Source organism: Phocoena sinus, chromosome 17 (assembly GCF_008692025.1).
Source record: "Phocoena sinus isolate mPhoSin1 chromosome 17, mPhoSin1.pri, whole genome shotgun sequence".
NCBI classification, from domain to species: Eukaryota; Metazoa; Chordata; class Mammalia; order Artiodactyla; family Phocoenidae; genus Phocoena; species Phocoena sinus.
Window position 1 is genome coordinate 1,040,450 of NC_045779.1, and position 71,791 is coordinate 1,112,240.

At 44.5% G+C, this 71,791-nt stretch overlaps 2 protein-coding genes and 1 long non-coding RNA gene across 4 annotated transcripts; 2 read left to right on the forward strand and 1 right to left on the reverse strand.

The window, feature by feature from the left end:
• Window positions 1-9,570: 9,570 nt before the first annotated feature.
• Window positions 9,571-13,220, reverse strand: SNAI2 (snail family transcriptional repressor 2). Its single transcript, XM_032610654.1, has 3 exons — window positions 13,028-13,220; window positions 11,794-12,339; window positions 9,571-10,858 (listed from the first exon to the last, which is right to left on the reverse strand). Exons 1-3 carry the CDS (start codon window positions 13,104-13,106, stop codon window positions 10,677-10,679), a joined length of 807 nt encoding a protein of 268 aa, XP_032466545.1. The 5' UTR covers window positions 13,107-13,220; the 3' UTR covers window positions 9,571-10,676.
• Window positions 13,221-13,332: 112 nt separating this feature from the next.
• LOC116742767 lies at window positions 13,333-23,469 on the forward strand. Of its 2 annotated transcripts, none has more exons than XR_004346569.1 (3): window positions 13,333-13,644; window positions 14,512-15,118; window positions 22,064-23,469. It is a non-coding gene; the product is annotated as an uncharacterized LOC116742767 (long non-coding RNA). The 2 variants fall into 2 exon arrangements; XR_004346568.1 differs by lacking the exon at window positions 22,064-23,469 and having other exon boundaries at window positions 13,386-13,644; window positions 14,512-14,622; window positions 14,887-17,819.
• A 23,177-nt stretch (window positions 23,470-46,646) lies between these two features.
• On the forward strand, window positions 46,647-57,508 carry PPDPFL (pancreatic progenitor cell differentiation and proliferation factor like). Its single transcript, XM_032610540.1, is given in 5 exon segments — window positions 46,647-46,671; window positions 46,674-46,700; window positions 47,831-47,908; window positions 48,011-48,094; window positions 57,480-57,508. Coding segments are annotated over 5 exon segments (243 nt in total).
• The last annotated feature ends 14,283 nt before the right edge of the window (window positions 57,509-71,791 follow it).

The window sequence follows — 71,791 nt, forward strand, 5'->3', positions numbered from 1 at the left end:
TCATGAGCCTTTCTTTTAGCTGACGTCTTCTACAGATTCGTCTGGGGTTTGGTGGGATTCATGGTTGATAATGTTGAGCATTGGCTAATCTCAGTGTAAAAGCCATGAATAGTTTTATTTTTTTAAAGATTTATTTTATTCAGGTACAGTTGATTTACAATATTGTGTTAATTTCTACTGTACAGCAAAGTGATTCCGTTATACATATACATACATTCTTTTCCGTATTCTTTTCTTTATTTTTAACTTGTTATGGGAAAGAGAGTAAAACAGGGACCTGAATAGGTACATGTCACATCGTTTCTTCTTTTGTGAACAGTAAGGGTTGGAGGATGTCACTTCACTGGATTAAGCAGGTAGGCTTTTAGGAAAAAGCCAAAATGGACACCAAGGATCATAGTATGTCAAACTCCAAGTAGGTTTGCTGCCAATGGTCAGCTCAGCTGCACTGGTGAAGGGTGTGCTTGGCTTGGGAGGAACTCGGAGTGAAGCCCGAGGCCCGTGGGGCCTGTCGACCACCTCCAGAAAGCAAGCGGGCCAGCCCCCAGCCCTGCCTTCTCCTGGTTGGGGTTTTCTGGCTCCGGAAACGAATAAGGACTTTCTGACGATGGAGTCATCTTTGGTGCCATGGCAGCTGCACACGTGCTTCACTTCCAACCCAAGTGTCAGTATGTGCTTGTAACTCACTGCCCTTGTGCGGCGTCCAGCAAAGGCGGGGGAGGGTTGTCAGGTGGAATTCACACATTCGTGAAAAAAATAAGTGAGAAACCCATTTCTAATCTTCCTTTTCAACACTGCTTCAAAATACTTCTCTCCTGCACATCATTTCAATCCTCCTGATTGAACGAAAATGATTTTGGTTTTAAAAATCACTATCTTTTTTTTTTTTTTTTCTTTTTTTTGCGTTACACGGGCCTCTCACCGTTGTGACCTCTCCCGTTGCGGAGCACAGGCTCCGGACGCGCAGGCTCAGCGGCCATGGCTCACGGGGCCCAGCCGCTCCGCGGCATGTGGGATCTTCCCGGACCGGGGCACGAACCCGTGTCCCCTGCATCGGCCGGCGGACTCTCAACCACTGCGCCACCAGGGAAGCCCTAAAAAAATCACTTTATCTTTGACATAGACCCAGATAACAGGTAAAGCACATGGAGAGAAAACACAACAGGAAGAGTTAGACTCGGTCACAGTGTTCTGTCCTTTGATTTTCCAAAGTGTTGATTTCTTTCCTGTTTGCAGAAGTCATCTATTCTCACATATAAGTGTGCACATTATATAAGGGCATCATACAGGAGGTGAAAAGTTTCAAAGTTCTTGCCAAGCTCATTGGATGAAGAGCTTTTTGTATGTTTCTGTGGTTTTAAAGTCTGAGAAACCTCATCCTGACTTCTCAGCTTCTGGCGTTGTTGTGGGTGGGGCTTTGAGGCTGGTGGGCCACTAGCTAGAGACTGATCCGTGATGATAAAAGGGTAGGTGCTCTGATCACACCCCTCTAAGGTGACTTTATTAACAGTGACAAGAGCAGGTGAGAAGGGCTGATGAAGAGGGAGGATTGTCTCTCTCTAACAGACCCAGAGAGAATCACATTCTCGTTGACTTTCTTCTTCAAGTTCAACTCGAAGAAAAAAATGTGCTGAATCCGCTGTGCGCTCCTTACCCACCCGGACTCAAGAACAGTCCACGCTGCAGCGAGGCCACATGTGGAGCCTGGACAGCCGGGCCCAGAGCCCCGGGAGCCCCGCTGTGCTTTGTGCTGGGACCACAGATCAGAACGGCCTCGATTACGACGGGGCTGTGGCCGTCAGTTCTTTTTAAAACGTCGTAACATTGATGTTTGTGTTGTCCAACATCAGTTTCCGAAGGACAAATGAAAACGCAGCCCCTTCCTTGTTTAAGATCTGAAATTGAAAAAAGAGAATGGCTGTCTTTAAAATGGATCAGGACACCTTCCTGGAAAGTCGCCTGGGCTGTTCCATGTTGGCAGGAGAGAGGACCAAGCTGGCGTCCCCTGACGAGGCTCCCGCCCTGGGTCCGGCCAGCACCCTAGCAGCAGCTCCACCCCGGAGGCCTCCAGATTTTCCTAAATTGTAAAAGTCCAAAAGTTACACTTTAGAATTGCCTTTTCTTCTAATTCTTTTTTATTGCTTTTTTATTGCCTCAGGAAAGCAGTAACACAAAAGATCCTTTTACATCTTTGATTTAAAACACAGAATCTAAGAGGGGCTTGTCTGGCTGGGTTCATGGAGGGAAATCTGTAGCTGATCAGTGTTTATCCCACCAGTAAAAGCCCAATTATTTCAAACGAGTTCATCCATTGTAGCTTATAAACGCAAGAAGACGATTTAAAAATACTAATACATGGGGAAAAGATGCCTGGCTTCTCACCAGTTTAATTCTATAAGGAAATCTCTGCAGCGATGGCAGCTATCCTTTTCTTTCTCTTTCATTCAGTAAAATCGTTGCTGTCATGCAGGGAAGCTCTGCTCCCACCTCTCCTCCCCTCTGAATTTTGTACCGTATCTTTCCAGCTTAACTTCAACTCTTTGAGAGCCGCTGTGCTGTAGAGGAACTTCTAAAGAATTTGGAATCTTTCAGAACAAGTGTGTGCTGTTTCCTTTTCAAGTTTTTCACTGGGAGGTCTTCTCCAATCCCCCTTTCTGTCAAGTGCCGAGTCCCCGGATTGCTTGGTGAATAGTAGGACGCAGTGAACGGCAGTGAGAGAGAGGATTCTGAACTCGCCCACGACCTGCAGCAGCTGGGCCTCTGACCCCTCCCTTCCCGGGACCCTGCCCTCCTCAGAGGTGGTCCCAGACCACCTGCACCAGGCTCACCTGGGAGCCTGGGAGAAATGCAGGCTCTTGGGTCCCCTGCCAGCCCGCTAATGCCGAGCTCTGGGGGTGGGACCAGCAGTTTGTGTTTCCACCTACCTGATTCCGATGCTCTCTCAAGTCTGAGAGCCACCAAGCAGCCTGTGCTCCCCCAACCCTGCCGCGGCCCCCGGAGGTTCCTTCCGCTCCGTCCACCTCACCCCCGATGCCGCAGAGACAAGGGCTGGGCCCCTCCGTCTGTCGGTCTTCAGGACACGCGGAGGCTGGCAGGGCCTCTAGTCCCCCCGGAGCTATGGCAGATCCAGACATCACCCCCATTCCTGCTGCAGGAGACGGGAAGGGGACCGTGGTCAGCACGCTTCAGCGGGGGATCAGGTGTGCGTTTTAGGCCTGGATTCAGCAGAATGCCTTTACCCACAGTGCGTATAACTTACGATTGCGACCAGGGCAGAGGAGCAAAGCCCGACGCGCACGCGGGACAAGCACAACTGGAGAAGGGCAGAACCGCGCAGCTCCACAGACGTGCTAGCACCCAGGCGCCCTCTCTGCCTCTGCCCCTGGGTCAGCCCGCGGTGTCTGTCCCACCATCGGGGGGCAGACCTCCTAGCGACCAAGCAAAGCTCAGGTTAAGCAAGATGGGGCTGTCTGGACCCGACTGATGGCCACCTTGAAGAGGACGCCCACACTGGGCCAGTGCAGCACCTAGTGACGCTTTATGGCATTTTGCACGGTATCACCCCCCAAACCTGACGTTGGTTCTTACCTATTTCTTTAGGTAATTCCTGCTGAATTTGCCCTGTTATAACTCAAACCTTTACTTCATTTAGATTCTACAGGCTTAGGACGACGTGATCTCCATTCTGTGTTGTTTTGACAAATAAGGTTTTAAAACAAGTTTACTCTCTAAAATAAGAGAACCCAAGGTGATCAGTACATTGTCGATAATATGAAATTCCTTCACCAAACAGTAACTAACATAAGAAACAGGGAATCCTTCATTACGCATACAGCTAAGCCTTGAACAACGTGGGTGGAGGTGAGGGATGCCGAACGCCCCACAGGTGAAAAATCTGTGTGTGACTTCACAGGTGGCCCCAGCACCTGTGGATTCAACCAGCCGTAGATCGTACGGTGCTGCAGTGTTTAGTGAAAACTATTCACTAATAAGTGGACCCGTACAGCTCAAACCCGTGTGATTCAAGGACCAACTGACCACTATTACACGTTATTCATTCCACAACACACTTAGCAAGTAAAACGATCCTCAACTTAATTATCTATCATCGTTTTATGGTATTTTGGATAAGTTTGGGTATTATGAAAGAAAAACATTTAAGAGAGGAAAGGGTTACTTGTCGTCAGTTCAGAGAAAATACTTTTCTCCTAAGAATGTCTATTTGCAATTTTACATAAATATTAATAAGTAATACAGAATTAACTTAAAATGACTTGTAAAGGTAACTAGACAAAACTAGAGAAAAAAATCCATCAACTCATTTCCACTTGGCAGAAAGTCAAATACTTTTCAAAGATCCAAGGTAATTGGGCAGGAAAAGCCTCTGCAGCTGCTCCCCGAGGTGGCCACGGGCATCCCGGGAGGAGGCCCAGGGGAGCTGCTGGGTGCTGAGGGAGCCCAGGCTGGACCACACCTCTGGGTCCTGGGGGCCACCCCCAGGTCAGCCTTGCCAGTGTGGTTGCTTTTCTCCCTTTGGGGTGAAATCACATTTAGAAGCCTCTCTGCAGAGAGCAGGGCCCAGCCTTGGGGTGTGAGTGGAAGTAGCCGGTGTGTGTTTCTGGGCCCGAAGGTGGAGGAGGACTGAAGCCACAGTCAGAGCGTTATGTGCAGATCAGGGGGCAGGTGGGTGGTATGCGCAGGGCGGCCGGGAGGAGAGGCGCCGCTTCCGTGGACGTCATCTGCCGCCCTCAGCTTGTGCGGGGAGCGGGCGGGCCGGGAGCTGAGCGTGGTCACAGCCCGGCTCCTCGGGGTGGGGTTCCAGGATCAGCCTCGTGTCCATTACCTGGAAGCTGGCTCGAAATGCTCTGGCCTGCTCCCGACGCCCCACTGAGACCTAGGGGTGACCCCCAGCACACGGAGGTCTGACAGGTGGGGGCTCTGATGGACCTCGGGGCCTGCAGCTCCGTGAGATTGTGTGACCCGAGGGGTGGCCTCTTTCACCGTCTCTTCTGCCAGATCTGAATAAAAGCGCCACACGTCACCGGAGAGCACTAACCCTCTACGCGCCTGACGGGTCACTCAGAAGAACCATAATGACCATTCGCTGTCTTTGTTAAAAGAGTGTCTCGCAATTTCACCTCATTTGAGTCTTTCCTTCCCGCTTTTTAGAACCAGCCCTTGCTCCCTGCTGACTACGTAGGGGCACAAGTCCTTCCCTGGGAGGGCAGGTGTGGGGAGGTAAGTTCCAGCCCAGAATAAACCCCTGGAGAAAGTCATCTATCCTTCCCTGCCACCCTAACTGTCCCTCGGCCATTGTCTAAGAAAACTAGTTAGTGATAACTCACAAATCGTCTCTACAGGTCATCTTCCCAAGCAACTGGCCGAGAGGGTTATAAGCACAGGAGCCTAATTAAGTGAGGGAGCGCCCAGAACATATAAACACGCCGTCTCGTGCTGGCAGAAGACCTTCCACTCACGGCTATAAATACTTCGCCAGCCCCTCTGGGGTCCCAGGACGGGGATGTGGTGCCATTTCCTCCGCTGAAGCGCTCATTGTCTGGGGCCTGGACGAGGGCCAGGGCGGAAGGGTTGCCATGCTCGCTGCTTTTGACGTGTACCCGCCCACAGGGTAGCGATTACTTCCTGGACGCCCGAGGGGCTGGCCCCTCGCTTTGCACATAGCTCTGGCCCTGTGCTCGTGGACACACATTTATCCCTGAAAATTAAACCGGACGGTTTCCCTTCCACCTGTGTCCGTCTCAGGTGAGCGGAATGCTTCTGTTCTCCATCTGCCTCTGGTGAGAAGCTAAGAATGGGAGAAAAGCCGTCTCATTGGAGAACTCTTGCTTCCCGTGATGACAGAACACTCATTCGTAAGTGAATTTTCCTCACAGCGTTTCCAGTATCTGAACCGGGGACAACTCCTCGGAAGTGGATCTTAGCCAGAGAAGCCTTAGACTTCTCACAATTATAACTGCCTCATTACCCCAGAGTGTCCACATTTTAGTGGTGAAAGAAATGGTGCTTGACTTGGAAGCCTTTCTCGTCTGGGGAGATAAAAGCCGGGGTGAGGAACGTGGGTGTATGAGGGAACGGCTGTGGCCTTCAGAAGATGAAGTGTTAATGGCCCAGGATGGAGGCCAGCTGCCTCTCAACTCGGGCGAGAGAGGAAACGGGCTTGCGGGGCCCCAGGAGGGCGCAGGGGAGCCGTCGGGGAGCGGGGCCTGCCGGCGGCCCTGGAGGAAAGGGGCCAGCGGGGCTTCTCGAACGGAGCTAGACGTGGTTGGGTAATTCCCGAGTTACACCGGCTCCTAAAGGCAGCCCTGCACTGTTTAATCTGGGCGGCCACATCATCTTGGTCTTCTCAGTGGCCTCTGCTGTGTGCCTGCGTCGTGGTGGCCATGGCCTGTGTGGCCCAGCGGGCCCTCCCTCCCCACGAGCAGCGGAAGAAGCAAGGTCTTGGGAGCCGCAAGAATCTGGGTTTGGATTTCAGTTTTGCAGCTCAAGGCCTCTGCTAACCCTGGCTCCATTTTCCAAACTCTCTGAGTTCAGTCTCTTTATCCGTAAAAGACCAGCAGCACCGAGAAACCGTGGCCGTTGGATGTGACCCAGGTGAGGTGGCGTCCAGCTCGGGAGCAGGTGTAGCTCAGTGCTGAGTAATAGCATCACGGCCTTAACCCTGTGCTGTATAAGGCCTGTCCGTGTCCGGCACTGTCAGTCCTGAGTTGGGATGCTAAGGATCCCGTCCTCTTATACACTTCAGGAAACAGGGCACTGAGGGGTTAAGTAAGTTGCATAAGGACAAAAAGCCGATAATACAAACATATATGTTGCTTTTAAAAGGGGGAGCTCTTCCTACTGTACCACCCTGTCTCGTATTATAGGAAACAAATTCCAGACACTGAGTAGGCTTATTAGAACACGTCCCTATTACTAAAACCACAGTTTCCAAAGCTCAGGCTCTCAGAATGTCTATCAAACCTGGTCCATGTGCACTGCATGTGCCCTTTATACACTGTCTGGAGCAACCTCCCTATTGGCAGGAGGATGTCATCCCTAAGTTAGAAGACACACCAGCATATTTGCTTAGAGGAGCTCTCAAAAACTATCAAGACTCTTTGCACTAAAGGGGAATATGTTAAAGCATCTGAGGTCTGCAGGCTATTCGTCACCAATTTCTATTGCTTTATTCATTTATTCATTCAACAAACATGTGTTGATGTCTGTGTTCCAGCAGATGTGCTGGTTACTGGGAATTTATGCTTTAAGATGTTCTGTCTAGGGCTTCCCTGGTGGCGCAGTGGTTGAGAGTCCGCCTGCCGATGCAGGGGACGCGGGTTCGTGCCCCGGTCCGGGAAGATCCCACGTGCCGCGGAGCGGCTGGGCACGTGAGCCATGGCCGCTGAGCCTGCGGGTCCGGAGCCTGTGCTCCGCAACGGGAGAGGCCACAGCAGTGAGAGGCCCGCGTACCACAAAAAAAAAAAAAAAAAAATTCCTATTCGGGACTTCCCTGGTGGCACAGTCGTTAAGAATCCGCCTGCCAATGCAGGGGACACAGGTCTGATCCCTGGTCCGGGAAGATCCCACATGCCGTGGAGCGATTAAGCCCATGCACCACAACTACTGAGCCCACGTGCCACAACTACTGAAGCCCACACACCTAGAGCCCATGCTCCACAACAAGAGAAGCCACCTCAGTGAGAAACCCGCGCGTCGCAATGAAGAGCAGCCCCCACTTGCCGCAACTAGAGAAATCCCACGCACAGCAACAAAGACCCAACGCAGCCAAAAATAAATAAAAAATTAAATCTTTAAAAAAAAAAAGAACAAAACTGCCACGCAGTGAGATAAGCACTGTAAATGATATAAATCTCTCAGAAAGAGTGAATTTGGAAAAGTATTCAAAGTATGTGACATCTGAGCCACGTCTTATGTATTAGAGGACGGACGTGTAGTCAAAGACCTTGTAAAAATGCTAAAAGATCTAAAAAATGACTGAGCTGTATTTACAGAAAATCTTAGTATCTGATTGATGTCCCGTAATTCAAACTCATGTGACCTTAATGAAAGTAGAATATTTAAATCATGAATGAAGTGAAAATGGTGAGGACAAAGCAGAAATATATTGCAAAAATATTACCACTAATGCTTCACTAGGAAATTAAACGAAAGAACAGACTTTTCCCTTTAGAAAATTATCTGTTTGCGTTTTGGACACTAAGAAACGACTTGCCTGTGGCTCTACTGATGAGGAAAGGAAAGTGGGCTGATGTGGTTCCTGGGAGGACGAACCAGGTGTCTGCAGGGATGTGACTCACCCACACGTGTCCCTTGTGGGATATTTCTACATATTACCTGGCCTGCAAACTTCCAGGTATCATTTATATGCCATATACACTAACTAAGGCCGTCTTTCTTTGACTTTAGATTGTCCCAGACAAGCTACCAGCCATTTCTTTTACATTTATAAATTGCTCTCCAAATAATTTTGTCTTTGAGATATATATCCTGAGATATGAAAAAAATTAAACATAGAGTATTAAATTGAGGGGGGTTTTCTTAGTCACACACACACTCCTTATATATGTTGACTAAAAGTTAAATGTAACACGTAGTGGAAGGTGTGTGAACATTAAGGGAATATGTTGGTATTGCTAACATCTTTGAGATACTAGTTCTAGCTTTTATTTGCATCATAAGAACATTAGAAGGAAAAATAATTCTCCAAGTTCTGAGCAAACCAGAGAGAAGTGATTAATAGTAGCAGAAATAACCACACCACAGGTTTGGAGTTTGGGTTTAAAAACACAGCTTGGTGGTTGTCACAGTGCCTGCGACACTTGGTTAACATCTTGACTTGTGAGTTCGTCCACGGCGTTAGGTAAGCATGTGCTTGTATGTGGTCTGGCTGGTCCTGCCCTGTTTGATTCAGTGCACATTGGGTGTGGGTGGTGCCTCTTCAAAATACCATAAAGGGAAACTTAGCTCTGCACCGCTCAGACTACAGCTTATCTCATCCCACTAGACGTGGGGTTTCTTTGCACGGTTTAATCTTCCAACTTGTATAATTTATAATAAATCCATTTTTACCTGATCTTTTCAAGCAGAAGTTCTATTTTTCTTCTTATATATCATTAAATATTTCTTTTAAAATCCTTAGACTGTTCTAGTGGCCTGTGTGACAAGCACTGATTACAACGAGTAATTGTAATCTGATTTCATAAAGCCAAAACAATCAAGTCATCAAGAAGAAAAATTTTTGAAAAATGTTCTTGACTATTAATAAGGTGAATATTTTTAGCACTCAGAAAGCATGATTTTTGTTAAAGAGATAACGCTAACAAACTCCCATTAGGGTGTTGTCTTTCTGAATGTAACAGTATTATCTTAAGAGTAAAGAAAAAATACTGACCGATTGCTTTGCTATAATCAAACACATAAAACGACACTCCACATGCATGATGGACACTATTCACTTTTTCTCTTGTTAACAAAAGAAACAGTTCTTCATGCAGCTCTTTGGTGGTACTAATCATGAAGTAAGCAAAGTCTCTGAAAGTATACAAACAATAGATTTTAAATCAAAAATGTTTATTGTAAAAAAGAATCTTGAAAATTGTTTTTTAAAAAAGAAACGTGAATTTCACAAGTCTTCAGGTTGTTTATAGGCATTAGCTATAGACAACTTCTCACTTTCATACAAAACGCATTCAATCATATAAAAATAAACACAAATTTACATGGACTCATCAACTATACAATTAATTAAAAAGGCAGTTGCAAAGAGCGCTGTGTGGATTGCATTTCTTGTATGCGTTTAAAATAGTTTAAGTACATCACAGAGTTTCTAAAAATCCTTTGTTGCACTTATTCCCATCGTTAGAAAATCATTAAAATTTTAAAAAATTAAAATTTTTAGAAAATCATCAAAAATTCTTTAAAAAAGTATGACATGGAACATATGCACCAGGAATGTTCAAAGCTAGTCTTTCCCGTCTCCCCCAAGGCACATACTATTTATTGGCAAAAAAAAAAAAAAAAAAAGAACAGAAAACCCCACTTTTAATACATTCTCCTGTGTTTTTTCTTCTTGTTCTTTCTTCCTCTCTCCCCCTCCCTCCCTCCCTTAAAAACACAGTTTAAAGTATGACCAGTAATCAAAACAGGCTTTAGCTCAAGGATGGTGACCTGACATCAGACATGTAATAAAGTAAACTTGGAATACTTTATAAGGCACCTGAGATAGGGTCTGGCAGATTCTCTTCCTATAGGAAATTCTATTACAAATTCCATTACAAGGCAACACTGTTCTTTTCAGTGAAACGATTTGGCAGCGTGTAAATCTTTGAATTCTTTCTTAGTAAGAAAAGATGCACAATGTGCCTTTTGCTTCATCTCTGAAGACAAAGGTTCTTGTCTTTTATCCTCTCCATCTAGCTGTCAGTAAATATATAGTAATTTTAAACTTCACATGGAAAGGATTAACTTGACGCACATGGAAGCCCGTGCTCTTGAAGCTCTGTGTGCGCGTGTGTGTGTGTGTGTGTGTGTGTGTGTGTGTGTATACATATTCTTTGGTCGGTAAGCACAAGAGAAAATGCCTTTGGACTTTTACTTGTCATTCGGAGGCGGAGTGAAGAAATGCCTTCTGCTTGAGTAAACATGGGTTGTGTCACTCAGTGTGCCACACAGCAGCCCGATTCCTCGTGTTTGTGCAGAAGAGACATTCGGGAGAAGGTTTTGGAGCAGTTCTTGCACTGGTATTTCTTGACGTCCGAGTGTGTCTGCAGATGAGCCCTCAGATTTGACCTGTCTGCAAAGGCCCTGCTGCAGTGAGAGCAGGAGAAAGGCTTCTCCCCTGGGGGGGTGGGACGGGGGGGGGGCGGGGGGAGAAAGAAAGACAATCAGTGTTTTCAGAGGAAACGCAAAGCCAGATAACGTTTATGAGCAGCCACCACATTTAGCCCAAAACATGAGAAACAGCCAAACTTGATTCAAACCCTCCAGAATAGATACTTGTTTTAATGTCTGGCCCTTTAAGACAAATGTGACTGTTGCATCAAAAAAAAAAATCAAATTAAAAAAAATTTAAGAATATGATTCCTGCCACCAGTCACGCAGAAATAATTCCTGTCGTCCCAGGGCTTCACTTGTCAAGGCTCTCTGCTTCAGCAGGTGCAGCTAACGGTCAGCTCCTCCCCAAATTTCCCAACCTTTCCCCTTTTCCCTCCTTTCGTGCTATGACAAAGCCTGGATAAATGCCTCGACTCCCTGAAGGGTAATTTTGTGCTAGGAATAGAAAATTCGGAAGCAAAAACAAAACAAAAGCAAACAACGGAAAGCAGATTCAGCTCTAACCATCCAGCTTGCTGTGGGGCGAGAGATAGCACAGCAAGAATGAAACCATCCAAAACCAAAACCCGACACCTTCATCTCTCTGTCTCCCTGATCAATTGACTGGGATAGCACCGTTTGTACTTGCTGATTATTGGGAGCCATTTCACAGAACACACATTCAAGCACATCTTTCCTGTTTTGCTAACTGATCTTTGAGACCAAACCTCCTGGATCTACTTTCCAAAGTCTACATGCTTGTTTGCGGTCCCGGGAGCAGAGGGTGTTAGCAAGCAATGGAGCCCTTGGTGCTCTGACGATTTTTCGAGTCGTCAGGCAGTAGCTAAAAATGATCATCCATCATTAAAGGCCCTGTGTCGCCACTTAGTGCAAATCCAACAGCCAGCCCAGAGCTTCCTTCGGTCCATCAGTAACATCCCTGACTAGGTTGTCTCTTACCAGTGTGAGTTCTAATGTGCCCTTGAAGTAACCAGGGTCTGGAGAACGCCTTGCCGCAGATCTTGCAGACACAAGGTAACGTGTGGGTCCGGATGTGCATCTTGAGGGCGCCCAGGCTCACATACTCCTTGTCACAGTATTTGCAGCTGAAAGACTTCCTTGACTGGGCGTCACAGTGCAGCTGCTTGTGTTTGCCCAGCCCAGAGAAGGTCGAATAGGTTTTACTGCATAAATTGCACTGAAACTTTTCAGCTTCGATGGCATGGGGGTCTGAAAGCTTGGATTGTAATCTTTCCTCTTCATCGCTAATGGGGCTTTCGGAGCCGCTGTGGTCCTTGGAAGAGGTGTCAGATGGCGGAGGGGGGCTCACTCGCCCCAAGGATGAGGGGTATCCCGACAGAGGAGAGAGGCCGGTGGGCAGTGGGGCGTGGAAGGGAGCTGCTGTGGTCCACACGGTGATGGGGCTGTAGGCTCCCGAGCTGAGGATCTCCGGCTGGGGGATGACAGGCACGGGGTAGCCCTCATAGAGATACGGGGAAATAATCACTGGGGAGGAGAGAGGAGGGGAGAGGAGAGTGAGCTGAAACGTAGCTTCAAAAACGCACGAAGAAGCTGCTTGGCAACACGCGCGGGGCGTGCTTACGAGAAGACAGACTCTGTAAGAGGCGCAGGCGTTGGGAGGACATTTCTTTTCCGCCGTTGCTGCTCGCGGCCACTGTCCTTAAGGCACATCTGTGTCCCCGGCACGCTGCGGTCAGCGAGCGCAGCCCAGCGAGGGGAAAACCTACCCACTCTTTTTAGAGATACAGAAAAGCTCTCTTCCATTTTATGCGTGGGCTGGTCGCAGGGCTTACGCCTGTGAGTACAAAGATCGGCGTAAATCACGCCGCTTTCTGCAGGAAAGGAGCCTTATTACATGGGGGGAAAAGCAGTAATTCAACGTTTACGCAGCGCTTCACCCACCCTCCACGTACTCATTATGCAAGTATGTACACGCTTTGGAACAGGACGATGGACGAGCCCAAGGAAGTTCTCCTAGCCGGTTCAGAGTTTGAAAGTTTTGAATTAAACCTGAGCCTGGATGATCAGAGGAATGACCGCTCTTTCGCGACGCTGTTTCGAGGCAAACAGCTCGGTCTCCAGCTCTTTTCTAACAGAAGCTGAGCGGACGCGCGCCCCTGCATTTACCCATTTATAGATAGATGGAGATGCAGACATCGGGCCCCCCCTTTACCTGTGTGTGTGTCTAGCTCGCTGTAGTTGGGCTTCTTGGAGGCGTTGAAATGCTTCTTGACCAGGAATGAGCGCGGCATCCTGGCGGCGGCGCGGGGCGCGGGGCGCGGGGCGCGGGGCGCGGGACGCGCGGTCCTACAGCATCGCGGCCCCGGCAGGTGCGCGTGCGGCGCCGCCAGGTCGCGGGCTCCTCGCGGACTGAGCCCGCGGTGGCGGCGGGGAGGCCTTTTTTTCCTCTCTTTTGCGAGAAGGGTCCAATCACAGCCGAGAGGTTCAGATTTCAGCTCCTCCCTCTGGGACAGCTGTGAACAGAGGAAGAATCTGTTGTCAGACTAAGTTATTCTGGTTCCAAACGGGCTGTGCCCCGGATTTCAGTGGAGAGGAAAAAAAGTGCTCGAGTCTTTTCAGGAGAAGTCATTTTCCTTCTTGAGCGCTAAGCCGGGCGTCCGTGCTCCGGGCGCGCCGGGTCCGCCTGGCCGGGCCTGGCTTCCAGATGTGGGCTCCGCGCTGGCCTGGGAGGCCGGCCCCCGGGCCCTGGAGAGGTCCGGCTAGCCCGGGGACGGAACGGTTCGCTCCTGGCTTTTGAAAAGGGAAGGTAGCGGCGAGGACAAAGCCCCAGTGAGTGAGCGGCGGGCCCCGTAGGGGGCTTCCCGGGGCCTCGCGCTGAGGATGCGCTCCGCGTCTCGGAGGCTCTGCCGAGCCGGACGCGGCGCTTCCTCGGGAAATGGAGCGGCCGTGTCACCATGTTAGCCTCGGTGCCTGAAAGAAGCGCTTTGTAGCCCCTGAAGGACCCGCGTTCGGGGAGAAGCGGGGGCACCGCAGGGATGAGAGGGAAGGATGGGTGAATCTTAACATCTCCACAAAGGCATCTGACGAGGGCTTGTATCTTTTCACGCATCGCTATGTTTTTTTATGGGAAAAAAAAAAAGCGTGACTGGGCCCTTGGAGACAATCGTTTCAAACATTTACCTGCTTTTATATGGTGCTGTTTCTTTCAGTACAAAGTCATCAAACCTCATGTCTGCCGCTCCGCTGCATGGCGCTTTTAAAGAAAGGGTGCTGTCATGAGTACCGCTTGGTTAAGCTTCTAAGCTGGTCTAGTGACCAGCAAAAATACCTTGATTTTGTGTATGGTATTCAATCTGAAAATACGCTGGGTGGCTCATTGTAAAAATGACATTTCAACCGTATTTTCAAACATCTCTGTCCCTTCCAGATTTTCTCCCCACCTTTTGCTTAGAGATTAAGGAAGGAACAAATTTGCAATCAGACCACCCTACTGCTGATTCGAACAGGTGCCAGGAGAAAAAAAAAAGTGAAAAAATAACAGTGTGAAGCCAAGACTTGTAAGAGGGAAGCGCGTGGCAGGCCGCATAACTTCTTAATCTCGGGGTGAGGCAGCCGTGTGCGGGGCGGGGCGGGCGCTCCCGATGCAGGCACCCATTTTCAATGATCCCCCCCCCCTTTTTTTTTCTCTCCCAACAGTCACTAGTTTAAACGCCAGAGAAAGGAATTTAGATGAATCTTTACGTTAAAAGGAGCGGTGTTCGTAGGCGCCAGGAAAATGTGAATATGCCTCAGATTTCTCCACAAACGGTGAGCTGGAGGGTCCCTCACAGCACCGTTTCTGAGCCTCTGCTTTGGGGAGGGCTGCTTCAGATCCGGGCCTGGTTTCTTGGGGCAGGTGCCCTCCTCGCCCTTCCCAGCCGGCTCCTGCAGAAGCGCTTGGTTAGAGACGCGACCCCCTCGGGAAGACGCAGATGCCACGTGCTCTCCCGTCCTCACTGAGCTGCAGGTAGAGCCTGCACACAACACTGAGGCTGCGAAGGGCATCCGGTGTTTGTTTGCTGGTAATTACAGCACGAGACAACCTGCTGACGTTGTGTGTTCGAAGAATCCATTTTAAAAGCTGAGCGGCAATGCACTCCGCTAGGAACCCCCTGGAAGCTGGGTTACAGACGCCTCATCGCGCGGACACCAGGCAGAGTCGGGAAGCGTTCCCGCGCCCACTGGCGGGGAGTAGGGGTGTCAGGACCGTCTGCGAGCATCCTTACGCAGGTCTGCGGGCCCCGTGAGGTGGGGCCGCACTCAGGTGAGTCAGGGCACAGGTGCTCCGCTCACACACCCACCGAGGGGCCAGCGGCGCCAGGCGAGGCAGTGAGGATGGAAGGATGGAGGCAGGCCGCCGGGACACCCCCCCCAAAGAACAGGACCCCCTAACAAGGAACCCGCTGCGGGGCTCTGCCACAACTGTGAAGGGTCCCCTCCTGTTGGCCAGCATCTGGCCCCGGTCACTGGCTAAAGGCGCTCTGGCCCAGGCATGGACCCTGGGCTTAAATGTGTCACTGGGGCAGCGCACACCCAAGTGGGTTTTGTTCCGCAAGAAAGCAGTCCTGGGTGGACGGCTCAGACTCTTGGGAGGAGCGAGGAAGGACACTGGGGCTGAGATGTTACTGGGCCCGCAGTGTGTGTGTGGGGAGCTGGGGGCACAGGTGAGGCCCCCAGCAAGGGGCACATGTCAGCCCTTCATGGAGCAGACTCGTGAGGAGAGAAAGGACAGCCTGGGGGCAGCTTCTAGGCTCCCCCGGGCCCGACTCCCCCCAGGATCACGGTTCTCCTGGAGGAAGTGGGCCCTTAAAAATACCCCTCCCTGCGACTGAGCCCACCGGGGGGGGGGGGGGCCGCGCCTTCCCTGTGGTCTGTGGGGCACATGGGACCTTGGAAGCCCATGTGATCTAGTTCCTGAATTGTCGGGAAGGCTATTAGGATGGGCCCTGATGTGACTTACCTGACAGTCTCTTCTTTGCTCTGTTTTCTGAAGATGCTGACAGGGGTGACTTGTAGACAGCTTTGTAAAGGACAGGTCTGTGACCCCACGGTAGGGCCCGCCCTTCCCCGCAGGCTCCCCGTGCTGGTGGGACTTCTCCCGGACCCCGTCTTTTCCATGAAAGACATATTCTTGCCTTGCCGGATTGGGGAATAAATCAGATTCATGAGGTTCGGGAACGCACCTCCGGTTTGTTTACTTTGCATAGGGATTTGTGTACATGTAGGTACATAGGTACGTGGGAAGCAGTGCAGATCTGACTCAGTTTAGGAAACAAGTCCGGCACCAGAGGACACCACGCTGGGCCGAGGCAGAGAACGGGCTCCTGAGACGGTCGTGTGTCTTCTGGCTTCAGGTTGTGGCCGGCACCCTGGAGCGGGCGGGGGAGGGATAATCTCCCTTGAAAGATACGCAGTCATGGAATGTCGTTGGTTTGACTGTGCTCGCTGGAGAATATGATTGTGCCTAGCTAATTTCTGAACTATTTAGATAGTAACAAAGTGGCTGTGATATGGAACTTCGAAGTCTGAATGACAAAGGCGTGAGGCCGCTCACGGTTCGGCACGTACCTGTGTTTGTACACAGATGTGTATGCATTTGTAGTCCTAATTCATAATTTAACTCAGCTTCAGATAAAGTCAACCAGCCCCTGAAAGAGAAATAAGTATTTCCTTGGGTACCTGGGTATCTCTGTCTGTAAATTATGTTCGATACTCTTCCCTTATTGCTTTTCCAGTGATATGGGGACAAATATTTCCCAGTGCAGAAGGCGAAATGATCAGAGTGAGTGTAGGCTTCTGCTAATAGGTTCTGAGCTTCATGACATCCTCTGGGGATGTGGATAAAACTCACGTACACACGTATGTCTGCTCAGCGAGGTCAGCATGAGCCTGTGTGTGTGTGTGTGTGTGTGTGTGAAGGCAAGCTGTCAGGGTGTGCTGTATGGTGTGACGGCGCTCGTTCTTCCTGGGTGTCTCACAGCCGCGGGTTCTGTGTGTATTCAGCTGGCTCCAGTGCGGTGAGGTCAGAAGGGGCGCACATCTAACACCGAACACAAAACCTTGCTGAAAGCGGGAGCAGCTTTTAATGAGATGTATTGAATATTTTGTGTCGAATAACTTGTATGCAGCACCTCGTCTCAAGGTACGGTTTTCGAACCCCTTTTACCTCTGGTGGCTGCACTGCACTTAATGTGCCATTCAAGGTCAAAGACATCCACGCCCGCAGCGTCCTATCCGTACAGTTAGAGGAGCAGGAACGACAGCAGAGAGCACGCTGGGGCTCCAGGATCTGTGGGCGCAGAGAGACATCTACTGGTGGAGTTGGGAAGACGCCCGGTTTCCTTTCCGATCGTCCTTTTCCATAATTCTCTGACAAGGCTGCCACCTTGGGGAAGGTGGACGCTTGGTCCGCACACCCAGGGCCTGAACCGAACTTCATTTTGCTGTTGCCCCAATTTCAGGTGAACATTATTTAAACCCTGAGTTTTTAATCTGTTCTTAATTAACAGTGACTTATTTGTGTTTGTAGAAACGCAGGTGATATTTACAAACGCACTATGCCGCTTCAAGGATGCTGAGTGAGGGGGGAAGACTTTCATCAGCCTGGGCCATCGTGAGGAAAGCATCGTATCGGAAACTCAGGGGCACCTCGGATGGTTGTTTGCGGGGCCCCTGATGACCCACAGGCAGAGGCTCAAAGGCAGGAACGAGCGTCCCCGGGCATCAATGGCCATGATGGGGCGGATTCCCACTGTGCGTCCTCCTTCACGCCTGGGCACTCCGCTACCCACCTGGTCTGCTAAGTGGGCGAGACCCTGAGGCCAGGCAGTCTGTGGAGGCCGCGGTTCTAGAAGGTTCCATGTGAGCTGCCCACCGTGCTGGGCACTGCACACGCATGGCTCAGTTATTCCCCAAAGTAGCCAGCCCTGCAAGGGCAAGTGAGGAGATGGAGTTGCAGGGGTCAGGTCACACTGCTAATAGGGAACTGGGGCGGGGGGGGTGGGCACTCGTCTCTAATGTACTTAAGTTCAAGCCCTCCCTATTCCACTGCTCGGTTGTAACCGTTTCTATCACAGGACTGAGTCAGGCTCGTTACCAGCTGCAGAGCACGATGACTGTCTTCCCACAGTCTTCCTCCCTAGGGAATGTTTATTTATCATCTTCCTGTGTCCGTTCCACCCACCACAGTCTGCGCTGTGCGTCTCCCTTTTTTCCTAAGTAACACCGGGGGCACAGTTGCTTCATTTCAAACTTGATATCATTTACCCCAGGCCTTGGGTGTGGCTTCTGGGAAGACATTGGACCAGAGTCCTGAGCACTTAGCTAAGGAGCTGCCATGGTCTTTGCCCAAAAAGGAGACAACACTGGTCGTTATCCTTATCCTATAAAGCACCACGTGGCTTTCACAACTGGAAGTGACTGGAAGGGACTCCAGTCTTTAATGGGACTTTGTTGGGGAAATAAGCCCACCCGTAAAGAAACAGTGTTTCCAGCTATAACGGGGGTGCCCCACAGCCGGGAAGTCCTCTTTTTCTGCGTAAGTGTGCGCACACGGGAGTGACACGCCTGCCTTGCCCCCAGCGTGGGGCGCTGCTGTGTCATGGACATGGCTTCCTTGTACACGCGTGGGCAGGTTGGTCTACACCTGCTTACTAGAAGGACTGAGGTGCTTCCTCTGGGACAACCGGGAGCCGGGCTCCCAGTGGGAGCCTGTAAGAAACCCTGGGTCCCCGGGGAGGCTTCTGACCACAGCCCAGTGCCAGCCAGGCCACAGGAGAAGTGGGGGAGCCTGGCGGGTGGACCTGGAGAGGGACGGACTGGGAGGCCCTGGGCTCCTGAGGGAGGCGGAGCTTCTCCGGACCCCCCAGCACAGAGCAGTTGAGGAGGTGTGAGCCCCGCTCCCGGGTCTGGCCGAGGACCCCACGGTGTCCACGCCTGAAGGGGTCCAGGCGCTGGCTCCAGTGGGGGCCCGGTGGGAGTGCAGGCGCAGCTGGGGAACGAGGGTCTACCGGCTCTGGGGGCTGAAGTTGTCCCTAGCAGAGGCGGTGGCGGACAGACAGGCTTGGGGAGCCGGAGGGGGAGCTCCCCGAGTCCCCTGGGCACCCACCCTGGCCCCGCAGAGCACACAGTAGGTCCGCAGAATGCCTCCCAGGTGCTCAGGTCCTGGATCAGTGCCGGTGTCACTGACATACTGAGCAGGGAGGGGGCAGTATGTGAGTGTCGCTGCCCGCCCGCCCCTGTGCCCAGATGCCCTGACTTAGCCCCGGACCCGAGTCGCCCAGACATCCACCTGGATATTCACGCCAAATCCTTTCAAAGAGCAGACTTTTCAAGATGATTAGAGAAGCAAAGTCTAAATCATGCTCTGCTTATGATTTTCTCCCTTAATTGAGATCTGGGGCCACCTCCCGGCGAGCCATTTCCCAGAAACACGCGTCTGTCAGATCACGCGGTTGACACGAGGGTCCCGCCAGCTTCCCTGACACCTGTCCTCTGCGCCAGGACGGTGGCCGTCGCCAGCCAGGAAGACCCGGGCACACTGTTTGCAAGCCCCTGGGAAAGACGCGTAGAGCCTTGTGGGCGCTTGGATCCACTGCTGACCAACTGTTTTGCCCGGATGGAAGCCTCATTTCATAGGCTGTGATTTTTTCAAAGTAGACATTTTCTTGAGTTAACACCTGTTTCAAAAGAAACACACACATACCATGGGCAGAGCAATCTTTTCTAAACGTGCTCTGTGACCTGCGTTTAAAAGTCTTCTCTTAAAGCCAAAGTCATAATGGGAGGTAAGCCCCGTGACGCTCACTCATCATCAGACCTCAGGTGTAAGCCTCTCGCTGGTGCTACGGAATGACCGGTCCCCGTCGCCCACTGCCAGGGGAGGTGGTGGTCCAGTTCACAGGCAGCAGGCGAGTGCTAGCATCTGTTATTAACTGGTATTAACACTGGAGCCTCCTTACTGCGACTCTGCCGGCGGCTAGAGACCAGCAGCTGATTGAAGAAGCCTAAGGCCTCTTAGGAGCCGGGTGGGTGGGGTTCTGCCTTCCACTCCCAGGGCAGCCACACGGACCCGGACTCTACTGGGGGGGATACATCACGAGGCAGAGGCACTGCGCAACCATTCTAAGGTGATTCTGGGTGGACGTCAAGGGCGGGAGAGTAATCCCGAGACGCCACGTTGTCTCGAACCTTTGGAATTACGTTGTTGATACTGAGTGATGACCCAGAACCAGGAGCTGTGCTTCGGAAAGGGTGACGGGAACTGAGGCTAGAGAGGAAGCTGAGGCGGAGACTCAGCGTCAGGGCAGAGCCTCGGGGATGGGGGGCCGCGCGCGCCCTCTGACTCTGGCCGGGAAGGCGAGAAGAGGTGTGAACCTTCTCAGCCTCACAGGGGATGAGGTCTGACCCTACTGCTTCCCGGGGTAAAGCCCTGTCAGGCAGCCTCCACGGCGCTGGGGGACAGACCACCTTCTGCTGGGAAATGTAAGCCAGCAGCCTTTGCAGACTCTTCTCGAAAGCCTCTCAAGGCGTCAAAGTAGAAAGAAGGAACCGTTCTCTACTTCCAAACTCTGGTGAAATTAGTGTCCTGGCCTCTGCTGCCTTCTCCATCCCGGAAGTGGTCCAGTTTAATGCCTCTGCATGGGCATCCCCTGCATATTTAATGTTGGTTTCATCCTTCCCCTCCTGTACATCAGGACAGATGTCCCCGTGCTTCGCGGAGACTGTGGGAAACAGCAGGTTCCGCTTAAAATGGCAAATGCATCCTCCACCCCAGGAGAGACCCTCACTCATGGAAAGGGGAGGATAGAAGGTACAGGATGTCTTGGTTTCAGTAGTTTTAGACCAAAGTGCAAAGGGAGACTTGGATCCCACACACTGGAACACCCTCCACCTGAGGGAGAACTTACACAAGAAGGACCACAGTCAACCTGGTTCCCCCGACGCTCGGTTTTCTCTTTGTGGTCGACTGAAAGGTGGCTCCCCTTGGCTCTAGGCTGCATTGGGGGAGCTCTGGAAACGGCCTGGTGGGTCTCCCCAGTTGGTGATACTCCCTGGTGTCAGCGAATGTGGGGATGAGGGTGGTCGCAGAGGTGTGGGCGTGGTCCCGCTTCCCGCCACAAAGCACCCGACAAACCTGCACCTTTACAGGAACAGCCACTGGCCACGTGAGCCGGGGCGCATCCTCCCATCGACGGGACCCCCCTCGGCCCAGTCCCTCCTAGGGGGACCGTCGGGCACCTGCAACCGTGCTGACTTCCCCGGGTACAGCACAAATCTCCCTCATTTCCAAAGATGAGGGTCAGGGTTTGTCAAGTTGCAGTAAGGAAGAAAAAGGATACAGGTCCCTGGGAGCCACGATCTTTAAACACACAGGCTGAGGCGAGGCCCCCTGAAACGGGAGGGCTCAGAGCCAGTGGTCCACGTCGTTCCCATGACACGGATCCAAGCCACCCGTGTGTCAGGATAGAGACTCTGCACTGGAGGAAGGTCACCCTGAGCCCCAGGGAAGGCCCTGACTTGACACAACAATGTTGAAGATCAACATGGGTGATGCCCCAGGATTAAGTGTCGGACGGAAGAGGGTGGGTGCCGTGCATGGAAGGTCCCCAGGACAGAGCCCAGGGAGGCCTTCCCTGGAGGGGGGGGGGGTGGGACCCCTCCCACAGGGAGTGGAAACCCAGCGACTGAAGGGCGGTACAGGGAACTTAAATGCACCGCTCAGCTGATGGCAGAGAACAAGTTTGGAAGCTATGTACTGTGTGTTGTCTTCTGAGGGTGGGATTTTGCTGCTTTTTTTCTCTTTCTTTGTACTTGGAATAGAAATGTTGGCCATTTCCATCAGCAGTGAGTCAATGGATTCCAAAGTGAACTAAGAAATAATAACCTGGAGATTATAGGAAATGTTGTGCTCATCACCGTCATTTTCCCATGAGAACACGTGGATTGGTATGTTTTCCGGAGATTTCGCCAGATACACCCACAATCGGCTCAGGCAGACGAACCGTTCAAACGAAGTGTCAGCCTGATCGCTGGCACGTTAGGGTGAGCAAAGGCTCAGTTTTTGACTTGAAAAGGACGGTTAAAGACGATTCATTATAACCCTTTGTTTTTGGGGGGAGTATATTTTCTTAAGCTGTGTCAGTTTGGGGAGAAAAAGGGGTTTGAATAGAAGCACTTGAAGAGTGGTTCTCCTGCTTTGTCTCTCCAGCTGTGTAGACAGGCTTCCTCTTGGGGAGCCCAGCTCCTGCCCGGAGTCCTGGGGCGCCTTCTTGCGTCTCCGTCTTGGTGGCCGTGTCCATGCCTCCAGTGTCCACCGAGGCCGCTGATCACGCCCGCAGGTTGTGGAAGCCATGGCGAAACCCCCTGGATGCCTCCGGCTCCCCTCCTGTCCGAGCCAGACGCGTCCCGTTAGACGGCGTCCAGCCTCCTCCAGTCCCAGCCCCGAACCTGGCCTCATCTCCGCTGCACAGACGACACAGCATTGGACACAGCAGCCCCGGGCCTGGGGTTCCCCGCAGCCTCCCGTTTTCCATGCCCTTGACCCAGGCCCGAGAGGTGAGGGCGCGGGGGCTGCTCAGAGGACAAGCAGCTGACACACGCGGTGCCCAGCACCAGATGGGCTTTCCTCCAGCGCCTGCAGGTGTGCACCCTTCAGTTCTCTGTTCCCTGGAGGCTTCTGGTCCTTGATGCAAACAGACACCTGGAGGCATCCCTTCCGCCAGCAGGCAACTCCTGGTGATTCGTGCCAAGATGGACAGAGCCCAGGGCCCTGAGTCCCACCTGCCGTCCCTCCTTCCTTCCTTCCCTCCTCCCTCTATCCCTCCCTATCTTTCCTTCCTTCCTTCCTTCTTTCTTTCTTTCTTCCTTCCTTCCTTTCTTTTTCTTTCTTTCTTTTTTCTTTCTTTCTCTTTCTTCCTTCCTTCCTTTCTTTCTTTCTTTCCTTCTTTCTTTCTTTTTTCTTTCTTTCTTTCTCTTTTTTCTTTCTTTCTTTCTCTCTTTCTCTCTTTCTTTCTTTCTTCCTTCCTTCTTTTCTTTCTCTCTTTCTTTCCCTTCCTCCCTCTCTCCCTTCCTTCCTTTCTTCCTTCCTTCCTTCCCTCCTTCCCTCCTTGCTTCCTTCCTTCCTTCCCTCTTCCCTCCATCCCTCCCTATCTCTCTCCCCTTCTCCCTTTCTTTCTTTCTTCCTTCCTTTCCTTCCTTCCTTCTTTCATTCTTTCTCTTTCTTTCTTATGGATTTTATATCCTTATAAGAACCTGTGTATATATACATGCATATGTATTCCTTTTTTAATAAGCACTTACTGAGTGCCTACCTTTAGCCAAGAACTGCACTAGCTATATTTGTGAATCTTATTTAAATCTCCTAACAACTCTCTAGGACGGGTATATTTTACTACTTCACAGCTGATGACATTGAGAACTAGACTTCATACACATGGCTGCTGTGTTAAGTCTACTGGTTTGTATATTACATGTTAGCAGAATGACCATTTACTGACCTACAAGTATTTGGAAATCAGACAATAATAGCCCTCATGCAGACTGGTTAAGCGTGTAATAAAGGATAATATGACCCAGCCTGAGTGCCCATTAAATTATGCAGTTTTTGAGTTCAAAAATGACTGCGGACTCTAAGTTCAGTAGGTCTGGATCTGAATAATGACTAGTGTATATACTAGCTGAGTGGCCTCGAGCTAGTTGTTTAATTCCCATTTACTCTTCGGTGAAATGGGAATATTGATGATTATCTCTCAGAGTTGCTGTAAGGACTGGAGATGGTGCATGTAAGCTGCTCACATAGTATTCAGCACATAGCAGTAATAACAAGGAAGATCCTTTATTAAGTGATTACCATGAGCTAGATATTGTGGAAGCAATTCAGCAGGTTTTATTTTGTTGAATCCTCTCCTAATCCCTTTAATCTCATCCTGATAAAGTCAGGATAAAACCCATTTTGCACACGGGTTGCCCAACAACCCATTGGTCCCGTAGGCAAGACTCGAATCCAGTTAGTCTGACACGCCCTACGCTTCTCCTGCCGTGAGACCTGCTATGGAGCGGTCGAATGAACAACCACTGCTGTTGTTAGAGCTCACGGTGAAGCGCGCTTAAAGATGACATCATTTTTTGTTATAAAGACATTTTTAAAAGGAACTACGCTGGCCATTCAAAAATCCAGCAGCAGCGGTTTTGTTTTAGAAACACAATCATTGACCTTTTGGTGCCATGACTCTAGGGTGACCCTGGGTTACTTTTGGTTTTGCTTTGTTTTGTTTTGAAGCATCTTCTGACAGGCTGTGGTAGAAGTAATTCTGAGGCTTCTTTTAAATAAGGTCCTGCCTCCACTCCTACTGCCTTGGGTTCTCAGGTTGGTGTTTTTCTTACTGCACAAGAGGGCAGTGGATCTGAGCCAAGGAAAGCTATGGAGACCTCTGTCATTTCCCAGCCAAATCTGAACAGTACAGTAGATCCTTGTTACGACATGACTCATCCACGGATTTGGATATATTGCTGGTCAAGCTAAGTCTTCCAAGCATAACAACGATACCTGCCAAAGTCTCAAATAATACGGTTAGTCTATGATTCAATTATTAGTCCTATTTATTGGGGCTGGAGGTGTTACAGCCCTGAATGCATTGCTGGAATAGGATTTCTTACACTGTAATAAATAAGGTGGAGGGGGTAAGGGAGGGATAAATTAAATTTCCCCTTTGCTCTTACTTTCAAGGATGGAATTTATACATTCTACATGAAGAGGTGTGTGGGGCTTTAGAAAGCTTGATGGATATATTAGTTCCTTACTTATTCAACACCTATGGATTAGATGGCCAACATGTGCAGGGCCAGGTGTGAACAGTGGGGAGCAGAGAGCAGAGCTGATGGATCCCTGATCTCGTGGGGCTTACGGTTTAGAGCGGGAGGGGTACCTCTTGCCCCTAAAGCATGAACTACAGTTGAGCGCAGTTGTGGTGGGTGAAGGATGCTACAAGATTATTTAGCAGGAAATCAGACCTTCTTGGGAGTGGAGACACTTCTCCGCTGAGGTGATTTTTGAACTGAGTTCAGAGGGTTGAGGGGTGCCAGCTAAGTGAGACAGGGAAGGGGAGGAGGACATTCTGGAAGGACTAATAAGTGGCAGGGAGCGGACTGAACATCCAAAAACCAAAAGAGGCCCCTGTGTTGGGGGAAGGGACAGAAGAAAAAGCTGCAGATGAGGCCGAGTCTAGGGCCATTGTCCTGAAAGGATCATCTATATTCTGAGATAAATGGTATGGCATTGGAGGAAAATTTGTGTGTAAATATGTATGTTGACATTTCGATAAACTATAAAATGGTCTTATGTTTAGAAATAAGCCACCTTTCCAGCAGGCTAGCTTGATTAAAAATAAAAAGTAAAAGCCACCACCCCGACTTCTCTCTTCCACCTGCGTTTGTTTCTCTGTGTTGTTGGACATTCTGTCTGTGAGAGATGTCTTCCCAGCATCACTCATTGAAGAGGCTGTTCTTACCCCATTGTACATTCTTGGTTTCTCTTTCATAAATTAATTGACCATATATGCATGTGTTTATTTCTGGACTCTTTACTCTGTTCCATTGATATATATGTCTGTTTTTTTATGCCAATACCATGTTGTTTTGATTACTATATATCTAGAATATAGTTTGAAATCAAGGAGTGTGATACTGCAAGCTTTGTTCTTCTTTCTCAGGATTGCTTTAGCTATTCAGGGTCTTTTGTGGTTCCATACAAATTTTACGATTGTTTTTTCTCTTCCTGTGAAGAAAGCCATTGGAATTTTGATATTGATTGCACTGAATCTATAGATTGCTTTGGATAATATGGGCATTTTAACAGTATTAATTCTCCTAATCCATGGACATGGAATGTCTTTCAATTTCTTTCATCAGTGTCTTATAGTTCTCATTGTACAGCTCTTTTACCTTGTTAGTTAAACTTATTCCCAGATATTTTATTCTTTTCAATGCAATTCATCTACTCTAGTTTGAATGGCATTCATGTTGTGCATGTAATTCTATGTTGACAGGTTTTTTTTCTCTCTCTTTTTTAGTAACTTACAGTTGTCTTTTTTGTTTGTTTGTTTACTAGTCAGATAGAGAGAAATAAACACCTGTGGTATTGTTTATATTTTTAATACATCAAGCTAAACATACTCTTAAGTAACAGTGAATATATTATTGATACAATGAACCAGTTCAATTCAGTTAAAGGGTAAAGAAATGACAAGGCTGATGGAAGGAAAACTCAGAGGACTTGATACATTGAAGTCTTTTAAGATTTAAGAACAGGTCTAGGGAGTCAAATGGGTAAGAAGTTGAAGGGATGGGGGTTATAATCAGAGGGGGGAAGCTTGGGTTAGTGATTGTGGAGAGGGGTCTCCATGCCATAGTGTCCTCTCCGTGGTGTGCGGTGTGAGCTCAGTGAGGAACCGGGGGGGTGGGCAGACTCCCTGTGCAGCAGGAGGTGATGGGATTATTTGAGGATTTTGAGATTTTGATTCTCTTGCTGTTTATTATTTTGTACAAAGAATGACAGTAGAATCTACCGGGCAGACATTTGGATAGATTTGAGTTTTCTACCATGCTGTAGTTTTCTCTTTCTTTTGGTAAGTCTGTTGTTTCACTAATCAATTTTTTTTTTTTAATCTGCCTTACCATCATAAAGTCCTCAAGGGAGTAAACGAATCACTGCCAACACAACTACTTTTTTTCCTCTTTTTCTTGAGAAATATTTTTGGAAGGAGATACCTAGAAGGGAGGTTGTAGGTATTTTCCATCTTTGCATAGATGCATGTAGTTTTTGCTTTTTTAAAAAAAGAGTTTTGGGGCTCCCCTGGTGGCGCAGTGGTTGGGAATCCGCCTGCCAGTGCAGGGGACACGGGTTCGAGCCCTGGTCCGGGAGGATCCCACATGCCATGGAGCAGCTGAGCCCATGCGCCACAACTACTGAGCCTGCGCTCTGGAGCCCGTGAGCCACAACTACTGAAGCCCGCGCACCTAGAGCCCGTGCTCCCAACAAGAGAAGCCACCGCAATGAGAAGTTAGAGCACCGCAACGAAGGGTGGCCCCCGCTCACCGCAACTAGAGAAACCCCGCGTGCAGCAACGAAGACCCAACATAGCCAAAAATAAAATAAAATAATTTTTTTTAAAAAAAGAGTTTTATTGAGGTATATATTTTACATCTCATAAAATTCAGCCATTCAAGGACTTTTAATAATCTTGCTGAGCGCTGCAGCCTCCGCCAGAAATCAGGCTTGCTTACAGCATTTCCACACTCCCAGTAAGGTCTCTCGTGCTCTTGCCCGCACCCACGGCTCCAGGCAACCTCCAATCTGCTTTCTGTCTCTAAGTTTTCCTTTCGTGGGCATTTCGTAGACAGGGAACCACACCATATGCTGACTCTTGTATTTGCTTCTGTCACTTCACGTAACTGTCTCGGAGGTTCATCAACCTCGTAGCCTGTGTCAGTACTTCATTGCTTTTTATTGCCAGATAATATTTCACTGTAAGGATACAACAAATTCTTTAGCCATTCATCAATATGCTAACGGGGAACAGCTTAGATCACTGTTTTGGGAACACTCTTCTTTTCTAATATGGGCATTTAAAGCTAGATTAGAAAGCTAAGCCCTGTTTCAGCTGTTTATCATAAACGCTGGTGTGTTGTACTTTCATTCAGATCTACATTGTCAGTTTGTTCACCTGTGTGTGGTGTGTGCTCTTTAGCAATCTATTGTTTGATTTCCAAATATTTGTGCTTTCCCTAAATTACCTTCGCTTTTTGATTTCTAATTTAACTCCATTGTGGTCAGAGAATATGCTTTGTGCGATTTCAGTCCTTTTACCTTTATTAGGACTTGGTTTATGGCCGAGTCTATGGTCTGTCTACTCTGCGACTATTCCACGTGCACTTGAAAACAATCTGTTCTAAGGTGTCTGTTCCTTCAAGCTGGTGTTCCTCTGCTATAACTTTGCCAACTGCTAATTTTGCCGTGTGTGGGACAGGGTGTCCTGTTCCTTTGTGTGTCTTAAAATGTCTTGGTGAAAACTGGACGTTTAGATATGTCAACTGGAAAAAAAAAAGCATAACCTAAAAGTTGAGAAATATGTTTTATTCAGTGGGCTTTCTGAGGACTATAGCCCGGCAGGCAGCCTCTCGCTAGCTCTGAGCGTCCGCTCGAAGAGGTCAGGGAGGAACCAGGCATCTCAGGTTTTCTGTGCACAGGAAGAGAAAATCTGCTGTGATTTTAAAATCTGCTGTGTTTCCCTGCTTCCTGGAGCCTTGTCTTTCACTTTCTCAACTGAGCCACAGTTACTTATGATCTTATTTCCCTGAGACATTTTGTCCACTTAGGAAGATTTATTTGGTGCCAACGTTTTCATCGGTCATTTTACTCTAAACACCTCACTCCGTCCTGATACTTAGCAGCTCACGCGGCATCTATGCATTGACATAGTTTTGTATAATGTTCACAGTCTGGGTTCGTCAGCAGATTCTGAGAACATTTTTGGTACGAGTGCAGCAGAGGGGATTTGCAGCTGTCCAATGGCAGCAAATCAGGAGATATAACACCCGTTTGTCTCATTAGTGATACTGAGTTTGATCACTTGATAATAATGTCACCATTTTAAAAACACCTTTCTCACTTCGTGGGCATCTGTAGGGGGCTCTTTATGCAGAGGGCAGGGAAAGGAAAACGTCTTCCCTCTGCTCTCCTGGGTTCAATGACTGGGGCCTGCAAATCCAACTGATATGAGACAGAATAGCAATAGAGGGAAAAAGTTAGTTTTAATTACGTGTGTGCACAAAGAGTAAGCGGCTGGAGCTTGGGAACTTTTGTGGCACCTGAGGCTGCACCAAGGAGAGGCATTTTGGACTCTGGTCGGGGAAGGGAGGTCAGTTACAGGATGGGGTCAGGAAATGTGTGACAAAGAAGAATTTTTTAGTAAGGTTTGTTATGCAGATTTGAGCGTGTGCTTTCCATGAATATCCCTTAAAAAAGGAAACTTAGGCTCTGTTTTCAGAGCTTCTCCTGCATCTGCTGTTTCTCAAAATAATCAGCTTAAAATAATCCTTATGCCAAAGAGGCACATTTTAGGGGACATATTCTGGTCCCCTTCAAGGGGGGCCATTCTTGATTAAAGGAAAGCGAAAGTATCCACCCATATGTGAGCGTGTGACTTCACATATACATCCTTCATGGCTGATGGGTGGTGAGCTGGTGGGTGTGCGTAATCCTGGCTGCAGTGACAGCTCTCAGCTAGCCAGCCTGGGGGTTTTGTGACAGGGCAGGGGCTCACGAGAGGAGAATTAGGTGCACAAGGGCTTTCCAAGGCTCTGCCTGGGTGTAGTTTGCTACGGTCTCATACAACATGATATATCTAATCATGTCAACACTAATATTAAATATGAATGGAGTAAATAATCCAATCCAAAGACAGACATTGCCAGAAAGGATAAGAAAATACTTAACTGTGCTCTCTAGAGAAGACGCCCTCAGATTCAAATGTGTGTAGAGGTTGGAATCTAAAAGATGGGAAAAAATACGTGATGCAAACAGCACCCATAAAAAAACTGGAGTGGCTACACAACTATCAGACAAAATAGACTTTAAAACAAAAACAGATGTTACCAGATATAAAGATGGAAGTTTTATTATAGAAGTGGTCAATCCATGCAGAAGTTATAGGAATTATAAATATATTTGTACCTACCAACAGAGCCTTTATAGAAGAAGTGAAAGCACTTGACAAGATCCAACACCTTATTATGATAAGACATGCCACAAACTAGACATGGATGGGATTTTCCTCAGCACGATAAAGGAAATCTATTTAAAAACCCCACAGCTAACGTACTTAATGATGAGAGAATGGCTGTTTTTCCCATAAGATGAGGAGCAATACAAGGGTGTCCACTCTCCTCACTTCTGCCCAACGTTGTATGGAGGTTCTGGCCAGGAAATTAGGCGAGAACAAGGCATCAGGATTAGAAAGGAAGAATTAAACTATCTCTACTTTGAGATGACATGATTTTGCTCCTAAAAAAATCCTAAGGAGTCCACCACAAAATAATTACAACTAGTAAACATGTTTGGCAAGCGTGCAGGATACAAGATCAATATACAAATATTGGTTGTATTTCTATAGTCTGTCTGTGAACCATGTGAAAATGAAGTTAACTTCATATTAGCATCAAAATGAATAAGATACTTGAGAATAAATAAACAAACAGAAGACCTACAAAACGTTTACTCTGAAAATTACAAAACATTTTTGAAAAAAAGAAAATCCCTCAATAAATGGACAGGTATTTTACTGTGAAACCATTAAAAGAAATATCTATTTGCGTGATATATCTAAGCAAATGTCTGAGGACAGAAGATACACTTCCTAGGGCTGGAGGGCTTGAGGGTTGGGGATGACTGGTAACGAGAAGAGATGGTTGGGGACAGTGCTATAAAGTGGACCATGGTGGTGGTTGTACAGCCCTGTGAATATGCTAAAAAGCATTAAACAGTACACACTGCATAGATGGACTGTGTGACATAGGAACTGCATCTCCCTAAAGCTACCATGCATTTTGTCTATATTATAAAAAAAGATCCCTCTAAACTAGAAATTTTTAGTAAGGAAGTGTTATGTATAAATAAAAAAAACTATTGAATATTTATATATAGGGGTATAAACTCATGCTGGGAACATGCTTATTTTATTTAAAATTGTCTTGAAAATTTGAAAAGTACAGGAAACTTAAAATACGGATGATGAACATAACTTGTAATTTCTCTCTTCTCTCGTGCTCTGCACTTTCCAGAATAAACTAGGAACCAGGATCAGGGATGCTATTCTGTCTCAGGGTGTCCATGTCTGAATTATTTTTTTCTAAATACATAACTAGATTTAGGAACAAGTGGAAATCTCAACTGATACCAACAAAAAGCACTTGAGAAAATCAACACGTTACCATAATAGAAACTCAGGACGGACTGGGCTAGAGGGAGGTCTCTTCACCCTGCTAATCATCATCCATGTGAAACCACAGCTGACGGCGTACCTGATGGCCAATGACTAAGGGCTTCCCCTAAGAACAAGAATGCAGGGCCTGAAAATACGTTTCCTTAGCACCCTGACGCGGCTGACCCACAGACCTGCATTTGGCAACTTCCGTAAGATGAGAAAAGAGTAGAATTTCTCGATTCCATGATTGAGCCACAGTGTTGATTCTGGTGGTAATTTATTCACAACCTACTAAGTTCTGTCAGGATTTAAATTATGTCCTAAGAGAAGGGCAGATGTACTCAGATGGAGACGTTGTCGTGTGTTTCTGCGTTTCATCCCGTGGGGCCCCTGCAACCGGCACGGGAAGCCTTCCCTCAGGGTCCAGCCCACCCAAAGGTCCTTCAACCACTGGACATGGCCAAAGGAATCAATTCCAATCCGATTTTCTTCCAGTTAAGATACGTTTTGTTTTTTGTTTATTTTGAACTTTAAAAATCTTCCTACAGGATCAAGGCTGTGTTACAAATGCAAATATCACACCCAGGCAGGTGCTGTAGGGCTGGCGTCCAGGGACCAGAGCCACTTAGGTTCAGATGGAGTAAATGCAGTCCTTCCTCGCAGGTACATCACATCAGAAGGGATGGGAGTTTTGTATAGAAGGAATGGGCTCCCCAAACACTTTGCAAATTATTTTCATCTTATCAGCTGGACGCACGGTAGGCTTAGCAAAACCACCAGTCCTGGAGTTCCCCTGTTTGCCTTTTAAGCAAATAAGTAACTACCAAGTGTTTCAGATGGATGTCACTACTGTGACGAAGGCTGTCCCAAGTGTTTAATACGAAATCATCTGTCCTTCAAAAGGCTGGAGAACAGTAACATTTAAAAAGTAACCATTTTCCTTTTACGTTTTGGTGTATTTATTCTTTTATTTTGTTGTAATCTTTTGATGTACTAAGAAATCCTAAATTAATTGATTCCGATGTTAAGCAGCCCGGTGCTATGTTTTCTGGATGTATTTTTTTTTTATTCGATGTTTTGTTAAAGGCTAAAAAATACCAGCTTTTAATGTTTTCCCCTAAAGCTAATAGTTTTACTGGGGATTCTTAGAAAAGAAAATAATGCTACAGTCTATTATATTTATAAAAGATAAACTGTATTACATTTTTTTAAAGCATTGGCATTTTTTGAAAAATCTGAGAAATGGAGAAAAAAAATCTGTTACATTGCTATTAGCAGGCTAACAGAACCTTTGTTAATTTTTTTTTTTTTTTTTTTTTTTTTTTTTGTGGTACGCGGGGCTCTCACTGCTGTGGCCTCTCCCGTTGCGGAGCACAGGCTCCGGACGCGCAGGCTCAGCGGCCATGGCTCACGGGCCCAGCCGCTCCGCGGCATGCGGGATCCCCCCGGACCGGGGCATGAACCCGTGTTCCCTGCATCGGCAGGCGGACTCTCAACCGCTCCGCCACCAGGGAAGCCCTAAAATTTTATCGTATTAATTTTCAAACTTCTTTCTATGCACAATTTATACATGTTGAAATAATGATGTCCAGGCAGAATTGTGTTCTGCTCTTTTCTTTAACATCACTTCCTAAGGATTTTCCTGCTATTCAGTCATCCTCAGGATCATAATTATAAATAAGAACACAAGATTCCATCATGTGGACAGATCCTAATGTGTTTTAGTATCTTCTGTCTCTGGAAATTTTGTTCTTTCCAGATGTTCACTGTTACAAATGATGCTACAGTAAATATGTTTGATGACGTAGAAAATAGTCCTGGAAATAAAATTATTAGGCCACAGGCTACAAACATTTTCATGGCTCATGATACAAATGTCAAATTTCCAGATACCAAACTGCAGCCATTTGTGTTCAGAGATGCAGCTTGTGGGCAAGTTCCTGCAGCCACACCACCGTCCATGCGGGACACTGTTGTTTTACTGCTGATGCTGCTTTAGTACACAAAAAATGCATATTGCCGTTTAAATTTTCATCAGATTCGTTTAAGATGTCCAAGGCCATCAGCTAGTAGCAAAGTCGAGAATAGAACCCAGGTGTTTCTGATCACAGGGCTTATTTTATTGAAAACCATGCTGTATTTCTTCTGTGATCATTTCTATCCTCACGGATGAAATGGAAATAATAAACCTCACCAGGCTGTGATAAGATGCACGATGGAATATGTGTGGGGCTTTAGGGAGGGTCTAGGGCATGGAAATCCCACAAACGATGGCATTGATTATTATTTTTGTGTGCAGCCCACTCTCATGAATATGTATATTTTCAATTTTCTCTATTTGTTCCAAAGAAGATTAGAAGCCCTTTGTTATAGATCTCTTTTATTATTTTTTTACTAAAAAATTTTTTTAACATCTTTATTGGAGCATAATTGCTTTACAATGGTGCGTTAGTTTCTGATGTATAACTAAGTGAATCAGCTATACCTATACATATATCCCCATATCTCCTCCCTCTTGCGTCTCCCTCCCACCCTCCCTATCCCACCCCTCTAGGTGGTCACAAAGCACTGAGCTGATCTCCCTGTGCTGTGCGGCTGCTTCCCACTAGCTATCTATTTTACATTTGGTAGTGTACATATGTCCATGCCACTCTCTCACTTCGTCCCAGCTTACCAATCCCCCTCCATGTGTCCTCAAGTCCATTCTCTAGTAGGTCTGCGTCTTTATTCCTGTCCTGCATAACCATTTCATTTTTAGAGTCCATATATATGTGTTAACTATGCAATGGAGCCAATGTTTATTGAATGTCTGCTCTGTGACCTTTCCCTGGAGACCTCAGACTCCACGGCTGGGCCATGTGCTTCTGTATCCTGCACTTCCCCTCCATGTGAGAGCCCTGCCTCCTGCCTGTGTGAAGTGAAAATATGAACAGACCAATCACAAGCACTGAAATTGAAACTGTGATTAAAAATCTTCCAACAAACAAAAGCTCAGGACCAGATGGCTTCACAGGTGAGTTCTATCAAACATTTAGAGAAGAGCTAACACGTATCCTTCTCAAACTCTTCCAAAATATAGCAGAGGGAAGAACACTGCCAAACTCATTCTACGAGGCCACCATCACCCTGATACCAAACCCAGACAAAGATGTCACAAAGAAAGAAAACTACAGGCCAATATCACTGATGAACACAGATGCAAAAATCCTCAACAAAATACTAGCAAACAGAATCCAACAGCACATGAAAAGGATCATACACCATGATCAAGTGGGGTTTATCCCAGGAATGCAAGGATTCTTCAATATATGCAAATCAATCCATGTGATACAACATGTTAACAAAATGAAGGATAAAAACCATATGATAGTCTCAATAGATGCAGAAAAATCTTTTGACAAATTCAACACTCGTTTGTGCTAAAAACCCTCCAGAAAGTAGGCATAGAGGGAACTTACGTCAACATAATAAAGGCCACATATGACAAACCCACAGCCAACATCGTTCTCAATGGTGAAAAACTGAAACCATTTCCACTAAGATGGGGAACAAGACAAGGCTGCCCACTCTCACTGATATTATTCAACATAGTTTTGGAAGTTTTAGCTTTAGCAATCAGAGAAGAAAAGAAATAAAAGGAATCCAAATTGGAAAAGAAGAAGTAAAGCTGTCACTGTTTGCAGATGACATGATACTATACATACAGAATCCTAAAGATGCTACCAGAAAACTACTAGAGCTAATCAATGGATTTAGTAAAGTAGCAGGATACAAAATTAATGCACAGAAATCTCTTGAATTCCTATACAATAATTATCAAAAATCTGAAAGAGAAATTAAGGAAACACTCCCATTTACCATTGCAACAACAAAAAAATAAAATACCTAGGAATAAACCTACTGAAGGAGACAAAAGATCTGTATGCAGAAAACTATAAGACACTGATGAAAGAAATTAAAGATGACACAAACAGATGGAGAGATATACCATGTTCTTGGATTGGAAGAATTAACATTGTGAAAATGACTATACTACCCAAAGCAATCTACAGATTCAATGCAATCCCTGTCAAACTACCAATGGCATTTTTCACAAAAGTAGAACAAAAAATTTCACAATTTGTATGGAAAGACAAAAGACCCCGAATAGCCAAAGCAATCTTGAGAAAGAAAAATGGAGCTGGAGAGGCCCAGCTCCCAGACTTCAGATTATACTACAAAGCTACAGTAATCAAGACAGTATGTTACTGGCACAAAAATAGAAATATAGATCAATGGAACAGGATAGAAAGCCCAGAGATAAACCCACACACATATGGTCACCTTATTTTTGATAAAGGATGCAAGAATCTACAATGGATAAAAGACAGCCTCTTCAATAAATGGTGCTGGGAAAACTGGACAGCTACATGTAAAAGAATGAAATTAGAACACTCCCTAACACCATACACAAAAATAAGCTCTAAGTGGATTAAAGACCTAAATGTAAGACCAGACACTATAAAACTCTTAGAGGAAAACATAGACAGGACACTCTATGACATAAATCACAGCAAGATCCTTTTTGATCCACATCCTAGAGAAATGGAAATAAAAACAAAAATAAACAAATAGGACCCAATGAAGCTTAAACGCTTTTGCACAGCAAAGGAAACCATAAACAAGACAAAAAGACAACTCTCAGAATGGAAGAAAGTATTTGCAAAGGAAGCAACTGACAAAGGATTAATCTCCAAAATTTACAAGCAGCTCATGCAGCTCAATATCAAAAAAACAAGCAACCCCATCCAAAAATGGGCAGAAGACCTAAATAGACATTTCTCCAAAGAGGATATACAGATTGCCAACAAACACATGAAATGATGCTCAACATCACTAATCATTAGAGAAATGCAAATCAAAACTACAATGAGGGAGGTATCACCTCACACCAGTCAGAGTGGCCATCATCAAAAAATCTACAAACAATAAATGCTGGAGAGGGTGTGGAGAAGAGGGAACCCTCTTGCACTGTTGGTGGAAATGTAAATTGATACAGCCACTATGGAGAACAGCATGGAGGTTCCTTAAAAATCAAAAAACAGAATTACCATATGACCCAGCAATCCCACTACTGGGCATATACCCTGAGAAAACCATAATTCAAAAAGACACATGCACCCCAATGTTCATTGAAGGACTATTTACAATAGCCAGGTCATGGAAGCAACCTAAGTGTCCATCATCGGATGAATGGATAAAGAAGATGTGGCACATATGTACAATGGAATATTATCAGCCATAAAACGAAATGAAACTGAGTTATTTATAGTGAGGTGGATGGACCTAGAGTCTGTTATACAGAGTGAAGTAAGTCAGAAAGAGAAAAACAAATACCGTATGCTAACACATATATATGGAATCTTAAAAAAAAAAAGTTTCCGAAGAACCTAGTGGCGGGAAAGGAATAAGGACGCAGATGTAGAGAATGGACTTGAGGACACAGGGAGGGGGAAGGGTAAGCTGGGACGAAGTGATAGAGTGGCACGGACATATATACACTACCAACTGTAAAACAGATAGCTAGTGGGAAGCAGCCGCATAGCACAGGGAGGTCAGCTCTGTGCTTTGTGACCATCTAGAGGGGTGGGATAGGGAGGGTGGGAGGGAGACGCAAGAGGGAAGGGATATGGGGATATATGTATATGTATAGCTGATTCATTTCGTTATACAGCAGAAACTAACACAACAATGTAAAGCTACTATACTCCAATAAAGATGTTAAAAAAACAAAACCAAAACCAAAAAAACCCCTCACCTTCCAAAGCAGTTTCCATGGAACCAAACAAAGAATAAGAAAGGATGCATGTATACTCAGCTGCTTTCGGGGACAATGTCAAAAGTCCACAGTTTTATATTCTCTTTCAGTTAGAACTCTTTTAATATGTTGACTAGGAAAAGCATTCGGGCCGGATACAGACCCCAGAATATGCTAACATGTCTCCACTTGCGGCCATCATGTGCTAAAGATATTCATTCACTAACAAATATTATTGAGAACCCAATACATGCCAGTGTTTGAAGGTCCATCGGTGAGAACTGTTGCTCAGAGAAGAAGGAAGAGAGAGGAAGGGACGGCCTGTGAACCCGAGCTGCGCCCACCAGGAGGCTGGGTGACCCGCGGGCAGCGTCTTGCTCCGTGAAAGATGTGTTATTAGGCACACACTGTAAGAATCCCGTGTCACCTGCGGTTTGAAGATGAGGACACTGAAGGTGAGTTACAGGAAATGTTTGCCCGAGGTCGTGTTTTCAGAAAGCAAGCTGACCTACGAGTTTCAAATCCCAGCTGCCCATCACTTTCTCTTTCAACTGTCCTGTGACATCTGTATCAAACTCTAAATCAGTGAATGAAATCTCCATCCTTTTTGGTGGATGCTCCATCTGGAGAATTAATGGAATATAGGGCACATCTTGGTGATAGACCTTATCTTATAATTATATAAAATGTATAAATTTTTTTGTATATGAAAATATATTAAATGGAAAATAAAAAACATGAAGTAAAAAAGCGATTTAAAATATATGTGTAATTTGGGGGCAGTTCTTCCATTGCACATATTTTGTTATTTTAACTTTACATCAGTGACATTTTGACAAAAAATATCCTAAGAAATACACTAAAGATTGCCTTTAAGTAAGTAGCCCTGCTTAAAAATTAAAGAAATAAAAAGATAAAAATTTAAAAATTGAAAGTTTTGTTTATTGGAAAGCAAATGTCAGAAAAAAACCGTCATTCACTAGGGGAACAAAAGTTCATTTTCTGGGGAATGTTGGGTTCTTCACAGACTCTGCAGGTTCACATCCATTTTTAATGTCAGGTACACAGTGGCCAGCAGAGGGCGGTATGGGTCTACAATTAGTCCCAAACCAATTAAAAATTAAGGGAAAATATTCTCACTCCCTTAATCCAAAAATCTATGCTGTAGTAGGTGAAATCTTTAAAAATATTTGTATTGTATATATTGGGATCCACGATATTTGATTACTTTATTATGACAACGTATAGGAAATTTTTTTATAAACATGGATAATCTGTGTTTTAGGAAAAAATTAGGAAATGAATGAGCTTGAAGAAAATGCTCTGATTTCTACAAGACAAAATCCACTTTAATCCGGCTTTCAGGGCCTCAAGAGGCTTTCATTCCTGACTATTTCTGATAAAGTATATTTCTATGAACAAAACAGTTCTGCGTTTGGTGATTCTAAGCTAAGCAAGTGTGTCGAAAGTTGTAGAGAAGAAAACTGTCATAGCGTCATTTTATTTTTGAAGAGAAGAAGGAAGAAAACAAGAGGAACTTGGTCTCTGTGGTGATTCCCGCTTAGGCCCTGCGATGGGACGATGGGCCGTCGCCGTGGGGTCTGCCTGGGGCTGCAGCTCTGCCGCAGTAGCGTCCGTCACCAGCCCCTGGGGGCCCTTCACTTCACCCACTCAGCCCCAATATCCGGAACTATGTCCTGAGCACAGACACACGTGGCAGCGGCCAGGATTCACCAATAAACAAAAACGGACCTGCCGGCCTGTATGACTCCATCCTCGGCCTCAAGCCTCAAGTTAAAACAGAAAAAAAATCAGGTAGACGGCAGGAAAAATCCATTGTTTTAACAGTGTATATGCAGATGTGTATATGCAGATGTGTATATGCAGACTGATGACGTCAGGTTGGCAGTTATTTGCTCAACATACAGAAATAAGAAACAGTTATGAAACTGGGGCCTTTTACAAACAACAGCTTCAGGGAGCATAAGGCAAAATGACGATGGATGGTCGGACCGCTTAAACTGGTCATTTTCTTCCTTTAATTTACAGAAATAGCATTTTCATTATGTGATAAAATGGACTTCCTCTGTTTTCAACTTTAGAAATCATTATCTTCTGAAAGGTTAATATAAAAATAATTTAAGGTCCTGGATATGTTTTCACCATGGTGTAAAATAACAAGAAATGGTTTGTAGCTTGTTTTATATGTTTTATATATTTCAGATGATAAACTTAGGTTTCCTCTGAAGTCTGTGGTTGAATCTGTATTTCTTCAGACACTGTAAATAGATTCCAAAGGGAGAAGCCTTAAAGATACAATTACTCATCACTAATCATCAAATATACATCTTCATGTAGCTCTTTTGAGAAGCTCCAAGCATTTTATTCATAATCTTTTTTATAGTTTTTGATGCTACTTAAAGTTTTGAGAAGTTCTAATGTGAGACACAGGTTGCTTTTTTTTTTTTAATTTCAAAGATACAAAGTGAAATATTTTCTAGTCCAATCACATCTCAGTTTACAAGGCAACCAGTCAACTGGGTACGATTAGAAATGTGTCTGTTCCAAAGCGGTATCATATTTCAGACCCCAAATTGTGCACTGAGTCATAAACATCATTTTATCATAAGACATTTAAAGATTTAACCACCAAAGAGAATCCAGAATGTCTGAAAGTACATCGTTTAAAATTAATGTTTATTATAAAAATAACTTTAGATGGATCTTACATCTAAATGTGAAATGTAAAGGTATAAAACACCTAAATAAAAAAATACCTTTACAACCTTGGGATAGGCAAAGATTTCTTAGTGGGAGTATGGAAAGCACAAAACATAATTTTCTTAAATGAGTAATTAGTCTTCAACAAAATTAAAACCCTCAGCCACCAAAAGACATGATTAAGAAAAATTGAAAGACAGCACAGAATGGAAGAAAATATTCACAAAGGAGAGAAGAATGTGTTCAAAATTTTAAAAGAGCTCCTACAAATCAATAATGAAGGGCAAACAACCCAATTACAAAGGAGCAATACACTTGGACAGACACTTTCTTTTCAGAAAGGAAAATACGGCGCCCATAAGCACAGGGAAAGGTGCTCAGCATCATCAAGCATTAGGGAAATACAAATGCAAAGCGTAAGTGATACCATTTCACACCCAGTAGAATGGATAATATTAAAACCCCCGCCAATAACAAACACAAGGAAGTCAGCAGTTACTGGGCTCTCAGGTGTTGGAGAGAGTGTGAAATTTTACAGCTAGTTTAGAAAACTGGCTGCTTCTTATAAAGTCAAACACGTACCTATTCCATGACCTGGCAATTCCACTCCTAAGTATTTAGCCAAGAGAAATGAAAACACTGATCTACGAAAAGACTCGTAAACGTGTGTTCTTAGCAACTTCACTCATAACAGCTCAAAAGTGGAAACCCCGAAAAGTCTGTCTACAGGAGAGTGGACAAACACACTGTGATCAAATCACAGAAGGGAACGCTCCTCGGCAAGAAAAAGAATAAAGAATAATAAAGAAAAGAAATAACAGAATAAACTAGTTACACATGCAACAAAGTGGATACATAAAAAACGTGCTAAGTGATAAAAGCCATACACAAAAGGATACTTTATGTATGTCTCCATTTATATGAAATTTAAAATTATATGAAATTAAAAACAGGCGTAGCTAGTCTGTGGCGATGTCATTCCAAGCAATGGCTGTTTGGGGAGGATAGGATGACTTTGGGATGAAGGAACTTCCTGGGGTGATGGAAATACTGTATGTCTGGTTGGAACAGTGCTTACACACGTGTATACATTTACCCAAGCTCATCCATTATGCACTTAAGGTATGTGCATTCCACTGTACATACATTTTACCTCAATACAAAGTAATGAAACTGAAAATAACAAAAACAATGAACACGCAACTTTCCCCGACTATAACTGTTAAGATTTAAAAACAGGTTTGAAAACAGTTATGTTCTTGAGCTTAGATTTGATTGGAGCGGAAGGTCTTCAAAATACTCTACAGGAGGGACAGGAAGGAAATGACTATTTCTTAGCATTTGTGCACCAAGTACCGTGGTGGAACTTTTATGTACACAATCACGAGTCATGTTTGCAGTAACCCAGGGCAGTTCCTTTGCTGACCCTCCACCCACAGATGAGAGGTAGCGTCATGGTGAGGTCACCTGCCAGAGACCAGCCGGCCAACGAGGGAACGTTGGAATTCCACCTCACACCCCATCTCCTTTCCACGACACCGACGCCAGCTCCTTCCTGCTCCAAATAAGCCACAGTTGTCGGAATCGCTGTGTTCCAAGAGAAACTCATTTCTGAGAAAAAATATGTGTCCTTACATCCCTCTAGAACTCCTTCTTTTCTCTCTCTTTGGACCACCGTGAAACATTAATCTACCTGATCTCCTTGCACAGATTTGGAGCCACTGAAGACGTTCGGGAGAAGCTAAGACCAGAACATTCAACACAACTCACCGTCATCATTCAAGAAGCAGGTGTCACATGGATGTCAATGGATTCTCCCAGCTTTCCTCTTAATTTTCTAGGGCAGGTTCCTTTCACCCAGTGCGTCCTTTGAATGTTGGTGCCGGTGTCGTTTGTGTGCATCTTTCCAGCCCTGGCTGGAGGCCCGTTACCCCGTCTCCTGACAGTGCCCTGTGTGCTCCAGGCACCTCCATACAAATATGTTTAAAACTGAACTCATCGAATTTTCCTAAAATGAGATGGTTTCTTTGTGTTTGCTATTTGGGAAACGTCTCGTCCTGTGAACCATCCTCGGCTCTGCGGTCCATTGGTTTCTGAGCCCCACAAACTTCACTCGTTAAGAAGCTCTCATATTACTTCCCTCCTGAACACCCCCATCGCTGTTCTCATTTCCCTACCGAGCCCCCACCAAGCCGCGCCCGGACCTCCGGGCACAGCCATCAGTGGCATCTGTACTGCAAACTCGTGGTTTCTGTTCTGAAGCCATTGACACATCCTCTTTCTTCCCACCTTTCTTTTACTTTGCTCCTCAAAAGCCACATCTGTAAAACTTTCTTCTACTGTGCTGCTTGCACAGAGCCCTTCGGCTGGATTTCTAAGTGTGGACAGAGCTTGCCCTGGGCTCAGCCCTCCACATCCTTTGCGCCTCTCTGCACACACGTCACCAGGTAACCTCAGGCAGGCTCTTGGTGTTAAGTACCGTCTTCCATGGGTAACATCCTGAACTAAGCATCTCCGGCCCCAGCTCTGGCTCTGTCCTGAGCTCTGAATGACTGTGTCCCTCTGCAGTCAATTGTGCAACAGGCATTTCAGAGTTGTCCGGACTAGAATCTGAACACAGGTATGACAGAGATTGGGGCACTTCATTCCCCTGGCTTCATACTTTACAGTTAGCACGTTGCTTCCAATGGGGTATCTAAAAAGTTACTTCCGCTACAAAGGTTTTGTCCTTTCATCACATGAGAAGGAGCTAGAAAAGAAAAACATTTTTATAATGTAATAAAGAGCCTTAAAGAAATCGCAGCCTCAGAAACCCCTTTATTCCAGGGAATTCCCTTCATGGGCTCCAGGGCGAGACACTCCCTCTGCATCTCCTCACACGATGAACCAAGGGTCTTCATCCTGAGCTTCCGTGAATGAGATGATCTCCACCCGTTGGACCATAAATAACCTTGGGGATATTCCTTCATCTCCTCACTGTGTCTCGTTGCGCAGTCGGAGTAATGATGTCGACAGAACAGCTATTATTGTGGCTCCGTCAGAAATGGACACGGTCCCGAGGACAGTGTCTTTCACCTGCTTTGAGTTGCATGAAGAGGGTGCAGACTCTATTTCCTGTCTCACTTTGACCCCTACACTTGCCTTCCTGTTCCCGGGCCCAGGTATATCCCATGCTGCTGGGGGAAGGGAGAGAGGGCAGAGTAAAATAGAGGGAAAACACTAACAACTTCGGCCCTAAATAAAGTGTGGATAAGGGTAGAGTGGTCACGAGGGAATGAGTCAGTGAGAGCAAAGGGGCCTTGACCAGAATTACGGAAACCTCAAAACATCTGCACACTTCCACTGGTAATCTGAAATGAGTGTGGATTCATGAAGGAGTCCAGAGTTTACCTTTGAGTTCAGTATTATAGATGCAAAACTAGAAGTTGTGCCATAGATTGAAGCAATTCTGTTTTCAGCAAAAGTTTCACCGATATTTTCCCGAGATTGCAGGTAACACTATTGTTTTACAAACATTTACTACATAAGCGCCTGTAAGTCCACAACCTCTGCGTGCTTTTGTGATTGAGGGCCTGCGTTTAAACACATACAGACGTAACACTTTAGAAAAACACGCTGTGACTCACATAACATTAACTGCTTGCGCCTTTCCGTATTTAATTATTTATAAGTTGCCTTGAACAACAGATCTTGATTACATAAAACTATGTTATAATGTCATGATGGATTTGCAATGCAAGTAAGTTTTCTATGGCTCCTGGCAACAGCTTGGGAAAGTTCTGCCAACAGTACTTTTTTTCTCCCCTTCCTTTCTGGTGATGAAATTCATCAAAATACTTTGCCTTCCTTGGCTGAAATTCAAAATCCACTTGAGCTTTGGATCATCTGATAAAAGTTAATACTTCATCTGAAAGTTCAACAGAGTTTATTCTCATAAGAGAAAAAAAAAAAACAGATGAGAAGTGAAAAAACACCATATTTGGAAACTATATCCTCAATTAGGCATGAAGAGTGAAAAGTACAATAAAATAAATACCACTGTTAAAACTATTCTTTCTTTTTAGGTGTAATTCTCAGAGTTAATATTTATATTTCAAGTAAAGAATACACAATCTAATACTTTCAACATGCTGTGTTCATTTGGACCCTTTGATAATTACTATGAGACGATTAAAATTGTATCTTTCGTCTCTACCTCTAAAGCTCATTGCTTCTCTGGTTTTAATTCTAAATAAGAAACTGTTTTGTCTGAGTTTAGTTGAAGGATCAGTGAAAAAACGACTCCAGTGTATGAAATTTTATGTCCGAAACTATGTATATTCTACTCCAGCAATAGCGGTGCCCAAATCAAAATTGATATAATTCAGGATATTCAATTAAAGAGATAATTCATTCCATGTCTGAAATTAAAATTTTAGTGCTCAGCATACACTTTGTGTCTGGAATCTCACTTCATCTGGTCAGTTGTCTGAGTGATCTCGTGATGTAATTGATGAGACTGATGGTTTGAACAGGTGATGCTCAAGGCTTCCTTCTGCCCCAGAAATGTCCCCATGTGAGTCTCAGTGTCTGCTTCCCAGGGAATCCAGCCAAGGGCAGGACGCCAGCAGGGCTGGGATTTCAGAGCTGGGCCACCCTTCAGCTGGCCGGCAGCTGTCTGGACCCCGTCTTTGGTGATGGATGGAGCGCCCACATCACCTGGGAAACTCTAGCAGGTTGATATGGGCTGAACTGTGCTCTCCCAGAATGCACATGTTGAAGTTCTAACCCCCAGGACCTCAGAGCGTGATTGCATTTGGACACGGGGTCTTTAAAGAAGTAACTAAGTTCAAATGTTGTCTGTAGGATGGGACCCTCATCCAATATGAATGAGTTCTCATAAGAGAGCAGATTAGGACACAGGCACACATGCAGGAAGACCCTGTGAAGACACAAGAGAGAAGCCGGCTGTCTACAAACCAAGGAGAGAGGCCTCAGAAGAAACCAATGCTGCCCCCAGAACTGGGAGAAAATAAAGTTTAAATTTCTATTGTTTAAGCCACCCTGTCTGTGGTGCTTTGTTACAGCGAGTCCAGCAGACTGAGACCTAGGGCAACTGTTACAGCCTCTACCTGTGAGGACCTGGTCGGGGGGCCGTGTGGAAGGTGATGCTCTAGCATCCCTGGCAGTAGACTGTTGGACCTCGGGATGAGCTGACTGCAGCCGGGTGTCATTCATAGGTTGGGGAAACTCTGTGAAGGGAGGAGAGTGACTATTAGCCAGTGTAAGTGGGGTGGTAACAGGCAGCATGTGAAGGGTGTGTCATCTTCTGCAACCGCCAGGCAGAGGGAGCCGAGGTGGCCGGGGGCAGGACGCTGGTGGCCCCGGTCCACAGCCCTTCTGCGGCACCGCTAGACTCCGACGCCGTGAACTGTAAGCTCATCCTTCAGGGACTCAGGTAGGTTTCTTTTCCCGGGAAAACTCACAGGAGGAAGGTGAGGGGAATGGAGGACGATTCCCGCCGCGGCCAGCACCCACGCAGACCGCGTGCCTTTGGGAAGCACCTGCTGCACGTGTTCATTTGCAGCTATCGTTGTCAGAGGTGCCCAGCGTGTTTAACATGACATGTTCAATGGCCTGGATGTCACCGCGTGTTTGAGATCCCTGGCATGCCGTGTGCACACGCAGACATTTCATATTTCGTGGCTGCAGCGGGAACGAGGCAGAGGCGGTGGAGTCGCCCAGGTCTGCTCTCACGCTGCACACTTAGTCAACCGTCTGACAGCGCAGCGTGGTAGGAAATCATCTACCAGCAAAACTCTCTTTCTTGCCACGAATTTCCATGCTGTACAGAGCAGCAATCAGGTATCTATCTACTACTTCATCCATCGTCAATAAACCCAGGAGGAGTAATAGTGTCTCCCACGTGATAAATAGGTCACCTTTCAGAGAGGCTGCCGTTGACTTTAATTAGTACTTACTCTTTCTTAAGCCTCCCTTTCTCTTCCCTTAGTGAGGCGTCCGTTAGGTTTGAAGGGTGTCCTCAGAGTCGGGCTCTCTTCTTGTTATGATCGAAGAGAAATGTTTGCATAACTTAATTCTAGGACAAAAGACTTAGTGAAAATGTGGATGGACCTCACTTCAATACTGAGCTATTGAAAAACGACGTGACTCAGAAAACAGTCGGGTAAAAATTAGTCTCGTACGTCATGCTTATGGTGTGGAAGTCTGAGCCCTGTTATAGCATTTTAATTATTAGCCGAGGATGTAATTCTCACTACCATGCACAGGAGGAATAATACATTATTTTTATCAGATTTTCAGAACACGAACTACTGTTTGTGTCGGGTTTTGTACTAGGTGTTGCTAAAGGGAAAACGAACAGGGTGCTCCCTGGTTTTGAGAAACTCGCATTCTAACAAATAACTCAGTAAAATGTGAGCGATGTTACAATAGAAAGTTACAAAAACTAGGGTCAGGTGGGTAAAACCTTGGTGCCACCAGCCAGGATGGGGCACGGCGTAGTGGCCAGGGGTGGTGCAGAGCTGGTGAGGAAAATGAGAGTTATCTCCCACTCATGTATCTGTGACGGCGTCCAGTCCCCCGCAGAGCCCGGCGGGGTGCTGTCCCCAGAGGGGCTACTACCCACCCCGCCCCCGTCAGACCAGCAGAGTCGAGGGCAGCGCCACATCCGGGCCCAGTCCTGCCGGGCCCAGGCCCACCTGGCAGGCTGGTACGGTCAAGGGGGGCGGGCGTGCAGGGCTCCTCCAGCTCCGGCTGCGGTGGCCTGGTGCCCACCTGCGTGTGCTCGCAGCTCCGCTCTCTGCCTTGCAGGCGGTTAACACCCCTTCCCCTGCCGGGCAGCTGGTCTGTCCCGGATCTCGGCCAATCAGCCCTTCCACGGCGTGCCTTTTCTGAAGAAGCTTTAGAACCACGTTTACCGTAAAGAAAGGTTGGAGAAGGCAGGCGGGTGAGTGATTGTCACAGCTGTGTTCACACTTCTTCTCTGACCTTTAGTGTTTCAGGTGGAGCAAGCTGTAGGCGTTGTTATGGTACTTGGTTATGTATTTTTTTCTTGTCTTTGCAAAGCAATTGCATTTTTTGTTCATTGCAATGTATTTGACTGCAATTTTGTGTGAACTCTTTAATTCTCTTTATGAGATTTATTACGTGGTAAATTATGCTGCGTTACACACACACACACACACACACACACACACATTCATGGGAAAAGGAAAAGGAAATTTCAGCATTCCGTCACTGCCCCTGTTTTGCAGGCTGCTGGTCACCACCTCACCGGCCCTGCTCAGGGGACAATGGCATCGGTGCCTTCCACTGGATGCCTCTGGCCCCAAACCAGTATTATCGAAGTAAGTTGTACCAGCACCGGAGGGTACCCCCAGAGAATAAGATCTGAGGAGATGTTTGTGGGATATTATTAACCTACGTATCATATCCTGCTCAGAACTTAAGGGAGAAGAATGACAATTATTTGTGACAGTGAAGAAAATAGGAATAGACCTCATCAGAGACCTATCCGAATCAATATGGTCAAGCCTCACTGCTTGCTTTAACTATGTTATGTTACATCCATGAAACCACTGACACATAAATAAGTGACAATAAGCTTATACTTCATAATTATGTTTTAATTTCACGTACCTTGCATTTAATAGGATATGTTAAAAACGGAAAATTTCACATAAATAAAATATTCATTTCTTAGAAAAGAGGAGTCACGTGACTGCCTCAAAGATTTTCTCATTTCCATTTTCTGCTGTGGGTAATAGGTCAGCTTCTACCTGGCCAGTTTTTTTTTTTAATTTATCTATCCATCTGTGATTATTTATAGCTAAATAGAACATTGTAGCTTCTTAAATAAACTTCAGAAATTTCATAAAATGAAACAATCATTTCAGAACCAAATTATCATTTAAGGGATGTATGCCAGCATGTAGAAAACTCTTATTTCAAGGGTTGTTTGTAGATAAGAGTTGGACACATTTATTGATTTATTCTTTTCACAGACAATAAATTTACATCCTTAGAAATTATTTTTATATCCTGATCTTTTAAAAGACTTACAGGTTTAAAATACAAGTATGATATGACAAATAAAATGTATATACCGTACAAATTAGTGTATATAATATACAAGAAATATTCCTAATATAGTACAATAATATTCATTCTTCATTTTGTGCTTCCTAAGGTTTTGATTTTGATAACATTTATAATATATTTTAAATTCTACACTTAATCTGTGGAGAGAGAGAGAGTTGCCCACCATGGAAAGAAATTTACTTTATTAATACAAAGGTAATACGCATTATTCTGGAAGACTTTTAATAGGCTGATAATTTAATCAGATTTTCAATTCATGAATTCATGATCAGGATTAAATGATTTCAAACCATGCTACTTGAGCGTTTATATATAAAAATTTGTGTTTGTTGGCTTGTTGTTTACTTGCTTGTTTATTATCGTCTGTTTCCTACAGAATCCAGTGTTTCTTCAGGCAACTCTTTAACTGGCTCTGATTCTGTTCACTTCGTAGATGATGACACATCCCAGGAAGGTATGTCGTTTATTTCTTATCAGCGTCACCCTCATTATATCCCTTCGTTTTTCATCTCTCAAATGTGTTTGATAAAGGAGTAATGTGAATTTTATTTGATAGGGTTACCTGAAGTGGCAGAATCCACCTGGTGGTTTAAATCCTTTTTCCAGTCTGAGCAAGCAGAGAAGACCAGTCTGCTTGTGGGTAAGTTTTACCTTTTCTGATAAGGATATTTCCTTTTCAGAATAGAACAACACGTGTCATAATTATCATGATAACCAATAAGGATAAAACCTAGTTGTCTCCTGGAAGGTAGTGAAGGCTTTGATATGAAGCGTACTTGAGGGTAAAGGTGGGGAAACAGTTTCTCCCTCCTTCTAGTTAAGCATCAATGCACACTTTCTAATTCTATCTGTAGTGAAAAAACTGAAAACTCACATGCCGATTATTATCATGGTTTAGTGGGAATGGATCGGGAATCAGAGGCAAGGTTCTAAATTTGATTTTCCAATACCTACAGGAACAAATAACAATTATCTACTCCAATAAAAGGAATCACAGCTCCTCAGGGAAATGGCTGATCCCAGGACAAGTAAGAAACAGTAAGAGACAAGCCTGGACTATTTCATGATGCCAAAAAGATAGAAATGCCCCCGAGATGATGGGGATGTGTCAAAACGACACAAGAATGAACTGAGTAAATCTGGGACTATTTCAGCAGTAAAATAATGATAATAATAGACAATTGCCTGTAGAATAAAATAAAGTCCATTAATCTATTTAGATATAAAAAATACTTGAATGAACAAACGAGATATAAAAAATGCTTGAATGAACGAATACATGAGAGAGAAGGAAAAGCTCTTTCTTGCCAGCGGAATTCCAATTTATAAACATAGAAGGAATGATGGAGAATCGTTACATGACAAACACACCAGCCACAGTTGTTCCAGGCAAGAATTACCCCAGGGCTCTAAAATAAATGGGCACAAATGTGAGAAACAAGATATCAAAGGCTTTCAGAGTATCTCCCCATAAAGTACCTAAGAATCACAAAGGGGAAAAATAGTAACTTTCTCACGGAAAAACCTGTCAGATGAGCCTCAACAAAAACAAACAGAAAACAGTGAGCTAGTTGCTGGCTGTCCTAGACAATCCTGGTAGGTCCCACTGCTGGTCTGGACTGGCCTCTGAGTGCCAATTACCAGCCAGAAGACGGAATTTGTGCGTTTGTACACAACACGTTTTGAACTGCTCTATCATACTGAATAGCACGGTTGTTATTCTAATGGTTTTATAAAAGTGACTGTGTTGATTTTTACACCCTTTACTAATGACTAGCTACTAATTGGGGTAAAAAGAGTAAATAACAATGCAGTCCATAGATTCTAATGTTAAAACATCAGTGTTTTGATACATTTTCCACAGAATCAACTAAAGAGGATACTTTGTAAAATCAAAGTAAGGCCAGTTGTTGAAAAGATGTATTCTTTACTTTATCAAGTATAGTGATTTGAATTATTTAGGTAAGTGTTTCATTTATTTTTCGGGTTTACCTCAATTGTAAAGACAACTTACAAAGAAGCATTTCTCAGCTAATCACCTTTGACTTTGCAATTCAGTGGGCATTGTTGTAACAGCTGACTCTTCTAGGCAAAGAATTACTGTTCTTTGTAATTCTATGTAACAGCTAATGGGTGTTCCATCTGGCCAGCAGACCCCTTTCCTGGTCTTCTGACCTGATCAAGCAGATTCTCCTGGGGCTTTTTGTTTATTTGTTTATCCCCATTGGTGTTTCCTGACCGCTGTTCCCTCCAGTATTCAGTTTAGGATATATTAGGGAAAAATAAACCAAGGGAACTCAGCTCTGTGTCCTTCGTTGCATCTGAGGACCCCAGCCATTCCTCTCTTAGAGACTTCCGGTGACTTTTCAATATATAATGTCAGGGGTTTTAGTTTTACTTAACGGAAGGAATACATCTATTCCATCAGAAGTCTTTCTCTCTGTACTTTTGTCTTCAGAAATTTTCTACTTTTGCTTTTTATGTCTCCATATGAAGTTTGAAAATCTTGCCTTTTCCCCCTTATTTTTTCCAAAATGCTGTTGCTCTTCCATTGTGACTGCATAACTTTCAAGATTAACTTAGGGACAACACCCATTCCTGTTGAATTAATTATTTCCCCCAAGATTAAGTGTGCTTCTCCACTGCTCGGGGCTTCATCTGCACCTCAGCTTTGTCTCAAAATTTTCCTCACGTCGATCTGCATTTGGGGGGCCGGTTGTGTTCCTAGATGTTTTATAATGTGTTTCCTTCCATCTCCGCCTCTCAATGCTTGTGTTTAGAGTTTTGCAGACTAATGATTTCTGTATATTAATTTTCTATCTAGGTATGTTATGAATTCTCTTGTCACTTATAATAGTATTTCAGTAGAATTTTTTAAAATTAACAATAAACAGTCCATATAACCTGCAAATAAATTATTGTTTTACCTTCTACCTTCTGGTTTTTGTATCCCATTTCTTCCTCATGTCCCGTCGTGTCGGCTGGTATATCCAGAGCAGTGCCAAATAACACGACCTTTACAGCTGAACTGCACGAGCTGGGGAGAGGATCTTTCACACTGTGTCCTTGAAAACACACTGACTTGCAACACGAGAAACCCGTGGAGTGGCGATCAGGAAGCTTGTTGGGCCTGTGACGGAAGTGTGTCAAATGCTTTCTCACTAAGAGGGGAAAAAGCAAGAGATAGCCTTTCAGGAAAGCATGTCTGTATTTAATTGCTTTTTTAAAAGAAAAATGGATGCTAATGGTTTAAGTGCATTTCAAAATCCATGGAGTTAATTTTAATCCATGAGCGTATGACTCAGTTCATTTAATTATAAAATTGATCTATAATTTTCTTCTCTTGTGATATCATTTTGGAGTCCTAATGTTGGCCTTATGTCTTGTAAAGAATTTGCAATATTCTTTCTTTTTCTAAGTTCTGGAAAAGGTTAAAAGTGTTGGCATAATCTTTTCCCTAACGATTGGTGTAATTATCCAGTAAAACCACCAGAAAGTGCAGCTTTTCAGAAACCACGTGAGGTTGCCAGGGGGCAGCTCTCAGAACAGTTTCTGCATGTCTATCCTCACTTCATCATCCTTACCCAGTTCATACAGGTCATCACATTTATTTGCAGACAATTGATCAAAATAATCTCTTGGAATTCTTTTTTTTTTTAAGTTAATTTATTTAATTTATTTATATTTGGCTGCGTTGGGTCTTCGTTGCTGCGCGCGGGCTTTCTCTAGTTACGGCGAGTAGAGGCTACTCTTTGTTGAGGTGTGCTAGCTTCTCATTGCGGTGGCTTCTTTTGTTGCGGAGCACAGGCTCTAGGTGCGCAGGCTTCAGTAGTTGTGGCTCACGGGCTCAGTAGTTGTGGCTCGTGGGCTCTAGAGCGCAGGCTCAGTAGTTGTGGCGCACGGGCTCCGTGGCATGTGGGATCTTCCCAGAACAGGGCTCGAACTCCTGTCCCCTGCACTGGCAGGTGGGTTTTAACCACTGCGCCACCAGGGAAGCCCTCTTGGAATTCTTTTAATTTGCAGGGTTGTCATACTCTCTCCATCATAATATGTCTTATTTTTAAGTATTTTATCCTTGTTTTCTTCACTGGATGGTAGATATTTGTATATTTTGTTGTTTATCACAAATAACCGGCTTGCATTAGGATTTTTAGTCTTACCCTTTCTATGGTGATCTTGAATTCAGAAATATTTTCACTCGTATGAATTATTGTTTTGATTTCCTTGTATTTACCTTGTTGTTCTGTTATTTTAAAAAATTCTTCTGTTGGCACTTAGCTTACTTATTTTCATTCCATAAGAAAATTTTAAATATGGTATTTTTAAAAAATAAATTTATTTATTTATGCCTGCATTGGGTCTTCTTTGCTGTGAGCAACTGTGTAACATATTGCTTTCATTTTTCTCTTGCCGCATAAACGTTACCACAAGTTTGGCAGCTAAAGCAACACAAACTTAGGACGTCCCAGTTTTCTCTGGGGCAGGGGTCTCGGCAGCTTGGCAGGTCCAGTGTCAGGGTCTCACAGGTGGGCCATCTGCACTTCTGGAATCCTCCAAGCTGATGGAGACGCTTGGCAGAACTAGGTTCCTGTGGCTACAGGACGGCGGGGCCCCGTCCTGAAGCCACCTGTAGGCTGTGGCTCCATTTCCTGGTCCCTGGCTCCTGACAGCCCGTGAGCCTCACCCGCTTTGGGCCCCATGCTCCGCGCCCCGGGCGAGCGGACACAAGAGTCCTCACTCAGTCCCGCCCTCATCACAACAAGGCCCTGGTCCCGGCTCTCTGAGGCTCTTTCCCACCAGCTGGGGACGCTTGTCCCGTTGAGAAAGGCTTCTTGATGACCAAAGGCTCGATGACGTGGGTGACTGATAAACCTTTTCTTACCCTCGTGGTGGGTGTCATCTTGTGGCTGGTGGGGGCTCCATCCTACTGGTCCAGGTGGTGGCAGAGGGCGCCGTTAGCAGGGTTGCTGAGTCAATGACCACTGCTGGTTTTTTTCTGCTCCTACTTTGGCAGCGGACAGGCTCTGCCGTCTAAAGTGGTTTGTGCCTTGAGCGGGCAGTGCTGCGTTGGTCCAGGCCCTTCCAAACCCCTATCGTAGCTTTAGCCCACTTATGATGGGGCTTCAGTAATTCACTGGGATTTAGGGACAGAAGTATGGAACCAGGTACCCTCCGCCAAGAAGCCCTGAGTCACGTCTCCTGGTCTAGAACTGTCTGTTGTGTCTGTGATGCTTGATTTCACGTGCAATTTGACTGGGATGTGGGGTAGTTTGCGGTTACACGTTATTTGGTCAAACATTATTCTGGCTGATCCGTGAGGGTGTTTCTGGATGAGATGAACATTTTAATTGATAGACTGAGTAAAGCATTTGCCTCTCCCCCATGTGTGTGGCCTCACCTAACACACTGAGGGCCTGAGTGGAACAGAGGACCGAGGGAAGAAAGAATCCTCTGCCCTCCTGCCCTGACCTCAGACGCTGGTCTTCTCCTGCTTCAGACTCTGACTCACATGGGAATGTATGCCGTGGCTCTGGGGCCTCCAGCCGACCCACCTGCAGGTCCTGGGACTTCTCAGCCTCCACATCCAGGGGCCAGTTCCTTATTATAAGGAAATAGATGTTAAAATCCTTTGCTTCTTCTTTTTTTTCTTTTTTGGCTGCGTTGGGTCTTAGCTGAGACACGCAGGATGTTCGTTGAGGCATGTGGGATCTTTCCATTGCGGTCCATGGGCTCCTCTGTAGTTGCAGCATGTGGCCTCAGTAGTTGTGGTGCACAGGCTTTGTTGCCCCTCAGCATGCAGGATCTTAGTTCCCTGACCAGGGATTGAACCCATGTCCCCTGTGTTGGAAGGTGGATTCTCTACCTGTGGACCAACAGGGAAGTCCCATAAACCCTTCGCTTCTGTTTCTCTGCGGAGCTCTGACCAGTACATGACTCTCAGCAGACTCAGGGGAAAACTCTTACTGTGTGACCAGCTGCTTGTGTGTCTTAACCGGGTGTTGGCCCGTCCACAGTGAGCAGGGGACAGACTACGCTCTGTGGAAGGTACTGGGGATGGCTTGTGAAACAGCGGTCTTGCTGGGACCCTAAATGCCTCTGCAGCGGCCTGCGCCTGGGTCCTGACCCTCAGGGTTACAGGGTCACAGAAACACCCTTGGCATATCCTGTGGTGCAGCAAAGGGGTTCATTCAAGGCTGACTCAAGCCCAGGGTCCTTTAACCCTATAAAGGACCCACTGCCTCTGGGGACACGTCTAACCCTGACGACACTCATTTGAGGTTCTGGTGAGTAGAGAGAACTCCTCCTGACAATATTACGAGTAACAACAACAACCGAAAAATTATAAAGGGAAGAAAGAGCCGTGAAAGAACGGGAGACACCTGGGTTCAGCAAGGAGAGCGAAATACTGAAAACAGGTCCACATTTTGACTCAGTTAAAAACACAAAACTTATTAAAAGTCTTTGCTGAGAAGATCAAAGCCTCTTTCCGGGCTCCTCCGCCCCGCCCCCCGTGACGCCGATTCTGAATGAGATTTAATACGTTGGTCCGACGCATCCAGCCTTCTTTCTGGGTCCACTTCAGTGCTCAGACTTACGGCGCTCCCTATAACTTTAGGGGAGCTCCTGAATATAAAGTAGAAGACAAAGAGGATGTTCATCTTAACCGTCGGGACTGTCCCCGTGGCTATGACATGCATGCCCCTGAAATCCCCCGCAGTGGGCATGGATGCTCCCATGCAGTGAGTAACGAATAAAAATTAAACTAAGTCTTTGTCTGGAAAGAACACAGGCGGCCTTACAGCGGCGCACCGTAACCTCAGCACTGCAGCCCCTCGGGAAGGCCTCGAACACAGTGTTATTGAACCACTGACTCGAGTCCATCAGCGAGGGAAGATGTTCTGCTCTCACTGCCTCTCTCAGCCTCCCAGAGGCAGCCGCCTTCACCACTGAGCACACCTGCGTGGTACCCACGGGAGCCCCCAGCTGGCACGGTGTTGCAGCAAGGTCCTACCTGCATCCACTGTTCAGACAAACAAATAAAAGGAGCTCATTGTCACTGTGAAGTGCCTTTGTAACAGATCTTTGTTTTCTTATTTCCAGTCCTGAATTCAATCACTTATTTTATTAAGGTTGCAATACCTGTAGTTTGTTTTCATTTGTCTGGAAAGTTTTTTGTGCAAACTTTTTGAGTTTCTTTGTTTTATCTACCACTTAAAGTTAGATTTTACTTTGAATTCCAATGTGTCTTGTAGCATATGAGCTTAGCCTATTTACATTTTTTTTTTTCTTTGCGGTACGCGGGCCTCTCACTGCTACGGCCTCTCCCACTGTGGAGCACAGGCTCCGGACACGCAGGCTCAGCGGCCATGGCTCACGGGCCCAGCTGCCCCGCGGCATGTGGGATCTTCCCGGACCGGGGCACGAACCCGTGTCCCCCGCATCGGCAGGCGGACTCTCAACCACTGCGCCACCAGGGAAGCCCTACATTTGTTTATATACAGTAGATAGTTCGATGTTATTTCTTAGCTCACATGTTGGGCTGTGACTCCTACTTTCATAGATTTAAAATAAATTTTACATCAGTGGCTCACTGGATTTTCTTCCGTAAAATTCTGCTCTGTAACACTCCTTGCTCTAACGGTTAGCTAAGGCAATCACAACTTTTACTGACGCTGTTTAGATAATACCTATTTGTTTTCTACTCTGTACAATGATGGAACTCATATAAATCTTCCTTAGTTAAAACCCTTGGGGCCACATGTTCAGAATTCAACATTTTTAGAATTTTAGAATGATGGCATAATGCTTACCTATGCATCATATACCAACATACAGAACTGAGCATGTTAATATTACAGCACGATCACACAGTGCAGAAAAAATGAGATTATAAATAGCCATCCCATTCAGATCAAGTTTGAACTGAATGATTATCTAAATAAGTTAGTATCTTGAGAACCAGGAATTAAGAACTTCAGAAAAAGGATTGTAGACCTTTGGTACAATATCTTCTGTTCTTCCCACCAAATGCATTAACTGATTATGCTATTTTCTTTGGTTTATCTTTATAATGTCAAATACACCTATATTTCTACCGTAGGCTTTAGCAGCATTTAAATCTATCTCTGTCAGTCAGCTATTTTTAAACATTGAGAAAACCAGAGCTATACAGAAATTCCTACATTCTTTCTCTTTCCAATTTTAGCCCATTTTATATCATTTCTACATTGCTAAGATTACAATTTTTACATTTTTTTTTTCTGTAACCATAATTACCATATTTATTTCAGACTTTAGTCAAACAATTCACGTACTCAATTCTCAATGCTGGAATTTTGCCCTAATAACTTAATTCACTAATTGGTTGGCTGAGGTTCGTTCTCTGATAGTTTCCTGAAGATTGACTTGTAGGAAAAATTGTTCCCTGGGCACTCGCACGCTTGTTTTTAACTCCGACTTCGCGCTTTCCACTATCGTTTGTCTGTGCTTGGAATTCTGGGACCATTTTCCTTTCCCTGAGGACTCTGACCATTGCTCTGAGGTGGCCTAGGCTTGAAGAATGTATGTATAGCTGAATCCTGCCTGTCTCTTTCTTTATAGGGAGGGTACATTTTATGTAACTGTTCAAATCCACTGTTTTTAAGTAAATTCATGAAGATATTTTTACTGTTGCTTGTTTTGTGTCATTTTACCCTCCTACATACACAGGGTTTATTTTAAATGTAAAGATTCCGGTAGTTCTTTACATCTGGAGATTGTTTCTCATGGTTTATGAAATCGTGTTTTTGTTTCATTGTTCTAGTTCTTTCCCTGGACACACATGGATATTTGAGTTCCATTTTCCCCATTATTTTCATATCTTCTCATAATGCTTTTCCAAGATCAAAATATAACTTATATACCCTAAAATCTTCCCTTTTAAATTGTACAGTGAATTTTAGTATATTGACAAAGTTGTGTGACCATCACCACTCCCTAGTTCTAATTTCATTCACCCCCAAAATAAACCCCATACACGTTAGCACTCATCTCTCCTCACCCCGTCCACCCAGACCTTGGTAACCTACAAATCTACCCTCTGTCTCGATGGATTTGCTTATTGGGGACATCTATAAATGAGGAATACAATATATGAACTTTTTGTGTCTAGCTTCTTTTACTTATCACAATGCTTTAAAGATTCTTCTATATGGTTAGATGTATTTGTACTTTCTTCCTTTTTATGGCTGAATGTTACTCTATTTATGGATGGACATACCAGTTTGTTTATTCATTCATTTGGGCTGTTTGCACTTTTTGATTATAAAAACACTACTATGAACATGCATGTACATATTTTTGTGCAAACATATGTTTTCATTTCTCTTGGTCACATACCTAGGAATAGAATTGCTGGATCATATAATAACCCCATGTGAAGTGGTATCTCATTATAGTTTTGATTTGCATTTCCCTAAAGACTAATGATGTTGACCATCTATTCACATGCTTATTGGCCATTTTTGTATTGTTTTTGGAGAAATTTCTATTTAAATTCTTTATACGCTTTTAATTGGGTTGTCTTTTTTTATTGCTGAGTTGTAGCGTCCTTTATATTTTTTGGTTACTAAGATTTGCAAATATATTCTCCCATTCTGTAGGTTGTCTTTTTACTTTGCTGATAATATCCTTTGAAGCACAAAAGTTTTATTTTAATAAAGTCCAATTTATCTTTAAAATGTTTTCTTGTTGCTAGTGGTTTTGGTGTCATATGTAAGAGATCATTGCATGATGAAGATTTATACCTGTGCTTCTTCTAAGAGCTGTGTGTCTTCTCAGGTCTTTCCTGGGCATGTGCTCTTATACACACAGCCTTCTAACCTCCCAGGGACATAGCAAAGCTTTTCAAACATCTATAAACCCCTCTTTCCCCAGCTTTTCCTTTTAAGTTTTTTGGTGTTACTCTATGTTTCCCCCAACTATTATTCCCTGCCTCTGGTGGCTGCAATATTAAACAATTGCTTCTGATTCTTTTTGTCAAACAGCTCCAAGGAAACTACTTCACACTGGGTGACGTCCTGCAGGGCAAGCTCTGAATCAGATCAACAGCCTTGGAAGTAGGGTCCTCCAGAGAACCATCAGAAAATTAAAATAATCCCAATTCTTTGGAAGTTCAGCTTTGAAGGAGCTCAAAGTCTGTTGTATCTTCTTTAGTCACTGCAAGGTTGATGGTTTTCCCCATGATGGCAGGTGTTTTCAAGGCTCGTAAGGAATCTGGGAGAGGAATATGGGAATAAACTTCCACAAGTTCACATTCTTACCAATATTAAGCCTTTCTTTAAAAAAAATAAATGTTTTAGAGTGTTGCAAGCCTTTGGTTAATTTGCAAAGTTCTGAAAAAGTTGATCTGACCACTTTTGTGATTTTCCCATTGCTTTCACGAAAGTGAGTATTTTTGGAACTCCCTAATCTGCCATTTTCACTGGCCTCACTTTGTACATTGTTCCATGTAATGTTTGTTGCCATTTCTTTTGCTTGCTTCTCTTTTTCTTCCCCTCCATGTTTTCTGCTGTTTTTGTCATTTTTACTCTCCTTTAAGCTGTAACTAATTTGGTCTTGATTACCATAATGATTTTAATTTTTTCTTTCACCTGTGTTGATTTTGTTTCATCTCTTTTGTTAAATCTCTTAGCATCCTCAGCTCTTTTATCTGCTTTATGATGCTGCTATGGAGGACATATTTTCTTTTCTTTCTTTTTTCTTTCCTTTCCTCTTTCTTCTTTCTTTCACTTTTATTCATGTCAATAGATTTGGTCAAAAATTCCATCTGCTCTTTGGTGACATTGTGGCCGTTGTTGTATACTCTCAGACTACAATTTGTTTACAATACTCCTTGATTTCTTGTAGAAGATTTCAGATATTTTGAGCTTTGCTCCTTTATATATTCTTACTCACTTTTGAACAAAGTAAGTTATTTCTAAACAAGTTTTTTTGGTTCATTTTGGGGGGCTTTTGGGCAAGAGCTTCATGTGTGAATTGTGTGCTCTGGGCAAACAGGAATTCTCCTTTATTCACCAGGTTTCGGATACGTGCGTGTGAGTCCTTAAAGCCATATTCTCCAACTTAAAATTCTCCCTGCAGTGCTGTTTGCAATACAAAGTATCTCTCCTCCACCCATGTTGTACCAACATATTGTTCTTTCAAAATATGGCCTTTCCAAGCGATCTTTCCTTTGTCTGTCTCTGCTTTTTGAGACTCTGCACTAAAGATCAGGGACCTAATCCTTAACAGCCTCACGTCTGTGACAGTTATTACTACAGTCAACATTTGCTGCTCTTGGACCCCAGGCTGCAACATTTCCCAGGCACAGAGGTGATCAGTTGACTTTTTCTGAAATTCCTGGCACTCCTCTGAGTGTCTCCATGCACTTCTATTTCATCTTCACTCGTTTTTACTTTTTACCTTTCTTTCCTCGTTTTTTGTGGTCCCTGTGTTAAAAAGTCTCTTAATTTTACTGGAGACTACTTATTCAGTTCTGTTGTTTCTCTGTCCTGTTTACCTTAGACAAATTCTGGGAGGACTATTGTAAGAGCATGACGTCATGTTGCCACATTAAAACTGGCATTTCCATTCCCAGCTCATCTTAACTTCATATACAACTGGAACAAGGATAATTAATTTTAGAATTTGCAATAAACATATGCATTTGCAATAAACATATGCAAGTCATCACACTAGAATGCGTGCTTAGAATACGGTTCACCACAGGATTAATTAATTGGAATTATTGGCTTAAAATATTTTGCTAGGTCCCTTAGGACCAATGATAATTATTTATATAACATCTTTTCCAGGATAGAAGTTAAGGTTGCAATTAGACATTAAGTGTTTTACATGAAGATAAAACATATACATCTAAGCTTTGGATTTATAAATCTACAAATTCAGAATGCAGGGGTTGAATTTTCACCTTTAACATAATCTGTGTAACTTGGAAGAATTTTCTGAACTTTAAATCTCACTTCTCTAATCTTCAGGATAGGAATAATTAAAAACAAACACCAAAACTATCATTTGGGTTTATTGTAATGATGTAATGAAATAGTGTACATAAAGCTTCCAACACAGTGGCTGGCATGTAATAAATACTTCATGCATGTTAGTTGCTTTATAGTTAGCTATTTTAATATACATAGAACATACATAATAAGAGCATGTTCTAACCAAGTGGATTAATTAGCTAAAGAGATTTTTAGGTATAGAGTTTTCTATTTTTTTAATGGAAATATTTTTTAAATGTCATAAAATATTCTGAATATTTGAAGGAAGGCAATAGTGCTTTATTTCTTGCAGAGGCATTGCTCATACATCCTTTGATCTCCATAGCAACCCAATGAGGTACGCAGATCAGATGCGAAGAGAAACAGTAGGAATACTAATATATTTCCCCATTTCTCTGCATAAAGCAGCTTGTGCTGACGAGCCCTTACCGACATCACCTGAAGCTGGAGTCAACATGGTGAAGAGAATATTCTTGCTTTGGAGGCAGACAGACCCAGACCTGGAGTTTTCAGTCGTAGCTATGAGACCTTCAGCAGGTTCCCTGACACTTCTCCAGTGGTAACAAGACCATCTCATCCCAAAGGTTGTTCTGGAGATTGAGAAAACTATCAGTTACTTCCCCTTATTCCTCTGTGTCTTGAGCTGTTGATGGCTCCAAGGCAAACACATTTAAGTGACAATGTTCTTTACTGCCTCTAAGACTAGAGAAGCCATAGTTGAAGTGATTAGACAGATAGTGTCAGAGAATGTTAAGAGTAGTTCAGTACTTTTTAAATGTTATTGGTAATGAAGCCTGGGAGCTTCCTGAAGGGTGTTCACTGTTTCATGCCACTCTCAAGAGCTGGGTGGTGTCTAGTGAATGCTGTGGAATTAATACACTTGTGTGTAAGGGCCAAGGTTCGCTCAAGGTCATGACTAGGTTGAGGAAGCACAACTCCCAGGTGCTGCTGCATAGACGTTGAGTCTGGTGGGTGGTGGGTTTCACCTTGGAATAGCTGTTGGTTACTTCTGTGTGGGCGTGGGGAGGAAGGAGGGATTTCCTGGGCTTGTTTCCTATGGCTCCCTGACTAATTACTGCAAACTGGTGGTTTAAAACAACACAGACTTAGGGCTTCCCTGGTGGCGAAGTGGTTGAGAGTCCGCCTGCCGATGCAGGGGGCACGGGTTCGTGCCCCGGTCCGGGAAGATCCCACGTGCCGCGGAGCGGCTGGGCCCGTGAGCCATGGCCGCTGAGCCTGCGTGTCCGGAGCCTGTGCTCCGCAACGGGAGAGGCCACAGCAGTGAGAGGCCCGCGTACCACAAAAATAAAAACAACAACAACAACAACAAAAGACACAGAGACTTATACACTTATGGTTCTAGGGGTCAGAGGACCAGAGCTAAACTCAAGAGGCTGGCAGGACTGTATTCCTTCTGGAGGCTCTGGGGAAGAATGGGTTCCTTGCCCTTTCAGCTCCTAGAGGCGCCCCCATGCCTCAGCCCTGGCCGCCCTTCCCTGTGTCCAAACACAGCAGCAACGGGTTGAGGACTCACTAGGTATCATCTGCTCTCCCTCTCTGCGTTCCGCTTCCAAGCACCAGGACCCTTGTGATCACGTGAGAACCACGCGAACAATCCAGGACATTTTCCCATCTCCAGGTATTTAACTGAATCACATCTGCAAAGTCTCTTTCTGCCATTAAAGTCACCTATTTGCAGGTCCCAGGGATCAGGATGTGAAGATCTTTAGGGGTCATCATCCTGCCTACCACAGAGCTCGCTGGCAAAGATGAATTACCTTAGAACACAGTCTGGGAGCAAGGTTAGGGCATTTCTGGCTCAACGGCAGGTACGACCAGCTGCCTCCCACTGCTTCTGGGAGACCCTCATTTACTTTCCTCCAAACAAAAGCTGCCCTGATCAAGCTCTGAACCTCCTCATACACTTAAGAATCTGTGCTCGTGACACCCCTCACGTGCCAATGTATTTCTTCCAGTGGCCCAGGTTTAGCAAGTGGTTTATACTTAAAGGGAGTTTAAAGGCAGTTGGAAGCAATTACCTCCTTGCAGTACTTTTCAGGAATATAATACCTTGAAAAAAGAGGGGAGGGGTGGTTCTAGGGAAAAGAATGGTCTTTTAGGGCAGAGTTCTCTGTGGCGTGGTCTACCTTTTACTGTAATAAGCGTCTCTCACCGAGTTCTGGATGGCTTGTCAATTGCCCTGTAAATTTAGCAACTTGCAGACTGCCAATCCCCCACAGAAAACTGTCAATCAAGACAAGTGTGCCAGCTGTGCTTCTACATGCCTCCTTCTCAGGTTGGCACTTCCCGGTGATTAAACATGGTCAGAGCTGAGGATCTCTCAGCACTGAGTGTTCCAGTAACCGGGTAGGAAGCAAGCACTTTCAGGATTCCTGGGAGAGTCTAAGACCCGGCATCAGCTTCTCTGCATGAAAAGCTGTCCAGAGCACACAGTTAAAGTACCATGTTTTCCTTTCTGTGCATCTGCCTGAGACCCTTTCAACCTCCTTCCTACTCGTATTTCATTTCGTATGTATGTAGCACCCATGTATGTATATGTGTATTTCACTGAGTCTGCTCAGACCTGCTCTCTCTCTCTCACACACACACACACACACACAGCCATTCTCTCTCACTTTAAAAAGCAGTGCTTTTAAGGTCTCACTCCTTTTGCTTTACATCATAAGAAAACAAGGTCAGGTTCAAGTTCCTGTGGACTTATGTCAGGATCAACTCCAAGAATTCAAGGAGATTGGAGTTTAAGGCAGTTGGTTTGGGTGCAGATAGTAAATTCTCTATGAGGCTAGTAATCATGTTTGTTTGTTTAGCGTCAGAGAGTAAAGGAGTCAAGAGAAAACCAAACTGCTTTCCAGCGAGTAAGTTAACCCAACGGTTCTGCTTAATCTATCAAGGAAGACAAACTGTCTTACTCTGACCTGTTGCTTCTTTTTGCCCAAATGAGTTAACAATCCAATTACAAATCATCTGAGGTCAGCTTAAACGTGCTTTGCAAATGAGGTCAACACACGTTCGGTTTTGGGGGCGTTACAGGTACTCATTACGTCCAGATGGCTTTAGACTATATCAACTGCTAACCTGTTTTATCTTAACCAGCCTTAAAATGATTAAAAGGAAATTTTCAAGGAATCTAAGAAAACCAAACTAAAAAGCAGAGTGTAAAATGGTGGTTACAGGGAGTTGTAGCTGGGGCAAGAGGAGAGATGCTTTTAAGAGGACAAACCTGCAATGGGTAGTAAATAAGCCCTAGACACCTCGTGCACAGTGTGGTGAATACAGACAGCAGTGCTGTAGTATAATCATCAGCCTTGCCAAGCGAACAGACCTTAATTGTTCCCACCGCAAAAGAACTGATAATTAAGTAACTTGATAGAAGTACTAATTACCGCTACAGTGGTGATCATACTATTCTATATATATGTATCAATCAACGTGGTATGCACCTTAAACTTACCCAACATTTTACGTCAAATGTATTTCAATAAAAAACAAATTGAAAAACTGTCAAGTCATTTTTTCAATTTTTCCTTCCTTCCAGCAGAATTTATTTCCCTTTTTATAAAAACCTGAAAATTCCCCTTATGTCTTTTCTTTTTCTTCATTCCTTCCTCCCTCCTTCCCTCCCTTTCTTTCTTTCTCTTTCCTTCTTTCTTTCTCTCCTTCTCTCTTCCTTTCTTCCTTTCTCCCTTTCTTTCTACCTTCCTTCCTTCCTTCCTTCTTTCTTTCTCTCTCTCTTTCCCTCCCTCCCTCCCTCCCTCCCTCCCTTTCTTTCTTTCTCTCCTTCTCTCTTCCTTTCTCCCTTCCTTCCTTCCTTTCTTTCTCTCTCTCTTTCCCTCCCTCCCTCCATTCCTCCCTCCCCCTCTTTCTTTCTTTCTCTCTCTTTCTTTCTTTCTCTCCTTCTCTCTTCCTTTCTCCCTTTCTTTCTACCTTACTTCCTTCCTTCCTTTCTTTCTCTCTCTCTTTCCCTCCCTCCCTCCCTCCCTCCCTCTCTCTCTTTCTTTACCACCTACTCTGAGACGTGCACTGCATTAGCTTCTGAGAATAGAGAACTGAAGGTACAACTTCAGGCTTTCAGGAGCTCCTATTCCAACTCTCAGTGGAGACAAATGTCGAAAAACTAACTCAGGATATGGTGGTTAATTTTACATGTGAACTTGACAGGATCACAGCTATTTGGCTAAACAGTATTTCTGAGTGTGTCTGTGTCCTGGATGACACTGGCGTTTGCATTGGTGGGCTAAGTAAAAGTTTGCCTTCTCAGCAAGGGTGGGCCTCGTCCAATCCGCTGAAGGCCCGAATGGAACGAAAAGACAGAGGAAGGGAGAATTCGGCCTTTACTTACTGACTGTGAAGCTGCCATTGGTGCCCCTGGATTCCAGGCCTTTGGACTCAAAATGGATTACACTCTGGCTTTCCTGGGTCACCAGCTTGCAGAAAGCAGACTGTGGGACTGCTTACCCTCCATAATTGCAAGAGCCAATTCCTTATAATAAACCTCTTCACAATCAATCAATCAATCTATCTATCTATCCTAGAGCAGTAGGAATAAATCAAAGACCCTCCTTGAGTTTCAACCTGCACAGAACATCTTCTCATGTTGTCTTCACATCTCAGGTCTTGCTTCTCAGTGTGGAGGCTTGGCCTCTTCTGTTTCCTCCTCTGAGGGAAGCCATTCTTCAGTCTGTCCCCACCTGCCTGTTCTTTACACCTGTTCCCATGGGTCCACCCCCTCTGTCTGGATTCTGTAATCGGAGCAGCACTTTTCCAAACTTCTCTGGGACAAGACAGTTGACGGAGGGCTTTGACCTTCCGAACAAGGTCCCAGTGGGATGCTTCTGTCAGCAGGAGGGGACACACCACTTCCTTAGCTCCTGGCAGGGAATAAATGGAGTAAATGCATTTACACATGTTCCCTACATGCCAGTCTGAGTATCATTGCTGATCTGCAGACACAGGACAGTCCACACACAGATTATTAAAGGAAAAATTTCCTGAATAATCTTCAGAGATTCCAAGGCTCTATGTATAAAATAAACAACAAAGACCTACTGTATAGCACAGGGAACTATATTCAATATCTTATAATAACTCATAATGGAAAAGAAACTGAAACATCACTTTGCTGTATACCTGAAACTAACACAACATTGTAGAGAAGCTATTCTTCCATTTAAAACGTATGTGAAAAAATATTTTCATTCAGAGTATAACACTTGCTACTCCTTTCTTGCTTCCAGACAAGGACCTGAACCACTTGGCTGCGTGAGAAACAAGACCTAAAACCTTCCTTTGTGAGCTGATTAAAGCACCTCTGCCTGGGGAGCATCTTTAATTTCACAAAGACCCGGTAGAAGCTCAGAAAGTTCAGTTTTTCCTGAGGTGGGAGCCCGCCCACCTTCTCTATCAGGTTATGTCATTTTCATTTCTTCCCCTCTCTAGGCCGGAGAGTCTGGAAGCTAAAAGGGTTAATAATACCACTGCCCAGATTCAACCTCCAGAAGCCAGGGAGAGGAGGTGGTGAAATGGTGATTTTCTTTATTTTAATGTAATTGAAACACTTGATGTTACTAGTTTGTTTGAACTTTTCCAGACCGTTTACAAATAAACACTTTTTCTTTGGCAATGAATCTTGGAATAACTATACATTTCATCACTCTTATGCATTGCACTCGGTGGGGTACCACTTTTATAGGATATAATATGAAGGATGACTCCTGCAGTTCCTGCATGTATTATATTGTGTAATCATTTATTTAAACATATTCATGTAGTTAAAAATGTATATTTAAAACATAAATAAGTACCAATGGCAACATTCCTGGGGACATTTGTTTGGCATTAACATTTAATAGTCTTCGGGGTTTTATTTCAGGTTTTTCTGTTTACTCTGATTTGTTTGTGTGCTAAAACTCCAAATATTTCATAAAAGCATTGATCATGGGCCCTACTTCAGCTATTTTCAATATTTTAAAAATTACAGAATATGCTCAAGCCAAAAGCTCATTTGATATCTAGAGTTTGTATATTTGCCAAAAATAACAGCAGATATGATCAGCTAGGTTGGAGAAGCTCTGGAAAAGATGAAGCCACCAAGCACAGATGAATCGTTAAGGGCAGTTTACGATACAAGATTGTTTGATACCACAAGTTTTTAAAAAATGGACGTAAGGGCAGAAGCTGTGTTCTGTTAACTTTCGTTAAGATGTTGCACTAGTCCTTGAACTTTTCGGGTCCACATTCCCCATTTGGTAAAAGGCAGAGTTCACGTTTTAATCTCCAGTGTCTCTTTTATTCTTAGCTTCTCAGGGTCGTGGGTAGCTCTCCTGGGTGGGGAGCTTTGTGGAGATAGCCTGGTGTAGCACATGGGAGCAGAGGCACTGGGACCCTCTCTCTGGGAAGAACCGGGATGGAGAAAGGGGTTAGGGAGGAAGGGTTGTAGATGCAAAGGAGTGGACGTGTTAGGAGTCAAAGCACTGACCAGACATGGGCAGAAGTATACAGGGAGAGAAGGGACCCAGTAACTGAAATCCATTTCTGAGGTAGGAATTAAATAAGAGACATGAAGGAATCAGTGTACAAGGCTCAAGTTAATTGTAGCGCAGTTTTGACTTGGAGCTGAGCCCTTGAGTAACTATCTCATAGTGACTTCAGATGCAGAAATGAAAGGTTGGCACATAAATTTCAAAGTATTTAAGAATCACAAAGACTACTTATTAATAGAGGATATTTCAGGATCCCAGGACCAGGGATTTGGATTCAGCAGACCCAGGGTTAGACTCAGGGATCTTTTCACATGACATCACATAGTATTATATGCTGAGTTTGGAGCGAGGAAATTGGAGGAACCATGAGGGCTGACTTATGGGAGTAGGAAATGTCCTTTGACCCAAGCTGCTGAAGTGTTACTCACGGTTGTGATCATTACCTTTAGTATTTAATGACACATACTCGATTCTGTCCATATACACGTAGCTCTGTAATAGTCTCTGTACTTCTTTAAAAGATGTTAACATTGTCTAAACAAGTTGGAATGGGGAGATATTTCATAAAGGTAAAGCAAAAATCAAATCATTATTTTAATATCCTTTGACAAAGTCTCACATATCAAAATGACATTATTCTCTCAAACTTTGTAACTAAATTAGCATGAACCAGTGTCACTGAGACACCTGTAGATACTCCTCACTGTTTCAATACCATTCTTCATCTTGTTCTTAGAATGCATTGTTACTGGAGCGTTTACTAAAGAGCTGCCATACTCGTGTGTATCTCTGAAATGACTTCATTTTTTATGAAATAGGTTATTTCTGGAATTAAAATCATGCCAAATAAAGTAAGAGATAACCTCAAATGACTTCAGAATTCAGCTGGTCCAATTTAGCAAATGTGAGTTGATTTCTAACAGTTTAAGGGAAAGATGTGCTAAACACAAAACAAAACACACTGCTGGGCTCAAGTGCCCTCCTTCTTATCCTCTAGCTCAGAGAGTGAACCATAAAAGTATCGCTTCCACCGCTGACTTGAAGAATGCAAGGCTGGTGATGCCTGGCACGTCCTATTCAATTTCCTGTACGTCTCCTGCAAAAGTTAGGTGAGTCCCGGTGAAAGATTGAACAGTTGCCGTAGTCGAAGCCACTGCAGGAAGGCACTGTGCCACTGAGGGAGCCTCTGATTTGTGCTACTGATCTGGCCATCTTCTCGGTACTCATTACCAACAGTAACGTTGATCAAGCGCAGTTTTCCCCTGAGAAGGGTAAACATTCTGTTACATAGGCTGAAGGTATGTCGATCGTTCTGACGTCCACAGGAAGCCCTGCTGGTTCATGGACATTTTGCTAAATGGACATGGTGAGCAGGAAGTGTTAGGTCCTGTGAACGCCTCAGAAAGCCTGCAGCAAACCCCACTAAGATGCAAACACTTCATTAGTGAAGATTAGAAGCCCAAAGATCTTAGGCAATTTAGGATAACCCTCTGAGGCAGGGGACGGCAAATCACAGCTCACGGGCAAGACTCTTATTTGGTGAATAAAGTTTTATTGGAACACAGCCATGCTCATTGACACATTATCTATGGCTCCTTTCAAGCTGTAAGAGCAGAGTTAAATAGTCGTGGCAGAGAACCCATAGCCCACAGTAGTAAAATACGTACTATGTGGTTCTGTAAGAAAAAAATTTGCTCGACCTTCCTATAAGATAAATGACAGCTAGTTGTACCTGACACCCGCATTGGTGTGAAAAATTCAAAGCTTCTTTGGAATTTAGAGGTAGCATACAATGCATTTGGAAACATGGCTCTGATCTGTTTGTCAGAAGATATAAAAAGATTCAAGTTTTAGGAGGAGCTCAAGACAAGAATGGGCCCTATAGCAGGTCTGGGTTGCAATGCAAACTCTTCTGCCCCTTGGGTCATGAGAGTAGGCAGAAGACCCAAAGGTAAATCTAGAAATTCACCTTTGATGGATAGTGACGCTTTGTGCAGCTCTGATAGAACAATTAGCGGGAGTTCTGGAGCTTTTTCAAAAGTAGCTGTTGCCACCATGCTACCGAAACTCGTGGAGACTGAAACATGGCTGGGTAACCCAAGGAGAAGTGCAGGTGGAGCTAACCCTCATGAACCGGATATTATCAGATCCAACGATCCATAAGCTTGAGTAGGTGCGGCGATAGTCCATCACATGACGGATTAGGAATATTGGTGTCAGGCCCATGTGGATCTAGTGCTACGTTTCCTCTGATGTACTTTCAAATCATAACCATAGCAACAGACAACTATCAACTGTATTTCCATATACAGGAAATGAACAATCTGAAAATGAAATTAAGTAAACAATTTGGGGACGGGGCCACGGAAAATAACAAGCACGTCTTATAATAAGTATGAGGAGAAAAGAATACATTACTCTCAAAATCTTTTGGACAAAAAAAAATTCCTTGAGGAAGAGGCACTTGCAGATGCTTTTTTGTTGTGGTGGTGCTTTGTTAGCTCTACTGAAAGCTGAGAAAATTCACACGATGCCTATAAAAGAGCTGAGAAATGAGAAACGGCTTTCTTTGAAATAAAATTTAGGTGTCAAGATTTAGACGTGATGAGTGGAAGTCATGTTTATTTGGACCTTTGCCGGGAAGGAAGAAACACTGCTAAGGTGAAATGGTTGAACATCGATTCTCCAAATCCAGGCACTTTTTGAGTAAAAAATTTTAAAGATAATATGAACAGATAATTGGGGATCAATAGTTATATCACTTGTTTCCGATTACATCTTGCAAAAATGGTGTTCCAAATCATGTCCTAAAAAAAAAAATGTATTTTCAAATCCAGTTAAAAGGTAGAGATACTTCTGCTGGAATTCACCCATGATTTCAAATTCATTGTAAACAGAGAAAACATTTCTCTCCTAAGGACTAAATAATTCCAAACTAATGATGCAATATTCTTTGTATCTCAAATTATACATGCTTTAGATTTTATTTTATTTAAATGTATTTATTTTTAGAGTTCTGTTGGAGGATAGCTGGCATACAATATACAGCACATACTTAAGATGGACAATTTGATGACCACTGACGTGTCTATTTGCTGTTGAACCATCACTTTGGTCGGGTGAGTGAGGGTAACCATTTCTGTCACCACAGATTAACTTGCATTTTCTCAGTTTACGAACATGGGATCATAAGATATGTGCTCCTTTTGGGGGGAGGGGCCTGGGTTTTTTCATTCATCATCATTAACTTAAGGTGTGTCCGTATTGTTGAGTGAATCCGTAGCTCATTCTGTTTTATTGCTGGCTGATATTCTTGTGTATGAATTCACGGCAGTTTGGTTATTCACTCAACTGCTGGTGGGCCCCTGAGTTGTTTTCACCTTGGGGCTGTTGCTCTTATAAACAATGCTGATATGGACATTTCTGTACAAATGTATTTTCCATCCTTCTGGGTAAATACTCAGGAGCAGAATGGCTGGATCACGTGGTAGGTGACTAACTTTTTAAAGAAATTTCTAAGTTGCTTTCCAAAGTGGCTGTAACACTTTGCATCCCCACCAGCTCTGCGTGAGATGTCCCCTTCCTCATTTGTATGGTCGGACTTTGAACGCTGACCCTTCTAGTGAGTATGTAGTTGTAGCACATTTTGGTTTTCATTTGTATCATGACTAAGGATGATCAGCATCTTTTCATGTGCTTATTTGTATGCACATATCTTTAAACTCTAGTGTTATTCATGTATTTTGTGTATTTTCATGGGTTGTTTTATTTTTCATTGAAATTTGAGAGGATATACGTATGTGTGTGTATATATATATATATATATATATATATATATATATGTTTTTCTGAATACAAATCTTTAATAAGATATATCTGTTACAAAGTTTTTTTTCAGTCCATGGCTTTTCTTTTCATTCTCTTAAGTGTCTTTTAAAGAGTAGAAGTTCCTAAGTGTAATGAAGTCCAATTTACCCGTTGTTTCATTTTGTGGGTTGCGTCTTGGTGTACTTTCTAAAAAAAATTTGCCAACTCCAGGTCATACATAATTTACCCCATATTTTCTTGTGAAAAGCTTTATAGTTCTTGGTTTTGCATTTTGTTCTATGACAATATTCTGGACATCAGTAATTAAAAGGATGTCTTGGCAAAATAGTCAAGTTTTCCTGACCTTTGGTTTCATGTAAGATGCTTCTGGAAATGACTGGTAAACGCTGCCTAGTACAGGCTTGGTTTTAGAAATACTGACCCTTAGATAGTGTAGCATTGGGTTTGGTTTGTTGTTCTTGTTTTTTTAATAAATAAAATAAAGCAAAACCCAAAACACACTTAACGGCTGTAGGTCACTGTGAGTGTAACTGAACTAGTCAGGCAAAAACCTGCTACGCTTATGAAAATAAACACTCTACTGTTGCTCTCCAAAAATGGGTGTCTGAAAATGACACCTAGAAGGAAAAATAATCCAAAGAAAGGCAATCAAAATTACATCAATATCAATACCATAGACGCTTCTATGATTTAAGTAAAACAGAGCTAATCTATTTTATCCGGTTATACCGAATAGTAAAGGCACCGAATGATCCAAGTTCTACCAAATAACTTCTTGTTAACTTATTCATTTCTAAAATTTTACTTAACGTGGTAGTAATGTACTCTTTTTAAAATGAAATAGTCCACAGAGGAAAAAAAAATAAAGTCACCCTCTATTATATTCTAGGTGCAAATACGGACTTGGAGTAAAAAAAAAATCATCTAACATGGAAAGAAAGAGACTGAATAATGTAAATGAAAATATAGAACCCAAATCGAGACCAAGGGACTAAAGTTTCACAAAATTCATAATTTTATGAAATGTGATACCACATGGAATTCTGCTGGTTAATCAGACCAATTTTTTCTTTAGCTTTATTTTTTAAATTATCCTTTAATTGCCTTAGTAGAAGGCATTTTGTATCGTTATAAAGTTGATTAACTTTTAGTATCACGTAATTCAAAAATAGATGGTATTCTTTGCTTGCAGGAATATATTCCACGTAGTTGGAAGATAATAAACCACAGTTCAGCTTCCACTCCTTTCCAGTCCACATAGTGTGGGGCCTTTAGGGACTTTCCACCCCCTCACTTGTTCCCGTAAACCAATTCTTCTCCCTATCGTGCGCCACTCCTTCTCCCTATCGAAACCAATTCTTCTCCCTATCGTGCGCCACTCCTCCCTATCGAAACCAATTCTTGGAGTTTTTCAGTTGACGGGGACTTGCCAGACAGCGGGTAATTTTCCAGTTGCCCGTAACAGGTATACGCCCTAACCGCCACAATGAACAGACAACTATAACGGCCAGAAGGTGGGACAAAAGTTCCTAAGCCAATGAATTCAAAAGTCACCACATTTACCCAATCATTGTGAGAATATACCCGCCCTATGAGTAAATAAACCTATAAAAAGTATGTGATTCCGCTTTTAGGGGTTCCCCATCGGCCTCCTGCGTGAGGTTCAGGGAACCCCGGTGCATCGGCTCCTAATAAACCTCTTGCGTGTTGCAGCGGCTCTCGACTCTTGGCGGTTCTTGGGCGAGTTGAAATCCCTCGTAGACCGTTTGGGTCTAACAATAGGGGATTACTTTTGGGGTTTCTAGTTTATCAACTCCTATTAAAAAACCAAAGGTATCAACAGTATCCTGTATGGTGGTGACTGGGGCCGTCTCTGGTATCATTTTCATCTTAGAAAGCATCAGAGCCTTCAGATCCAAGCGCCTGTGCTTCCCTTGGCACTCGGCCATCGTCACCCTGGAAGAGAAG

Excerpts from the sequence above, each read along its gene's own strand:
- SNAI2 (XM_032610654.1), bottom strand. The coding sequence starts at position 13,106 with ATGCCGCGCTCATTCCTGGTCAAGAAGCATTTCAACGCCTCCAAGAAG. Across the intron at positions 12,340-13,027 it reads CGAGCTAGACACACACACAG|TGATTATTTCCCCGTATCTC; the intron begins GTAAAGGGGGGG and ends TCTCCTCCCCAG. Across the intron at positions 10,859-11,793 it reads GCACATTAGAACTCACACTG|GGGAGAAGCCTTTCTCCTGC; the intron begins GTAAGAGACAAC and ends CCACCCCCCCAG.